The sequence below is a fragment of the Phoenix dactylifera genome, chromosome 15, assembly GCF_009389715.1.
Source record: "Phoenix dactylifera cultivar Barhee BC4 chromosome 15, palm_55x_up_171113_PBpolish2nd_filt_p, whole genome shotgun sequence".
NCBI classification, from domain to species: domain Eukaryota; kingdom Viridiplantae; phylum Streptophyta; class Magnoliopsida; order Arecales; family Arecaceae; genus Phoenix; species Phoenix dactylifera.
Genome location: NC_052406.1, coordinates 10,496,547 through 10,561,002, shown reverse-complemented (window position 1 = coordinate 10,561,002; position 64,456 = coordinate 10,496,547). Strand labels below are relative to the sequence as shown.

Here is a 64,456-nt window from a genome sequence, read left to right as displayed (position 1 = left end):
GAATTCTATTTCCTCTTTTTGTTTTTTTGTTCTGCTAGGAAACTGTTTCACATGAATCTATATCTAATTTCTTGATTCCAGAAATCAATTTCTATTTTTTTATGCAAGCCTTAAACAAAATATAGGCTGAAAATTTGGTCCATTCCGTGTTTTAATTTTCTAAAGTTCAAAACTGTTTCTATAGTTTTCTCGGCATGTAGTTTTCTGTTTTCTGCTTAAAAAAACAGAAACTATAGGCTGTTTTGTTAAGCATGATAGTATTGGTTGAGCTGAGCGCCTCTCTCAGCAGGCTGGGTGAGCAGCTTTCTCGCCCTGCATATTTGGTTGGCAGGGTGCTTAAAGGTACATGATCTGGTATCAAACCTATTTATGTTTTCATGCTTCTGAAAATCTGAATTAAAATCCTAAATACCGTTTCCAAACTGCTGTTTCCAATTTTTGGAAACAGTACATTTTTTCAAATTGTTTGATTAAAGAGAAGCAAAACTGGTTTGCTATTTAAATTGTATTTGCTACCTTTGTTTGCTGAAAGTATCATGGAATTGTTGGAGTCGACAGTTTTAGTGATGAAATTCAAAACCTGATAAATATTCTTGTCGAAATATTTTGTTATTGCTTTTAGTTATAGATATTTTCTTCCATAATATAGCATTAGAGATAGATTAGTTTCTGCCACTTATTATTTTGCAAAACCAGAAATTAAGCTATCTAATAACTGAACTTATAACCATAATACACTAGAACTTTTATTATCCAACATAATTAAAAGCCAGAGATCATTAATCCACCTCTTTCCCAATGGCATCTTAGAGTTTTATCTTAGAAAGATTGATTTTATTTTTATGCTGATTCACTTGTATAACACGCCATTTGTTTGAAAGCCTTCCATTATCTAGTTCAAAAATTAGATTAGTTCTTTCTTTAAACAATAAGATCAGGTTGCCACCTTTCTCCTATTCAAAGTTACAGCCACTTTTGAAGATCTAAATAGTGACAAACCCGAGAAATTTGATGAGTTGTGTTTTAGGACATGGAAAAATCAAGCGAAGTACTGGTTCACCACTTTGAGCTGCTCTCAGATATATTGGGCCCTAATCCAGTACCATTTGATAAAGTATCAAACCGGCCAACTACTTTTGACCCATCACCTTCCACCTCAAACCCAAGAAGCTACTCCAAGCACCCTATAAGCATAGAGAGAGAGGAGAGAGAAACATAAAGAGAGAAGAATACAATATTTTATTCATACTACAAACAATGCCATAACCCACCTTTTTATAGTTGAAGGTGGCTATATACAACTCATATATAGTTCATGTATACAGCTCATATACAGCTAGCAATATAGCTCATATATAACTTATATACGGCTAACATTCTCCCTCAAACTCAAAATAGTAGCGAAGATGCCAACTTGAGTTTGCTAACCAAATCACGATGACGCCTCGATGGATGAGCCTTCGTAACAATGTCAGCAAGCTGATCCGCAGAAGCAACATGTATCAACTGAAAAGTGTAATGCTTGATATAATGCCGAATAAAGTGACAATCTATCTCAATATGCTTCGTTCGCTCATAAAACACATCATTATGAATAATCTGTACGACACTCATATTATCACAATAAAGAGAGGAACCGCTGGTCAAAGGAACACCCATGTCATGTAGTAGCCATCAAAGCCATAAGAACTCAGAGGCAGTATCTGCCAGTGCACGATACTCAGCCTTTATACTGGAGCAAGAGACAACCGTCTGCTTCTTGCTTTTCCAAGAGATAAAAGAAGAATCAAGTAAGAAACAATATCAAGTGGTAGAGCGGCGGTCTGTAGGGTTTTAGCCCCATCTGCATCAGAAATAGGCCTGAATATCCAAAGTGGAGTGGGATAAGAAGTAAAGGCAATGAAACAATATACCCTTAACATACCAAAGGATACATAAGACTACTACATAGTGTGTAGAGCATGGTGCATGCATAAACTGACTAATCAAAATAACTGCATAAGAAATATCAGGATGTGTAACGATTGAATAGATGAGACTACCAACCAACTGCCCATACAAAATCGCATCTGTCAATAGTTCACCATCAGTGGGAAGAAGCTTAACATTCATTTTCAGAGAACTATCCACGGTCTTGCTATCTCTCAACCCAGCACGAGATAGCAACTTGGAGGCATACTTAGCCTGGAAAAGATAGGCGCCATCTGAGCTGGATATCACTTCAAGACCAAGAAAGTAGTTGAGGGATCCTAAATCCTTCATCTCAAACTGCTGTCTAAGAATCTGCTAAAGTGTATGGATTCCCGAGATGTTATCTTCAGTAATAACCATATCATCCACATATAGCAAAAGAAGAACAATACTAGCCTCAGATCGGCAAAGAAATAGTACTGAATCATATGCACTAGGAGTAAAACCTTATTGAGTTAAGACCAAGCTGAACTTGAAAAGCCAAGCTTGAGGAGACTGCTTAAGCTCATAGAGTGACTTACGAAGACGACAGACCTTCTCAGGTGGATGAACAAAATCTGGAGGAGGCTGTAGATATACTTTCTTAGCTAAATCACCACTGAGGAAAGCGTTTTTAATATCCATCTGATACATCTTCCACCGCTTAACGGCTACAACTGCAAGTAAAGAACGAAAAGTGGTAAGACGTGCCATTGGAGCAAAGGTCTCCTCGAGCGTAGAGAGAAAGAGGAGAGAGAAGAATACAATCTTTTATTCACACTACAAACAATGCCATAGCCCACCTTTTATAGTTGAAGGTGGTTATGTACAACTCATATACAGCTCATGTATACAACTCATATACAGCTAGCAATACGGCTTATATACAGCTAACACATTCTTGTTCTATAGCAAGTACCCTTAAAGAGATGAATTCCATTGCAAGAACTATATTCTCATCGAACCATCAAAGCATTATGATCTTTATTACTCGACAAAATGTGCTGACAAACTCTGAGATGCCATGGAAGCTAAGTATGGTCTAAATGATGCAAGCCTAACCTTTTATAGTTGAAGGTGGTTATGTACAACTCATATACAGCTCATGTATACAACTCATATACAGCTAGCAATACGGCTTATATACAGCTAACACATTCTTGTTCCATGGCAAGTACCCTTAAAGAGATGAATTCCATTGCAAGAACTAGATTCTCATCAAACCATCAGAGCATTATGATCTTTATTACTCGACAAAATGTGCTGACGAACTCTGAGATGCCATGGAAGCTGAGTATGGTCTAGATGATGCAAGCCTAAACAGTTAGATGGTAGTGTAATGGTAGATGGTAGCTCTATGAACAAATAGATTCATCCGTATCTAGAACTCCCCAAGGGAGCTGAAATTGGTGGATTAATATTTGCTGTGGAATACATGATATCAAACTTTATAGATAGACTCCCACCTTCCTTCCTCCTTTTTTTTTTTTTTGGTTACAATGGCGACTCACACACAATGAGTGTGGGTGCAGCCTATAAGATCAAGAAAGATAAAAGAATACAGAGGAGACGGAACTAAGGAGTGGTCATCTCAAATGAAACCCCGAAATGCTGAGTTGCAGAGGATGTCATCCAGTCCGCCGCACTGTTTGCCTTTCTGTAGGTATAAGTAGATAGATGAAAGACACACTCCTCCAAAAGTCGACAGATATCGTGGATCAGTCGCATCCCTCCAAAGACGGCTCGGATCTTAGATCCACTCGATCACCATGGTTGAATCTCCCTTCAGGACGATACGGTCCGCGCTTAATACTCATCTCGCATAGGAAACACCCTCCCACCTTCATGGTCCAATTATGTTGATGAACTTGGGCTTAATCCTATTAAGATAAAGGAGCATCATTGGTTTAGAGCTAAACCAAATAATGATTTGAGGCCATAACAATTTATCTTTCAGTTGGTGAGATCATAAAGTTTAGCCACCTAACTTACTATATTCGTATAAATGCAATATGTATACAAATTTTTGGACCCCACTAAAAGTCGGAGATGACCGGACGGCGGATCTGCCGCCCACGTAAAAATCTCGGATGCAAACGGCAGCGCAAACTCCAGGAAATCCGTCGTTTGACCTTCTAGAGATTGCCGCACGTGCGAGATCGCGCCCGGTAAACGCGGTTTTAAAGTGCTTTCCCTCCAAGGAAAGCCACGCGAGGTGGCCGTCAACAAAGTCGACGCCGTCCCAGCCTCTCGCGGACTCCGCGGCCTCCCCCTCCCCCCACCCTTTATAAAAGCAACGCCCTCCTCCTCTCTCTCTCTCCCTCTCTCCGTTCCCGATTCCGTCCCTCCCCAAGAAAAATATAGCAATAGAAAGAGACTCTATAGAGAGAGAGAGACATAAAGCGATGACGGAACACCGTGAGAAGGAGCCGTATCTGAAATTGTCCCCCAGCATCGGTGAGACCGAGGAGGAGATCACCACCGTCCATCAGGATTCCCTTCATCAGATCTCCGCAGCCAGTCACCTGGCGGAACCACCGGCGGCGGCAGCGGCAGCGGCGAAGGAGGAGGAAGACGGCGACGACAACTCCAGCGACGATTTCGAGTTCACATTCGCGGCGAGGGACCCGGAGGCGGAGACCTCCATCACTGCCGATGAGATCTTCTCCAACGGCCGCATCCTCCCCTCCTACCCCGTCTTCGGCAGCAACTTCCTCATCTCGCCGGCGGCGGAGATGGAACGGAGCTCCACGTCGTCTGATTCGTCGGAGGCGGACGCGGCGGTGGGGGCGTACTGCGCGTGGTCTCGGCCGTCGGCGGGGCAATGCAAGAAGAGCGCCTCCACCGGGTCAGCCCGGCGGTGGCGGCTCCGCGACCTGATGGTGGGGCGGAGCCACAGCGACGGGAAGGAGAAGTTTGTCTTCCTAGCGGCGGACGATAAAACCCATAAGGCGGCGTCGGCGTCGGCGACGGCGACGAAGAAAGGGGAGAAGAAGGGGGCTCGGGCGACGGAGTTGGATCTGGTCACCGCCCACCGTTTGTACTACGCGAAGGGAGACGCGGAGAAGGCGAAGGGCGGGCGCCGGTCATTCTTACCGTACCGACCGGTCGGTTTGTTCGGCAATGTGAACGGCTTCGGCCGGTAACATCATCCCTCCTAAAGACAAAATCGTCCATTTTTATTTTTTTCAAAATTTTATCTTTCCTTTTTCTAGGAAAATAAATTTTACCATTTCATTTTGATTATTTGTTTTCCAATGTGGAAATGCGGCTTCGTTGGGCTGTTTTTCTTCATTTGTAAAGATCTGGTGGTTTGACACTGACTAGATGACATCCTTCGCGGCTCACCACTCGAAAAACTTCATTTTGGAAGAACCACATGTCAGTGTTGGTGTCGGTATTTTATCATATTTTTTTTTAATTTTGTTGACTATACCTACATCTGCTGCGTGTGAGTCACCATTGTATCAAGAAAAAAGAAAAACTTTGATGGTCTTAACAAGAAAAGCGAGAGAGATCGAAAATTTATCTTTCAAATATAATTAAAATGATATTGATGAATATAATATTAGTACGTTGTTGCTTTCATACTTGGTCATATTGTTGTATGGTTTGGGTGCCAATGGGAAAGAAAGTTCCTTGCTTTCGCCATGGTTATCCGAGGACTTGGTTCTGTATGTGCAATCTTTCACATGGTCACGGCTCTCCTACATAGAAAAAGCCAGATACAGGATATAGGGGTTTGCTCATCATTGATGGAATACGGTGGCATCTCTTCTGTGTGTTGCTCTTCTTGTGAAGTGCTTCGAACTCGAATTATTGTCAGTTTGTCACATCTAACCACTTAAAAAGAAAAATATTATCCAAATAAAGAAGAAGTAACGGACCAAGATGAAAAAGACTCCTGGTAAAAATAAAGATATCTGGACTCTGTCAATAAAGATGAAAGCATGCCTTTGTCATAGCAAGTAACGTAATTGACAGTATAATAGTGTTGCTTGGAGAGGCTTCTAAGCATGTATTTGAATCTTCAACCAAAACAAACGGTATAATACTGCTGCTTGGAGAGGCTTCTAAGGATGTATTTGAATCTTCAACCAAACCCCCGAAGCTTTCAAAGGTGAAAAAGCTCATAAAGGCCTTTTTTTTTTTTTTTAGAACATATGAATTAATTATTTAAAACGAGCACAAATATTTATAAAAATAAAAAAAATATTTTTTTAAAAAAGCGGAAGATATATATAAAAATTTCATAATGTAAATCACGTATGGTTAGCCTCATAGTCCGTCATCTAATCTGTAGAATTATTAACTTTTCTGTAGATATGAAAAAACTCAATAGAGAGAAAAAAACACACATCATCTAACATGCACTACTTGTCCATCATTTTATCTTATATAAATGCTAAGAAGGATATAAATTATTTCAATCCGACTTACATGATCTTCTCTATTTTTTTTCCCCTTTTCTTCCCTATTTAAGACAAGTTTATTATCTAGCACATCACAACCAGCTAGTCCCATCTGTCCATGAGAAAAGCTGCATTTGCTTTGAGATCTTGCTCCGACGTCCACACACATTTTTTGATGGTTTTATTCCACAGAAAACATTTCTTCGCACTTCAAATTTATTTTTTCCAGACATATTCTCTTGCATTGATAGTATAGTAAAACAAATTAATGATTGTTCAATCAGTTCTATTGTAGTGTCATCCATGACTCTATCACCTTTGGGTTCAAATATATACGTTTTACAAATGCAGGGAAAAAAAAAGTCAATCATCAAATACATGTTATACTTTTATTTTAAATATAATATCACACAGCTACTCATCTCCAACAACCACACCTTTGGGTTAATAATTTTGCTACTGATCTTTTATATTCGGCAATGGCTGATGCCAAGAGTTGTGTATTTCAGCTGGTCTAGTATTCTTTTCTTTTTCTCGCAACCACTCTTTATTCAAACCATTTTTAAACAAGAATGGGTCAGAATTTACATTCTTGCGGACAATTGTGTTTGGTTATGATCCAAGCGATGCTGGTTCTAGATGTTTTGGAAAGGCGGCACCTTTCATTGATGATAGCTTGATGACAAAGTCTGCAGTTAGTTAGAGACGAAGTCTTCTTCCCTTCTTGTCATCCAATTCAACTATTTGTACCATTGCAAACATCTTTTGACCTAGTAGGCTAAGGGACATGAGGATTTATAATTCTCTGTTTCGGTTGAAAAATCTTAAGCGAGCACATACCCAAATGGTGATAGATTTAATTTTTTATGTAGGTTGAAAGCTACCTGCTCCGCTAGGACATCGTAATAGTCACCGAAACATTGTGTTGGACTTTTTTTTGATTAAGATTGTGCGATTTGACCCGAAAGTCAAGGTGTTGCGACTTTTCAAAGCCAAACCATTTGATAGATAGCGACAAATCTTGTAGACTTCTAGTTTGGATATGGTCCTCCGCTATGTCACTTGTATTGGTACTCCCAAGCAGACAAAATTCCTAGAGGCCTATCGTTGTCCAGATCCCTTGCGCTCATCCCACGTATTGATGGCGTGAAGATGAGAAGCAGTCTCTCCAGACTTGGCAACGAAATTACAAGTGCTAAGGGACGCACAAGGACGAGCACCTCTTCCACCTCTCCCTCTAGTTCTCCTGCTTTGGCCACCACCCCCCTCCCCTATCAACACCACCACCCCCACCACCACCACCACCACCGGCTCCACCGGAAAAAGCCCCTTTAGCATCTTTTTATGTTCATTTTAAACACCATGAATGACTTGTCCATCATCTGTTTGCTGTAATGCTCAATAGATTTAGTTTTCACAATGTTTGTTATAGTTATGAGGCTGCCATGCAGGCAGCAAGCACTAAGTGGGCGTAGTGCATAGTTGAGAAGAGATTGCTGCAGTTGAGATGATATGATTAGGTGTATTGATCAGTGGAGACCCTGGTTAAAAGATTTATATTGGTATGTTTGGGGTAAGAGAGAAAGGGAAGGGTACATAATAATTTTGGATGAAAGCTCTGGAGATTCAAGCCTTCTTTAATTGCAAATGACCCAACCTTGTATCAGTGGAAATCACATTCATGAATGCTTGAAGAAGTTCAAACGAACAGGAGCCAAAGAAATCTAATCAAAGGAAGATAGCAATGGCCAAATGATTTTGCTGTTCATGCATAGACTAACTTGGATGAATCATAGTGTTGATATCAAGTAGACGAGTCATAGTTTGTGGTTACAGTCTATTTCAGTAAACTATTGTATTATCAAATAGTGGTTTTATAATGTTGTACAACTGTTGAGGTATATTATATTATTTTATGATAGTTGAGATTCATTATTAGAACTGCCTTTATGTGTAGCGCAAAATTTTTGACTTGAAATTTCTGGCAACACCCGAGACTTTTAATGCATTGGATGCAGGGCGAGTAATAGCCATTGTTTTTTTTTTTGTTTGTTTTTTGGGTTGCAAAACTATGACATTCTAACTTGCTGGAGTGCAGCATTGGTAATTCAACACTGTGAGCAGTCCACTCTCTTTGTGTGTGTATAGTTTATTATAGGCAAAAGAAAACTTGCATTATGTCCTTGCACCCTATTCCATTTTTTCAGGTGAGAAAGATCATAGTGGCTTTCTGTAACTCGATTTTTTGCTCCTCTCCGAGTTGGTTCTTGGCATGATATATATGCACACCTTATGGTTGTTGGCACTCATATACAACAGAAGATATACAGTCTTGCCCCAGTTACTGCAGAGATTTTCTAGAACTTTTTCCTTTAATTCCATACCCAAACTGTTTTGGATAGCTTATAATTATAGGGAAGCATAGGTTTAGCTGCTTCTGGAAACAAAACTGAAGATTCATGCTGCAATACTTTGAGAATCCCTTACACAATCAGCTTTCAGAATAACATTGTTGCGAAACACAAATCTTACAAAAAAGTAAACATCAGAATCCAGCTAACATATACTCTTCCAGTAAATATATCTACATTTCATCCCATCATAGTTGTCAGTCAATATACTCAAGACTTTTATTTTATACATATAACTAGGGACATAAGTCTACATCAGAGTGGTGAGGCTGCATTACTATACATATCATATAGTGTTGTTTGTTGCTCCGATATTTTAAATACAATATCGATCTGCATTACAGGATTCCCCATTTGTGCTACCGATGATTGTTGAAGTCTTAAAGAGGGATCTTTTGGTAAAACATTTAGTTAAGTTGGAATCTTAGTATGAGCTGGTTGTAAGTTCTTTATAATTAGAATCTTTGCTTCTAATTTGGTTCTTTTTAACTAAAATTTCTGTGGCATCTCGTGAACAGGTCTTATGATTTATTCCCTTGTAGTAGCTGCAAAAGCCTTTCTTAGCTTTGGTTGTCATTGGTGGGGGGATTGTCTCGATTGCCTTTGTACTGGAATTGTGCTTTTTTCTTATCAAAGATGCTTATTTGAATTTTAATTAATATGGGCTAATTTTAATTACTGTGAATGTTGTTATTGGTTTATGCACAAGAGAGCATCAAGATGTCTAATTCTTGTTCGAGTTTTAAATTGGATATATGATTGCATTGCATCATCTCTACTATTTATAATAAGAGAAGAGAAGCTTTTGTGACTTAATAGGCTTTCCAATAACTAGCAAATTAAATTTTATTTCCCATGTGGCGTCTCATACCTTTCTGCCAATATGCACCCATGCAATAATTTGGCATTTAAAATCATGTCAAATTGGGGCATATGCCTATTTTTAATTGTTGGATATGTGGAAAAGGATAACATAAGGGAAAGAGAGAGGAGGGGGGAAGAGGATTTTTCCCTCAACAGGATTTTATGTACATTCCTCTAGGATCAAAACTTACATCCCATCACGTATTATGTGGTTGCATTAAGTTTTAACTAGTCTCAGCACTTGGCTTGACAGGATTAGTACTAACTTTCTTTTTTTGCTGAGAGTGGTTCAAACTTAACACTACAACGTTAAACACCTAAATCACTATAGAACATAAAAATCACATGTTAGTTTGTATTAAGTCTGTACGAGTCCTGTCAAGTCGAGTGCCGGGACTAGCACAGAGCTAACCCAGTGAAGTTAACACGTAAATTGCTGTTGAACAAAAAACACATGTCAGTTTGTTCGTCATGGGGTATGATGTGTACAAAAAAAAAACAACAACAAAAAAAAAAAAAACTTGAAATTTAGCGGTATGTGCATTGTAATTGATCAAACAAATTTTGCTCAGATTCCAATCTTGAGAAAATTTGTGCAGCAATGAAGGAGTTGTAGCAATTGTAGATAGCCATCGAGATTTCCAATTCCATTTTTTTTAGACAGAGAATAGATTACATGCAGTTAAGGTAGTGTTATTAGATGCTGGTATCCCTTGTGAATGTCATAAGTGCATGTTGGTTCCAATATCTCTTCTTTCCTGTTCACAATTTACACACAACTTTGTATCAGTAAGTTGTAAATTTGTCTAGATACCTTTTCGGTCATAGAAAGAAAAGGTAGGTTGGTATGCCAAAAGCCACTAAAACATGGTAAGATACCAATCAAAGTTACTGATTAGCCTATTTTTCTCTCTTATTTGCATAGTTACAACTGTGCTTTTTGTCTCGCAAAACTGTTATTAAAGCTGTTTTCGCAGCAGATTTTGGCATGTCATAGGCCATATCAGGTTTCCAGTTCCAGCCAAGATTGACAGCTCAGGCCCAAGCTAAACTCACACTAAGGCTAACGCCCTGAGGGTACCAGAGCCAAGCCCGACCCAAGTTTGAAAAGTTTCTCTGGGGCAGCCCAGAAATTATCAGGCTTCTCACATTCTGGCCCGTTGAGGCCTTAGAGCCTAAAATCCCAGCCGCCACCCCTGTTTCGGTCAGACGATCAGGCTGCTCAGGTTGGCATGGCCAATGAACAGCCCTCCGTAGATTACACAACGACACAATGTAGAGGAACAAGAAAATGCATCCAAAGCAACAGACCAATCCTGCTCTTCCTTCTTTAGCTGCTCTTTTATGATTGCATTGAACTTTTTTCCATTGATTTCTTTTCGATTGAACATTGTTGATGTATATAAAGATTGAGACATGAGTTCTCCCTACATCTTTTCCTGTTGCAACACATGCTGGGTGCTTCATCATTCATGGATTCTAGCAATGAAATTAACACCCAGAGAACTAGTTGAAGGCGTCCCGTTTCCCACAGCATTCTAGCTGATGAGCCGGCCTACTTAAACAGGAACAGGACTCAAGCCGGATGATGGTTGTAGACTGGCTGCAAACTTTCGAGCCCACAAGTCATAATGTATGATCTCCTCAAGGGAAGGGTTGACAACTAGGTCATTCCTATGGGAATTGCAGGTAAGCTCCACAACCTTGAAAATGTCCAGATAGCCGATTCTGAAACACAGGCAAATGCCATAAGATATATCCATCTATTCGAAGGAAAGTGATCACCTCCCATCTTGACAGAAGCAAAAGGTAAGAGAATGATTGTTCACTTTGTTGACAAATCACTGACAAAATTTTGTGAAATGCAAAGCAGAACAAAGAAATAAAAAGATTAGAGATGGAAAGCTGTATAAAAAAATTTCCTTCTTTTAAAACCATTTAAATGAGAACTCCTTTTAAATCTCTTTACTGTAACTGTTGAGTTGTTAACCAACAGTGCAGCCTCTCAAATATTTATAGCATTTAAGTCGCATCATTCTTTAATTCTGATAGAAAAATTTATATAGGAAGGAGAGGCAGCAACAGATGTTCCACTCAATTTTTAAAATTTTGAAGCAAAAGGTTTGGAAATCTGGTATATGTGCTCCGTTGTTCAGAGCAAAAAACTGATCAAGAAAACATTGCGCGGCATTTTATAAGGTTCCAGAAGTGAACAATCATGTGCAATTATTACTAACTTTGAAAATATGAAAAACCGGATGTTTAAGTATGAAAAAAAAATCACCAAGATAATAACAGGCCCTAAAGAAAAGGAGAAGAGTGCATACTGCTCGTTGATGAACAACTCCACCGCCTTCTCATTAGCAGCACTAAGAACTCCTGTCATCGTGCCCCCGGCTCGCCCAGCAGCATAGGCAAGATCCATGGATGGGTATTTTACATTATCAGGAGCCTTAAATGTCATTGAACCTAGCCTGCATAATCCATTTAAACAAGGTTTTATTATGTTTACTTATCAGCGGATAATCACATTCGATAATTTTAATTCATATAGCTGCCTACATGATATCATCTGTAATATAAATTCCATTTTTTGTACCAAATATATTTCAATAGCAATTTCTAACCCATGATTATGTTATCAAAGGATGTGGTGATTATTTGTCATAGAGTCCATCTATTGATAATATTTTGACTTCATTGTATAGACAAGAACAGCTGAAATATTTTGATGTGGAGCAACAAAATGAGCCTTTTTTTCAATTATAAGATTTCAGTGAGTTTTTCACTCACTGTAAAGATCAATTATATCTGCTTGATTCAGTATATTTTATCTACCCAAACCATATCCGCCTATTATTCTTTCTCATTTAATTAAGATGACAGCAAAGGCATATAAGACGTATATTTGGGTGCTATAACGTAGAAAAAACATGCTGCCATCATTTATAATAAGGTTAGTAGGTTACTATAATATTTATTTATATAATATACTACATGTGCATGATAATGCACAATTGTAAGGCCTGAAAACTAAACTTTGCATGCGGAACATTATAATTAGGAAAAGAAGTTCCATACTTGCAAAGATCAAGCCGAGGCCATGTAATTTCAGAGCAATAAATTCTCTGTGGCCAAGACATTGTATAAAGGATTGGTAGGCGCATGTCAGGCCATCCCAACTGAGCCAAAACAGATGAATCCTGTCAAAACAACATAAAATAATTTAGGAATTCTTGATGTGTAGATGGGAACTAGAGTGTCTCCAAATAAACACTTTCAAATGAAACAATAATTGCAACTTTCGAGCTGTTAAACATCACTTAAAGAATATCACTGATCAACATAGCAATGGGAGTTATAAGAGATTTACCTGTGTCTCAACCATGGAGTGAATGATGGACTGTGGATGAATCACAATCTCAATATTATCATAATCAGCCCCAAATAGATAGTGTGCTTCAATAACTTCCAACCCCTGTATAATAAAGAACTTGCTGATAGCTGTAGGTCTTGAAAAACTAGAGAATAGACATTTGTTGCATCTTACAAAGTCATCAAGAACATAATACCTTGTTGAAAAGGGTAGCAGAATCCACAGTGATCTTTTTCCCCATATTCCAGTTTGGATGTTTCAAAGCATCCGCAACTTTCACCTCTTTCAACTTTTCAACTGGCAAATCCCTATCATAAACACCATGTAAAAATGATGGTCTAAATTCTTGGCTGTAAAATGAAGGGTACAGGAAGATAACTGCAGAGAAGATGAATTTTTCATAACATGAAAGAGATTATCATACTATATCAAAAGGGACACATTTTATGTTGCTTTCTTCGTTAGGAGGCATAACCTGTTTGGTAGTAAAAGGCAGCCAGATCAAGAACTTACACTTCAAAAGGAAATTTAAGTGCTCAAATAATTCAAATTAGTTTAATCTGTTTCACTGATCAAGCTTTCTCTTCTCTCTTTTTGCCTCCATAGGAAGAACAATGATTAATAGCTCAATAATAAATTTAATCAAAAGTTTACTGGATAGTCCTGAGCTGTTGAGAACTCTAAGCTTTCGACGAAGTATGCAATAAAAAATTCATCTCCCTTATTACTCTCCATATCAAGATGCAACTATGATAGATAAATTGTAGATCTTGGACACACCTGAAGGCTCCTCCGGATGCAGTCAAAATTATGCGTCGAAGTGCACCCTCTGGTAAACCTTGAATACACTGGAGAAAATGAACATTGCCTAATCATCATTTTTCATTCACCAACTTGAGGCATTAATATTTCTCTATGAGCATGCAGTCAGGTAAACAGATAGCACGCAGAGAATATTTTCATTTCATAACAAGAAAGGAACTGCAATCTGGAATGCACCTAGAAAAATTCCATCAGCAACAAACCAAGATACCTGGAATATGGCAGAATGTTCTGAATCAGCAGGAAGTATTTTCACTTTATGCTTGTGTGCAAGAGGAAGCACAAAAGGACCACCTGCAATAAGAGTCTCTTTGTTTGCCAAGGCTATGTCAATTCCAGCCTCAATTGCAGCTACAGTGGGCTGACAATAAAATAAGAAAAAGCGGGGTTTTCATTGTACATGGATGTTTATCGATTATCATCAAGATTTTCAGTAACCAAAACTATCTCGACATCCTAAGGTCAGATCTGAAAAAATGACCAGAAATAGTAAATCTAATGACACAACACTATTGTTTTACCATTTTCACAGCATTTTGGCAACTATAGTTACAAAATTAGCAGCAATAAACCATAGTTTTAGAAAGGCCTTCACTGACAGACTTCCATGATGAACATCCTTTACAATTACTAGGCCGACACTACCATCCAGCGAGCAGAAGCACAAATATCTGGGTATTGCTGCATTGTTTATGCCAAAATCTTGCCCCATAGAACCCATTCATATATAATCGTATATGTTGTTTTTCAATAAACTGACCAGGAGTAAACCTAAACTAAGAGTAGAATCCTTCATATCAAACATATAGTTTACAGTCTTATTGAAGCAATAAGATAAAAGACCTTTACCTTTAAGCCTGCACATCCTACTATTCCCGTGATTACTGTGACAGCATCTGGGTGGCGAGCAACCTGAACATCAGATCCAAATACATTACTTGACAAAATCATGCCATTACAACAAATGGATGGATGCGGAATGGTGGCTGACCTCTATAACACCTTGCTCCCCAGGAATAATTTCAGGTTTGTATTCAGCATCAGCCAAAGCTTCTTTTAGTTCCCCAATCAATGACTCGTTTCTTACGGCAACCAATTGAGGTTTGAATGTTTTAACCTGCTCAAGAAATAGAAAATAAGAACAAATATCAAAACTCACCAGAACTTAAAGTTGTTGTCAAATTATAATTGTTTGTTGCCATCTTCGGCAACTTAAGAAACTTCATACATACCTGATCAGCCAAGAGTGTCACATTAGAGCCAGCGGCAAGTGCAACAACCCTAAACTTATCTGGATTTTCAGCCACTATGTCCAATGTCTGAAAATATAGAGTAATAGAAAATCAGAAGAAAATGTATAACAGGATGTGGTGTCCATAGTTTATAGAAGAAAAAAAAAAACTTGACTATAATTTGAGCAAGATGCACAGGAAGGTCATTAAGGCTCTTAATCGCAGCCATCCTATTGGTTTGATGGGTTTGAGGTTTGGCCATTACCAATGGCAGATGTCACTAGGACATGATCCCAAACAACTTTGTGCACTGGAATGAGAACTAAACGTAGAGCACCAATATTTGTCCAAGAAATAAAGGAGGTCTCAAGTTGGCGTACAAGCACTTCAGGCAAATTTTCAGACATTCATTTGGGTGAATATGCCTGAATATAATCCCCTCAAAAGAATGCACAGATGTAAGAGAAAGAAATGCACGATAAGTAAAAATATGCTGCACCAGTATTGTATGGTGCATACCTGAGTTCCTATCGAACCAGTAGATCCGACAATTGAGATAGGCTTTGGACCATCCCATGACTTGCGTCCTGATCCTGCAACAGCTCGGCCAGGCCAGGCCGGCGGCGGAGCCTGCTGCATCGAGCAACATATTCTCCTACATGAACCTGTGTGATTCTTCATTTTCCAAGGAAATCCCTCTGAAATTTCAACATAGTAGAGAATTTAACTTCAATATTACTATAAAAGACAATCATATTCTCAAATCTCATAAGACAACCCACTAAATCCTCATTTTTCTATTTGAAGTATTCAAGAAGCAATAACACTCTTGCGCACCCTTCCGTATGATCATTAAAAGAAGAAATTGTCAGTTTTTAAGCTAATAGACAATAACAATGGATTTTCTTTTTACTTTTTAACAACAAGAATGAAACGAGATAGAGAAAAGTACTGATATGTACTGATATGAAGAGCTTCTCCACGGAGCTACCCATCGTAAGTTCAATCACACTCAAAACCATCAGATTTCCGGTGGATCAATACATCCGTCATGACCGATCACGAACAACATACAAATTTTCTTAGAAAAGAGAGAAACTTTACACTCAATATCTAACACCCTTCCAAATTAACGAGAAATAATCTAAAATATCTCAAATATGTACACATGCCCACCAAGAAATTAAACAAACTAATGAAATTTAATAGAAAAAACGCACGATAAACCATTATTCCGCAAAAAGAATCAGAAAAACTGCACGAAAACACCACACAGCCTCACCTGAGCTAATGCTATACTATAAAAGGTAAAATAATGTCTAGTGCACGAGGCTCTCGCTACTGCGGGGTCTGGGGAGACTCAGATGTACGGAGAGGCTATCCGTGACACCCAGGTCACAGTGGAGCAACCTTACTGCCCACTAATTCTATACTATGAAAGTGTAAGAAAAAAGAAATACAATCCGCTCTCTTTGGAAGGAGAGAATCCTAAAACTCTCACCTTTGAGCTGTTGGAAGGCTCCTCTGCTTGAATCCATGAAGGAAATCCCTCCAATATCTGTCGATAATGGAAGTTTCAGCGCCATCACGTCCCTCCTCCTCGATTATCCGAAGCGAGCGCGAGAGAGAGGGAGAGAGAGAGAGAGAGATGGGGGCTTTATATTTCTTTGAAGGGAAATGCGGATTGGAGGCGGGTTTTAACATGGGCGGTGGGGCGCGATAGATCGAAGACAGGTCGAACTTTTTGATGGACCAAGTCCAGTGGACCGGTCCAATAGTCACTCGCCAGATTATCCCTTGTATTTAAACAATTCAAGATCAAATGAGGATGCCCGTTATCCACCGTACAAATTATCCGGAATTTGGAATGATGCGCTGGACCTGGTTCATGTAATAATTTCCCCAGAGACAGTATCCGGAATAAATGTTCAGGTTATTGGTATATAATATCATGGTTAACAATTAAAATGGGTGTTTATTAAAAAAAATTTAATATTGGTGGTATATGGCATTATTAAATGCCAAAGCTACTCCTGGTGTGACATTGCACACAAAATGATTTGCACGTGGAACACCAGAGTTATTTTTGAAGTCGATGAGGGAAGTGCTATCAAATAATAGGGGTCAAGAAGGGTTTTATTTCAATTTACTCGAAAATCAACCATTGGAATGTGATTTGTCTCATGTGATTATTTAATTTCTATGAGATGCTTGACCATGGATAATTTTAAGTCAATTAGCATTCTTCTATCTATTTGCATGACATGGTTGTGCATGAGACTCTTGTTACCATAGATGGAAGAATCTGTATGGGCATGTGTTTAGTCCTTCATCGGCTATTTGAAATTTTGAATACATCTTGAGTATTTTATATATGGTTAAGAAATCCAAAAAATATTTTTCGACTAGTTTTTTTAGATGAGCTTCTAATTTGTTACAGATAGTATCAAAACAGACTCAATTCGTGGTCTATTTATATACTAGGAGGCATTGCAACATAAACTCAATTAAGCTGATCATGAGATGATCGAGGTGCTTGTAATTAGATTTATGGGATTGGACCTTTAGCCTGGCAAAAATGTCAGGATTTAAACAAGAGAAGTGTATGAGGACCCATACGGGAGTAATACCTTTCGGCTACTACAACAAGATCTAAAAACAGTCAGATACAAAGTCTTAGTTCCACATATAAAGAGGATGTTTCTATATTTCAAGCCCGTTATCTTGATCTCAATGGACCATTGAGTCTGGTGATCCTCTTGAATCTTTGATAGTCGTGATCTTCATTTCATATATCTATTCTCAATTTTAGTTGATGCACTCTTTTTATTTCTCTTATTTAAAAACTAATTAAAATGTATTTTATCATATCCAAAAATTAGAGTATATTTGTATTTAAAGAAAGATAAAGCTTCAAAATCACAAGCTCAAGATAATTTGTGCCTTAATAGCAAAGATGAATCTCTCTCTCTCTCTCTCTCTCTCTCTCTCTCTCTCTATATATATATATATATATATATATATATATATATTCATTTTAATGAAAACACATAAATAAAAAGCAATTTGCCTTTAGATTATGCAGGCTCTAGCAGATAAGGGAAAAAGAACTTAATACAATAATCAAATAAGTTTAACTATATTAAGCTAATAAGAGATTTTCATGAATGTGTTAATGTATATATATAAGTTGGCAAAGTTTTTGGTAATTGAGTATTAAATGACCTAAAGTCCAATTCTGCTTTCACTAAGCTTAGGAGGGTGAGGAATATTTGTAGAGGACTGTCCATTATTTATAGAAACTCGATTCCATTATCATAGAAGTGTTGCCATCGGTCGATATGACTGTGGCACGCACCGAGTAGAAGGGATTGCTAGGCAGCTCGATAGTCGGTTGCTTAGGCGTGCAAATCGGCTAAATACCAGAAATCATACTAAAAGGTTGAGATTGTGCTTGAGATTCCGGTCTGGTGTCTAGTTCGGCTTGAAACAGTAAAGACAAATTTTTCTTTTATCGGAGAGTATCCAACAGAAGATCCTCTGATACCTAAGTCAGAGCAGCACTCAAAAATAGTGAAAGTTGAGAGAGTGAGCACATTGCTCTGCCAAAGCTCGAAAGCATTTGTCTAAAGGGTTCTTTAAAATTGACTTGTATAGGTGAAGACTAGCACCTGCCTTCGGAGAACTCGGGCTCGTAGGCTGGCCGTCTTTGGCAGGCTGCCGTTTGTGCTGGAAATCACATGCAATTGTTTCACATGCACCTTATATTCCATGCATCTTGCATGCGCAGTTTAGGAAACCATCCGCTATCATGGTCGAGGTGTTGCCAGCTATAGGAAGATTTTGAAATTCAAAAAACTTCTCGTGCGCTTTTAGGCTTGCCACATGGCAGACCTTGATCAGTAGATTGGAGTCTTCATAAGAGATTCTAATTGGCCAGTTCTCCACATCGGCTATGGTCAATTTAGGGCGGAAGTTATATAGGACCATCCATTGTCAAGCACTGTAGCTGATTTAGTTGAAGTAAATCCTCTTACATCTTACAAGAAGATCAATAGATTGACGTGTATACCTCCATGATTCTTGTAAGCATCGTCTTGCTAATTAAGCAGCCGAAGGAGACCAAATTGAACCAACAACGCCAAAAGATAAGTGTTAGCGTTCCATGGCGCACGTGCTTTTTGCACCTGGGAGAGATGGTCTCTGCTCGATGCTTACAACGTTCAAAGTTGGACGTAGCCGCGTGGATTTCATGCTTGTCGCTTAGACTTTCTTTCAAACCACGTGTCACACAGTACTCGCTTATTACAATAGTCAGCAATTATTTAACTATTAAAAAAAATATGAAGTTGCCCTTTCCGAGATAAATAATAGCTGCTATAATCATGATAATGATCAATAAAATTTAAGTGAAAGACCATTATAACATAATAATATATTATTTAAAATCATGACAGTGCAATACACCAATCACAGCGATTCATTCTGTGATGGTGCATCAAGATAAGTGCTTGATGAATAAGATTCATATGCTGCACATGGTAGAGAAAATAATTTTTCAAGCGAATAAGAGATAAATGAGATCTAAGTACCAAATTCAGCTTAAGGATGCGAGTCTCATGAGTTGATCAGTCAAGTTTGACATTTTTTTCGAGGAATAAACGAATGAAATATAATTCAAAGTTTTAGTTATTTCCAAAGAGAATGCCCATGATGACTGACCATCCAAACTGTTCTAATGGCAGTGATGTGATTCCTTTCCGGAGGTGCCACCAAAGTAATCCATGAAACTGCAAGAGGACAATTCAATCGAAGACAATACGTTGATGCGAACATGATATCATTAACTACATGAAGACTATTCTCCCTTGGAAAGTATCATACTACAATCATAGTGCCATAGAATGATAGGATTTTGACTGAGCTGCAACCCAACAAAAGCTCTGCTAGTAGTGGAGGCTACTCCAAAGTTGGCCGGCGCTCTGGTGAGACTTGGAAGATGCCCAGGCTCAATGGAGGGTGGCAAAAAGTCACCCTCTTATCTCCATCCTATTGCCACATGGTAAGCCCTACCCGTAGTTTAGATAATAATTCTACATTCATCAGGGCAGGTAACATGTTCATATCCTAGAATTTTTAAACTAGAAACACAAGAATCGTGTCCTTTCCACTCTATATTTTAAGGATATGGACTTGATTTTTTTTTTTTAATTCTTCCATGATTTTGAAAAATCGGAAGGTCATATTCAATGGATTATGTCCCAAAGACTCGAGAGCTATCCAAGTCCACCTAGTGTGACTGCTAGTTTGGAATTTTGTTGCCGACGATTTCATGGGGACCGACTTAATATGACTTTTGCTTGATGGTTTTTTTTTTTTTTTTGATTCGTTGCTATGATTAACTTGATCTATGCTTATGCAACCTTTATGTTATATAATGGTATTGGTCAAATAATCTCCCACCGTAATTTATATTGTTGTAGATTCATACTAGTGGTGGCATGGCATATTAAGCCAAATATGTTTACGGAGAAGCTAACAGAGCCGCAGGCTGGATGGTCTTGTATGTGGCTAATCACTCCAGAAGATGCGCAGTAGGTTGGAGAGAGGAAGTTGCCTAAAGTGCTCCTTAATTTGCTGTTTTCTATTTTTTTTTTTTTTTGATGTGTTCGTAGTAGAACTTTATGAATCATCCGTTTTAGAAAAAAAAAAAAACAAACATACTACAAGTAAATATTCATGCAGCTATGACAAACAATGGCAAGGAAAAAAAAAAAAAAAAAAAGGATAAAGCGCCACCTGTGTTTCTGACCCAGCTTAAGTGGCTTCAGAGTTTTTTTTTTTTGTTTTTATTAAGTTTTAGTGCTAAGGTTTTCTCCCATCATTGAGCTTGCAAACTCTATCAAACAATCCTTCAGGAAAGGCTGCCTAAATATACTGCATATCAAATAAAATGCATCACTTCAAACTCCTCAGCTAGGAATGTTACTCAGATCATTTATGATTGATTAGTGGGTGCTTGCAGGTCATCAAGCTCCCCACTATTGTGAAAACCAACTCCTTTAAAAGATCTATTAAAACAATACTTCGTACAACTACCATCTATGATCAAGTCGAAGTACCTCGGGCATCCCAATCTTTCTAGAAAATTATGAAGACACCCGTAGCCCTCACTTTCATCATCAAGCACAATTTTATGAAGACAAATTGCACAGAACTTCGTTATCTTTAAGTAATTCCATTACTGACAACTTGAATGCAACTTTTGTCCTCGTTCGCAGACGTGAAAGAGATGTCCTTGAAATTCCCAAGCAGCACGAGGATGGTGTCAAACAGCTTATGCATCTAAAACCCTGTTTTATCTATTTTGAATTCCCCTATTTTCCGTGAAATGTGAAACATAAGCATCAAAACTGACAGATAGGCCATTCTCTCCCTTTATCTTCTCTTATATATACCTTCCAATGTGGTTTAGAAGCAAATATATATATGAAATATAGATCAGTTCAATGATGCATAATAAACAAGTAAAGGGGACAAGAACTGTTGTCATTTGCTACCCTGTCTCTCCCCTTAAAAGAGTATGCTATAACAGTGTAAAGTATTTGAAACTCTTATTTTGAGCTATCAGTTTACTTCAATTCCATCTGCCCGTTCTTCTTGTATTTCAGTCTGATTTGTTTCTGCAACACTGGAGGTCTCCACCTCAACAGCAGAGTCAAGTGCTTTCACCATCCTCTCCTCTCCATCATCAGAGCTCGCCGCCGACCGCTCATCCCCTGACTGCTGCTGCTTTTGAGCAGATGGTTTCGGGTGTCGAATGGCAGCGGCAGCATCTGCCATAGAAATCGCTGGTGGCTGAGGTGGGACCCATCTCCGCTGACTAGGCCCTTCTCTGGTTCCGATTCCATAAGGGAACTGTTTTGGTTCCTTCATTTCAGGCTCTATCTCGGTTATTTTTGCAGTCCTCTTCCTCCACCAAGGCTCTGAAGCATCATGAGCCTTCCCAATCGTCTGAATCGGAAAGGAGGGGTTGGTGCTCTCTTCTATTTCAGAACTCAACCCTTCATTGCTTGATTGGGAAACGAGGTCACCGCTGGGCCTTTGCTGAGGTTGCTGACGCACCTCCCAATATGGCTGTTTGAAATAATCACATTGACCCAATAAAGAATGCTCAAAAAATACAATACAAGAAGGCACACATATACCCATATCTGACTACAAAAATAGAAATGGCAATTCTCTCCGAGAAAATGAAAGTGATGAATTTCTTTCATTTTCTTAGGATAGAAAAATATGCCTAATATTTGAAAATCTAATAAAATGTGCTTAAGTACACAAATAGCAGCTCATGCGTACAAGGCTAAACAATTCCATATCAACGAAAAAAAAAATACTAAAACAAAATAAATGATGCAAAATTATATTTTAACCAAGGTTTTAAGTTCCAGTGGAAATGGGGCGCCTCAACCATCCCGTGACTCCTGTCATGTTCCTGTGAGAAAATCGGACCAAGACAAGGTTGGGAGTCCGAAACCCATCCATGCGGGGAAAGAAAAGAAAAGGGAAATAAAGAAAGGAACAAAGAAGAAAAAGGAAAGAAAGAAAGAACGGGAGAAGAAAAAGAATTAAGGAAGGTAAGGGGAAAAAAAAAGAAGAAGGGATAAGAAGAAAGAAGCAAAGGAAGGGAAAAGAAAAGAAAGGATAAAAAGGAAAGAAAGGAAGGTAAAAAAGAAAAAGGAAAGAAGAAAAAGAAAGAAAGAGAAAGAAAAAAAAGGAAAGGAAAGGAAAGAAGAAAGGGAGAGTAATAGAGGGTAACTTCAGGATGAGGCAGGATAGTGGGGCGTCCCGTTCCATCGAGAAACTAGGATACCCCATCCCATGGGATTTAAAATCTTGATTTTAATAATACAGAAATTATACTACACAACTAGAAGTACAAAAGCCCTTACACGAACCTTTGGTCTAGGAGCTGAAGGAGGTTTTGTTGGTGGTTGATCAGGACTTGGATGCATGTCATTGACCTCCTGGACATTAGAATAGGAAAAAGCAAATGAACTACAATTATTTTGTAATAAAAGCAAAACATAATCTGATGCAGAAAATTAGTAGAATTAACAGTCTAGTTTGATTTGAGGAGGTAACACTCTTTTTATATCCAAACAGCACTCGCACGTGCGAGCACGCACGCACAAAGAGAGAGAGAGGGAGAGAGAGACAGAGAGCACTGCACAATTTTAATGCAGGAATAACAAGGTCACAAAGAAATGTGCCTTCATAATCGTAAGGAAATAAAGCAAAATAGCAGAGAAATAAAAGCTTTGGTCTCATATTTGTACATGAACGGAATCCTTTTAACTTCATAAATTGGTCGGGATCTTTAACTGGTCATATGTCATCCCCAAAGACCTCAAAAGCAGGTTAGATGATGATGTAATATCCCTAAAAAAGGAGGTATAGTTAGTTAAATTTGTAAATCAAACATACTGAATGGTCATGAATGCTAGTCAGAAGGCAGAGAGAATAAGAGACATCCCTTCACATATTTCGAGTTTTAGGCCTACATAAATGGACAACTAAGATTCAATACCACACAATAGATGGCACATCCAACAGATAACTGTGATGAAAGCAGAAGGGATGTTCCTGTTCAAAGATTGCACGACTTTAGGTTCAAGCAACGGAAAACTGTAGAGACCAACAAGTAGCATATACCATGCTTCAGGAAGCTCATTTGACAATTTAATCATGATATGGGGATGTGTTCTCAAAGGACCGGATATTAAAGGGCCAATATTGACATGGAGATTCCTTCCAATTAGAGTGCAGGAGTAGTTTACATATAATAATTTATTTTACATTGCAGTTTTTAGATTAGTTTTTTTTTCATTTATTTCATTACGAATTTAAATATCCATTGTAGGAAGGGATAGTGTCAAAAAATCCTATATTACATACAGTTTGTGTTAGGAAATTTTCTTTATATGAAGCAGCTTTGTCTCTTTATATGTTGTTTTGTAGGAAACTAATTTTTGCTAATCAGGGGTTAGACATAGGATTAAGTTTATATGGGAGGACTTTTCTTCTACTTGAAAATAGCACATGAAAAAATTTTACTTAAGTTTCCAGTTTTCTTCTTCATTGAAAATTTAATTTAGTGAGACGACAAGAATTAACCCTGTAGAGTGGTTCCTCAGCTTTGAGCTAGAATTTCAGTAAGAGGCATAATCTGAAACAAGATTCTTCATATTTGAGTAATTGTTATTTCAACTTGCAACTCTGGAAGTCAACTTCAAGGGCAGAAGAATCTGGGAGCACCAAGGATATCGTCACTGTTCCTGTAATTTTAGCAGCCAATAGTTCCCCTTTTTCCAAGCATCAATTAGCCTCCTCAAAGTCGAATGATAAGTTCTGCAATTAATTTCATTTTTCTAAACAAAGAAAATTCAGGAACTATAGTTTTCCGTTACTTGGAAAATCCAATTCGACAATGCCTTGTATCAGGGTTGCAATTACTTAGAGAGCAGATAGAAATATCCAAAATATTGCTGATCCATTTACATGTTACACAAGCATTATTTATATACTAACAAAAATATATCTCATCAATGAGGTCAAGGTGGGTTTAAAAGACACCATATAATTTCATGACTGTCACAGTCATAGCCTTAATTAAGCAGCCATCCTCTTTACATACCTTAGTTTTGCAACTTCTGTTAAGCAAATGCTAACACTAGACACCAAGAACAGAAGATAGAAACAGCTGGCATCCAGTGTTACAATTTGCAAATTCAAATGAAAAAACAAACAATTTGAAACATCCATGCAGAGAATGAGAAAAATATGCCGTTCAAATATCCCAAAAGGGTCACATGGAAAAATGGTTTGCAGAAAGTGAACCCTATTCTCAGACAGCATATAAAGATTCCGATGTTCTGATGAAGCACTACAATAAGTCTCCTATCAAAACAAGTATTCGGGACAAATGGGAAAGATTTGGCATTAAAAAAACACCAATATCACTTTCTTTCATGCAATTATAGTGCTAGATCAATGCTGTTATCTTTTTCTTTTTTTTTTGTTTGTTGTTGTTTGTGGGGGGGGGGGGGGTATGAAGGTATTGACAAGAGGATGGAACTATATACCTCCATAGATAGCTTTGTGTGTGGTGCAGATATAGAGTCCACTGATGCAGGTGTGGATGAAGGCCTCGCTGTCCAGTAAAATCAAATAAGATAAGAAACAGAAGGGAATGAGAATTGCAACATAAAGGCCAAATAGGAGGGAAAAAGAACTGAAGATTACCTCTTCCAAAGTCCATATTTGGCATGCCGTTTACTCTAGCTTGCTGAAAAGAAAAATTAAAGAACTAGTGAGAAATTTCCCAATAAAATCAAACTAATTAATGACAATACTCAAGTAGCTAAAAAGTTCAAGTAATTCAAGCAATGTACCATAGTCAAAATTGTAATTTTACCTTTGAAAACATAGAGGGGAGACTTGCATCTGGTTGACTGACCTGAGAAGTTCTCCATGAGTTGTTAGCTGGCCCTGAAGATTGTACAAAAACAATTACAATTGTAGTTAGCTGAGAGAAATTGCATCATAGGTACTGGTAATATTATTGATTGAAAATGTTTGGGAAAGATGTATCACCACATTATTAAGCAATGCTCGAACATAGGAGAGATTTAAGATATAACTCACAAATGCAAGTATAAAACAATATCTTACTGGTAAACCTAGAAGTTTTAATGCTAGTATAAAACAATATCACCTAATTAGAGGCAAAGTTTTTATCTTGACCAAGATCCCAATTCGATCCAGTATTGGGCACCACCAAATACAGTATGTAGTAATTCCAGGCCTATAATATTTCGGCCAATGTCTGCCGAACCGGACCGTACCGCCCCATTCAGGCAGTACCGAACTAACCCAGTGCCAAACTGGGTCGGTTCACTATATGAAAACAGTTCCATCCCCATAGGGGGCCGGAACTTCAATGAAACCGGCCGAAACTGGTCAATTTAACCTCAATGACACTGGCCGAAATCGGTCAATTTTTGGCCGGAATCGACAATTCCATCCAGTACGAGGCAAACTCGGTGCAATTTATATGCAAGGTAGAAGACTGATTTTTCACAATGGTGTGTTCCATTAAAGCAATATCACATAGGACAATTATTATCTAAGAAAAGGAGATATGGTATATCCATGCAACTAACTTACCATTCCCTACCGTGGATTGGATATACTCTTCTAGCAGCTTCTCTTGAGATAAACTGGTTCCCCTTTTGCTTTCCAACTTATGAATAGCATCACCCATGGATTTCATCTCCTTCACTTGCATATCTAGTGCTCCCATAAAAGCCTCAAAGTACTTCCTCTCTAACAAGAAGGGGTAGGAAGCTCTTGAAGTCAGGAACAAAAGATCACATATGATAATAAATAATTTACAAGCTTAGGAAAACGGATAAATTCATCTTAAATAACCTTCATTTTTAGCATTTAACAATTCATGGCTTGCTTTAGCAACAACAGCAGCAGCAGAGGCAGCTGCTTTTGCAGCTTCTGTTGCTTCTTCAGCCAACCTGGAACTCTGTTTATCTTTCTTATCAGATTCACTTTCTTCTGCAACAACCTTTCTGATCCAAGATTTCAGCTTAGGAACAACCACACTCTGTTAAAAATATATATACATATGTTAAATACAGAAATAGCATTTATTTAATGGCCACCAAATCTAAATCAGAAAAATATAATTGATCAGCAGCAAGGATTTAAGTGCTGGGCGGCATCGGGCATGCTGGCTGGTGGCTGACATGGCATGTGCCATGCTGGCACACAAGCTCACCGTATTGAAACAAAAGAAACAACTAATAGCAACCCTTTTTATTTAAAAAATATTAACATTAGAGTTACAAGGTGTTTGGCAACTCACACTAGCTGCCAGAATTGGCCTGGCATGTTATGTGCCACCCAGTGCTTGAAACAATGGTTAGCAGCAAACACGTTAACATCCCAGTAAACTGCAAGACGAGTAAACAGATGGATAAATACCTTAAAAAGAACAGCTGTACCAGCGCCTGAAGCAGCTAGCACCCCTGTGGCAAGAAGTGCATGGGACCAGTGAAATCTGGATTTCTGCAAACTTGTAGCCACAGGAACCCCACTAGCAGGAGCAGCAGCTGGTTGTGGAGTTTGTACCGAGGCTTGAGGCTGCAAGCCTGTAGATGATTTCGGCTGCACAGCTGTTAACAATCAAAACAAATCAGCCATTCAATTAAAGATAAGAGATAGAGGAATTTGTTTTCTTTTTACATTTTATAGAAATTTTAGTTATTTTGTTCAAGTTTGCAAAGATGTAATATAGGGCAATAACAGTTTTTGCAACTTAGGATGGTGAGTATACCTTAGTAAAGAGGTGGGTTCATCCTTTAAGAGGAAAAAAAGATCAACTCAAATCAGTTAGTGTGAAAGTTTTCTTGGAATAGCCTTGATCAGATTAGAAGTATTACTTCGGGTGGATATTGTCCTGATAAGTCATAGTTTAACTATGTTGTCAATTAGGCAAGTCCTAAACTCCTAATCACAGCCATATTAGATTTGAAATGCCCCTTCAAATTATTCAATTATATGGATGCTATGAAAGCGATCAAATTAAAGTAAATTAAGAAATAAAAACCGCATCATGTTAGCTATAATCCATGCCCTATTTTTCTACACTGATGTAAGTAGAGTAACCAGTTTAGAACTGAATCAAAAACAAAAGAGGCTTTTTTCCCTCACCCATCAAGGAATTAATTAATGGAGCATTCCACTTTTTTCAACAAAAGTTGGCATCTAAATATCATTTCAGATTATCATTGTTAATAGGAGTCCGGTCTGAAGCTTTTGTCGCACAAAACTTTAAAATCACATATCACTATCCAACCAATGCCATCTTTTGATCCTCAAATGAGAAAACAAAAAACTTCACCAAATCCCAATGAACTACAGCAATCTAGCCAAACTTGTCGAGTATACAATTCTGGATGGTGAACTTACTCTAAAAGCGCAAGGTCCTAGGTTCAAAGTATCAAGCAAAAATTTTATGAAGTTCATTCTCAGGTAAACACAAAAAAAAACATAGAAAAAATAAAAGACTAATGCTGGAATGTAAGTAAAGAAAAAGTATGCAATATAGAAATGAAGAATAAGACAAAAGTGATAATTTTTAACACCAAATAACATAATAAAATCCTTTCCTACTAAGTCCTGGTGGAGGCCTTGGTGGTCTAGGTAGTTCAGCAATCATTAGATGTATTTGTAAGAAGTCTAAAATCTAAACAACATTTATGACTGCGTACTGTGGTGTCAGTACCAACATTAGTAACAAAATAATGCAAACAATGCACAGGGTTTAAACTTCAAATAGATTACCCCGATTTATGGTAGCAGCCTCAACACTGGTAGCATTTGGAGGAGGGTCCTGTAATACATATGATGCATTAAAGCAGTGAAAAACAAAAAACTGGACCTCTGCAAAAGAACACCTCACCAAAAGGAAAAAGTTGTATGATGTAAAATGAAATCCAAAAGGAACTTTTAGGAGAAGAAGGGGGTGGGGGGGGAAGAGAAAAGCTTACAGGTACACGGCGAAAGGCTTCATCTATTTCCTCCTTTGTCAGGCCTTTCCTTTCAAGAAAGGAACGCCTGTGAATGATCGGGGAACCCTGTACTCTTGGATGAGATAGAAACTTAACAGCATTCTGCACTTGATCCTCCCTTACTGGTTGTGGTATTGTAAACACTGGTTCTCCTGAAGCTTCATTGGCAGCCTCTCCTTTGACATCCTTCCCATCCCCTTCCACTGTCTTTGATAACTCAGGCCCTAATGTTAGATGGTGCAACAGATATCAATGTACAAATATTATAGCCTGTTTTTTCTTCATAAATTTACAGGGATGATATATATGCATTGGCAACCCCTGCATTCTCCTGAGAAGTTCACGCTTACAGTAAAAAATAACACCAGTTGCCATGTCAAGCATAATTAAACCTATAATTCAGGTAAGTTCATTATTATTAATCTTTTTTCGTTATTGGATACTATCATTTGCAGAGACAATATCAAAATAATTCTGTGAAGAAAAAACTTGAATCTATGGTAATTCAAAGAACCTTGAAAGCAAGCTTCATCTACTTTCAAAATGTTTGAAAAAACTAAGTAACCTCGTGAGGCTATAAGAAATTTTTTCACAAGTTATTCAGAACCTCAAAGAACAAAGAGGTGGTTCAGTGGACTCTCCTCTGTGTGATATCCAGTTTCTCTTGTTTCATAGGTAACACAACTGAAGCCTCTAGCCTACGAAAGTACTCATCAAGAATTCTAACAAAAAAATTTAGATGCTGGTACCAAGGGTAATTTTCACATCAAAAACCCTGATCTTGACCCAAATAAAAATTTGCCTTCTTTCTATTTCTTCTGACATCCATGCTGATTACTTTTTTTTTTCTTTTTAATTTACTGAAACCAGTATCCAAACTCCCTCCTTCTTCCTTGTCAATAAATAGAATCAGTCAAAAGGCAAGTGGAGCTCCCTCGGAGAGATCAAGAAACCATCTTTTAACTACAATACGCGCCTATACATTCAGCTTCTTTATCTCAAAACAATCTATAATTCCCCAATTTAATGATTTTCTTTTTCTCATTCAATAATGGATTACCTTATGCACCGATTAAACCACAGCTGATAACATCCATCACGCGGACAAATTCTGATTGGAGATAAAGGAAACTCAGTAGGACATATAAAACAGGGGAAAAGAAGTTAAAAACTGGAATCTAGTGCCTGAGAAACGAAAAAGGAATCCTTTTTCAAAATGATTTCAGATCGGAAACCCAGTAGACTCAAGGGAACAAGAAATTAAATTGGGACATAGAATTGTCAAATAGGGATTTGGGAAAGAGAAGAAATCACCTTGGTTGTTGGGATTCTCGTTGGATTGAGTCGCCATGACCACCACCTCCCACCGCTCTGCACCAAACGAAGGGAGACGTGCAGCGGGAGTAGAAATGGAAGAAGAACCACAGAGCCAGCCTGAGGAAGGACAAGGCGTACACGAGTGCAGGACCCGAGCTTAAGCCTATCACTCAACTAGGGTAGGTATTGGGCCGGGTCGGATGGGCCACGCCGCCGTCCAAGTCCAGCCCCAAATCCAATAGGGTCGACCAAAATTAGCAATCTAAAACTGGAAGCTCGAATTTTGGCTTGAGCTGAGTCATTCTAGCTTAACATCGCGATACGGACCAGCCATGGATGTCTATGATCTAGGTTTGAGTCAAGAAATTTTCACATGTTCGCTGGTGTCCATATAATGACCTATTTGTGTTTGCATTTCATGATGGCAATACAATGATCAGAGTTTCAATGTTTTGAATTTATATTGTCATACACAATTATTGGCATTCCAAGCTTGACCACCTTTTCTCCCTTCACTTGATGGGTTGATGAACACACCCTTCTTGAGACCCCTTTTTAAGATCCAATTCTTCAGCACTTAAATAATCAGGTGGCATTATCTGAGACTTTGGATGAAAGTTCATGTCACTAAATTGTTGAGGACAGGGTGCATTGTTTTGGCCATGGGAATCTGTGGAGAATATGCCTTCAGAGAAATGACAAAATAGTCAAAAACTCAACTAAGAAAGAGCTGACTTTCTGATATATGGAGGGATTGGAAAGATTGAAGTTCTCTGGCTTCTTCTAAATTCACAGTTGACTTGGAATGCTTCGATAGATCATGCTCTACCAATTGCTATCTGTGTTTTCTCTTTTTGGCATTACTATAATTGATGCTATCTGTCTGAATTACATAAATATAACTGAGAACCAATAGAATAATCTCTATACAACAAAATCTTGTAAGGTCGAGCCCCTCTATTCTATTCTTCTTTACCCTTCCCCAACTACAAGCAAATAATCAATAGAGCCAGTGACCATCTCCTTAGTTTACAAAGCTTCATGCTTCATAATGGGCAATCATACTGCGATGATGTCTTCCTTTTCAGTATTTCGGTTGGTGTCAAAGAGAGTTTCCAGGGACCTGGCTTTCCTGTTTCTCACTCTGCCAGCTTCCTTTAACAACTCAGCCAACCTCCTCTCCTCATCATCAACATCCCGGTTGGCTGTTTCCAGCTTCTCCTCCCTCAACCCAACAACATATTCCAAGATCTCAATAGCCTCATCCAACCTGCATCAAAGAAGCAGCACCAACAACAATTATAATTAAAAGATGAAAACCCTTAAAGTAGTAGCATGTGTTCTAATAACAAAGCTGGTATAATGTATACTAATAAAATAAATTGTGAACAGGAGACCCTCGATCTAATGCAAATAGACAAACAAGAAAGTAGGGACAAATGGTTTGCCATATAAATTATAAATTAAATAGTTCCTTCTATAAAACAATTATATAAGGTATGGAGGTTACATTAAAAAGCTTTTGTTCCGTTCTCCTACACGACTATTATGTGAATTAGGTGGCAGAGTGTCTTATAAGTCCACAATCAAGATCAGGAGAGTATATAAGCATTTCTATAAAGCTGCAGGCCGCATGGCTTATTAATAGCAACAGAAGGCTTCCAAGTAAACAATAATAAAGCACAGCCAAGAGAGAAAGATTTTAATAGCGATTACGCTTCAAGATGGTCCAACTTCAAGAGACATGTGGAAGCAAATAATGACATTAACATGATTGTCTAGTTTCAGCTTTTGTTTCATATGCAAAGCCGGAACTTACAGTGATTAATAGTACCTAAATAGGAGATGATTAAGTGACAACTAGTCTAAGCCAAAAACCTGCTCTTTTTTATGATAAACTAAACTCAATCGACCCCTACTTGCCTATAGCGTAATAAAAGAAAAAATATCACAATCAATTTGATTCTTTCTGATACCTAAAGCTATAAGTGCCAAATAGGTCAAATAGTAGCATTACACCAGGTATCCATTCACAAAAAAATTGCACTATAATGCAATTGGCCCGGAAAACATAAGAAAAAGGTCATATGCTGTTCAAGTGACAGCAGCTAATTATACTAGACTTGATGCTCTTCTGTGAGAAAGCCTGTAAAGGGTGTAAGTTGGTGCCAAGTTGCTCTCACAAGCCATGATAACTATAAGTCTTACCCCATCTAGATGGACCACCTTTACTGAACAAAGAGTGATGATCTCTTACGGTTAGCTTTCAACCAGAAGCCAGCGCTCTAAAGTAGCGCCCAGTTACTAGCCAAGGTAACTTCGGGCAAGAGAAAGATCCGGCATGGAAAATATTAGGCTTATTGGCATGTAGAAAATTTACCTTACTAGTTATGCAATTTATTAGGCTTTTAAAGTTTATTTTAAATGCTAAAAATGTGTATGGAAATATAGAAATAAATAAAAATTTATTGTGACAGCTATGGGACTTGAATTCAATTAATCAAATGTTAGAAAGTTCAATAGATTGCTCTTAAAATAATAAAGTTTATTTTAAATATTTAGAGTTGTAAAATTTATTTTAAAGGCTAAATGATGCGAAATTATATGGAAATTTAAAAAATGTATTTTAACAGAAAACATTTTGACAGCTGTGGGATTTGAACCCACGCCCTTTCGGACCAGAGCCTAAATCTGGCGCCTTAGACCACTCGGCCAAACTGTCACATCGATACTAAAATGTGATTAAATCCACTTTTTGAAGACAAATGTAGACAGGATTCTATTTACAAAACCCAAATGCCATTATACTCAAATTAGTCCGAGGAAGTCAATACAACGCTTCAATGGAACATGAACAAAATGTTACGCCTTGAACTCAAGACCGGGTCCGGCGCACGACAAGGTTGCGCGAGCCCTAAAGTAGTGCCTAAACGTCATGCAAGGCTTAATAAGAACAAAAATTTGATAACTCCACAATAAATCAATTAACCCAAATAGATAAATCCAACATATCCAATTAATCACACTGGTTTGGTTACAAGAAGTTTAAATGTTCATCGGTATTAAAGAAAAATAAACTAACTTATCTAATGACTCTGGTACTCGAACTCTATGCCCAATCTATCCAAAATTATGTATCCTACGACTCTAAAAAAAGCAAAAAAGAAGAAGAAGGGGTCGTGAGTTTTAAAGTTCAGTAAAAATTTCCACACATCCACTTTGGTGGTTGTAGGAGGAGGTAGATGCTATATGTATGATGTTACAGTTACATTAGCAAACATAAGTGGAACCTGGGAGGGCTTGGATTATGCGGTCACAATCCTAAAAGTATCTAATTTAATACTCAAGAGAGTCTCAAGGATAGTTATCAATTGGTTATCAAATCAACAAATGGCTCCTACCTCACTCTGAAGGATTTGAGAAGGATGATTAATACCTTGCAGTCATTTAAGGCTATCTATGTTTACAAGAAAACGAACAGTGCTACGAATTAGGTGTCCTCCCACGTTGCTAGATGTTCAAGTTCAGTCATTTGAGGCTATGCTCAGGCAGTACCTACTGATATGTTGCATGTAGATATTGGCAGTTATATTTATTCTAGGGTCATATAATTGTGCTGCTTAACAAAACGGAAAGTGTCTATCAACTTAGCTAATACCTGTTGATATAGAATGGATATTTCAAATAAAAAGTATCATAAATGCTCAATCTTTCTCCTCCCAATCCGTCTACTTTTTTTTCAAGAAGAAATAACTTGCTCTAATATTGAGTTGAAATAACTTATCTTATTTAATGCAACCATTTTTAATTTTATTTTACAATACAACTTAAATTATCCAAGCATTTTAATAAATTTGTGTAGACATGCATACATACATACATACATCTATACTTTTCTATAATTTATTTTTATTAATTAAAAAAAGATTAATTTAGCATATTTAGATTATCGATTAAAATAATAATTATAAGGAGTTGGGCAATTGACAGCTTAGACATGCAGGCACATGCATCACAGGAGAATGATAAAGAAATTGGGTGTGGCAATATCACCTGCCGCTAGGAAAAGCCATGATGGCTCGTGACGAGAATGTAGGCTCGAGTCCCACCAATCACGTGGGCTCCGACACGGGTTACCGGCAGTTGTTTGGATCGGGCTTTGGGCTTGGTTTTAAAAAAAAAAAAAAAAGTTCAAGAATGTCACTGGCCTGGGCCGACTCCGAGTCCGAGCCCGAATGAGGCCCAAAACGGAGTCCGAATTTAGGTCCAACTTAATCTATTTTTGTATCTTATTATTTAGAAACAATAATAAAAAAATAAAGGACAAATTAAAATTATTTTAGTTGAAAGTAATGTATCATGTATCATTTACTTGTGTTATGTAAGAGAGTCTAATTTTTAACTAACTCATTTACTTGTGAAATAATATTATGAAATATTAAGCTTTAATCGAGTTTAGGCGGAACCTACTTTTGGCCCAGATGGATAATTCAACCTACTTCCACCCCTATTATTAGCTAAACTTAGGCAACCGCATGTACGCTAACCCAATCAAAACTAGAGATGTCACCTTTCTAATTTAGCCTCCTAACCTACACTTCTAACCATAGTTAGAAGAATAAAACTTATTTAGACGTTCATTCCAACCGCAAATTTGCTCTCCATCCGTGTTTGAAACACTCACCACCTCCTCATTGTTAGCTAACGCAACGCCTTGGACTTTCTTCCTTCTTTTGTACAATGTTGGAGGTATATAGTCGTGGTCGAAGATTCCACAAAGATCTTAGAGAGCAGGTGGTCAACCTGACTCCCTACAAGACCCATATGGTTCTAGGACCATCTTCACATGCAACTATATATGGTCTCAAATAGTTTGTCATGGGCTCCACTGTATTGAAGGATCGATTTGTTTGGACTTTGGAGCACGACTTAAATTTTATTACGAGTTTCATCTATAAACCTTAAAGATCCAATTAAGGATATATTTGATTGGAAGGAGTTGGGCTCTAGAATAAAAACATAAACAAGTGACTCTCATTCCAACTATTTGATCGGAAGGAGTTTCATTTCCATTCCACTTTCAAGAAAGAATGAAAATGCTCTAATCCTCCAAAACCTAATTTCGACACTTATTCAATATTCAAATCTTATTTCGATTTCGATTCTAATTTAAGCCATGAACCGAACACGTCGAAAAATATTGTTATTCCAATTACTATTCTAATCCATTGCGATTTCGATTCCGATGCCGATTCTGACTCCGGTCATGAACCAAACGCATCTTAAGTTTCTTTCAACAGGAAAAGCTGTGCAGCATATATATCTTTAACCTTTAAAATTAACGCTTTCGGTGATTCTTTTTGGATCACTCACAAATCTTTTTTTTCTTGTTTCCTTTTGCTCGTCAAAAAAGGATAGGGATATATGAGCAGTTCCTTAAAACTAATGAACAGAAGACACCAACATGATTTAAAGATGTTCTCGATACATCATTTATATCAATTATGTGCAACTTTAGCCATTTTAACAAAATTTCATCACACTATAATATCCATCTAATGTCAATCATAACATTATGTTTGATAGATCAAGCTCTACCTTAGGGGATGTGCGGCCGTGTCACGTACCCGAACTCGGGTATTAGGTTTGGGGCATAACAAAATGAATATTTTTTTGAGATTCCAGATGTTCCATAGTCCCTTTCCACATCAATTGCCAATTCTTGGTTATTAAGATTCACGAACACTTCTTAGCTTAATGTGATTCTAGCTTAGGAACTCATAAGTCAGCCAACATCTTCTCTATTGCACTAATTTTTGTGAGCTATGTCAACCTTTCTATGCAATGTGGCAAGTGAGAGAATTTTTTTGCATGGGCTGAACGAGCACACCGTAGCATTGTATAGCCAAAGAAAGTGAACTTATTTGATTATAGCCATCTTGTCCCAGTTGCTAACATACTTAGTACAATTATTGATTTATCCCAATGTATATCATGAATTTATATGGAGAACATGTTAGACTGCTTATTGATTTATCATCTATCACATACATTAAATAAGTATATCGAATCTATTATAACCACGATCAAAACCATCGAGAATACACACACATATGAATAAAATATTAGACTAATTTTAATAAATCCTTTTTGATGCAAGACAAGGATAAGATATCGATGACATGGTTATTTGTCATTGCCTACAAAAGATTAGTAGATAATTCCAGGCAGGCGGCTCCAACTGTCTCTATTTATGCCACGGTTGTGACAACTGCAATTAAAAGGCATGATAGCCAAACACATAGCTTATGGTAAGCATTAGGAGTTGATGTTTTCTTTAGAAAATATAGTCACATGATAGTACGCATACTAGTGGAGCCATCTATCACGACCATGGATCACCATGATGGATTAAATAATGTATCTCTTTATATTTAGAAGACAAAAAAAAAAGAACAGTATTGGACTGCAGAGAGCTGTAAGTGCTTGAATAACCACCACATCATCCATCTAAAAAATGAATGCTGGTTGCTTACTTTGGCAATCTACTATGTTTGGCACCTCAATGCAATAGTCTACTTTTCCGACATAAGCAATAGCTCTATTTTTGAGATGAGTGATGTAGTGGCTAACTTTTTGACGTATGAACAAGATTCGACTCCAAAAATATACCCCACCTCCACATAAAAGTAGAGTACATGAGCTGATCTCATTCAAGGTTATGCTTAGTAATCTAAAAATCATCAATACACTTCTTTGACGAGTAATACCAGCATTGCATACTACATGACTCGCAATGCAATCTGCAGCATCAAATCTTTATATGGATTCAAGTAAAAGCATGGCATTGCTATCCACGAATCTAGACTTTATCATTTGGATTAAAGGAGACATCCAATAGGTCCAAGGAACTCGAAGAATAATCTTTTTTGACTCCTCGCTCTCTTTCCTCGGTAGCAGTCTCCTTGTCTCTGTACATTCTACCTCAAAAAAAAAAAAAAGTCTGTGTACATTCTCATATTCGCATCCAACTAGTCATGGCTTTCCATTTGCGTTGACCAATTTCCCATCGTGGGCAAAAGGTCCAAAATCTACATGCATATATTCTACAACTTTAGTATGTCTAGAGCATCTAGGAAGGAAAAGCATCCGCAACCATTTCATTTTATTTCATTTCATGGAAGTCCATCTCTTCTCGGAATTACACCAAATGGTTCTCCACTCAGAAACAGCATACGAGTTACCAAGAAAGTAGGTCATTTCCATGAGTTGGTTTCTGCATACAGTGATCCTGGCAGGCCTAGTACTTACCTCACTACTTGCAATGTAGTTTGAGGGTGTAATTAATGTAAATAAATGGAAAATTTTGTAATGATTTCTTTTAATGAGATCAAAGCAAGACGGATAGAGCAGAGATTTATCACTATAAGAGAGACTAATTTGATGATAATTGATGTCGCATTGATTAGATCGAGAAAAACAAGGAAAATAATTTATGCTGATCAACTTGGTTGAAAGCTAAGTAGCATGCAAGAAGAGTTCGTTGGAACGCGAGATTGGTAGATTCGGACACACAATCCACAAAGTCCATGTTTTCGATAAGTTTCGAGTAAAAGTGGCGTCCAGGGCTACGGGTTGCTTGAGCTTAAGGTAGATTTATGTTGGGAGAAAAGTCGTCGAGAGGTTTCCAGATATCTAGCTCAAGAATCACGACATCTCACCTCAGCTTTTGGTTTGACTTTCGCATTGGTCATTCTTGTCAGCGAGATAGGCTACGTCGTTGAAATGGAATCTTAAATCCTTTCGACCATATTCTCTTTTCCGCCACTTCTTTTTGTTTGACAAAGAATCCAGTGGGTTCCTTCTCAAAAAAAAAAGAGAAAAAGACAGAATCCAGTGGGACCCCAATAGGACAAAGGAAGGTCTACATTCCTCTGAACGTTCCCCAAGTCAAACCTTCAGCCTCTCTCCCTTTCTTCTCACCATATTACTTTATCCGAGTAGCTCAAAATTATGATGCATTACATGAGAGAGGGAGAGAGAGACAAAGCTCAATGGCATGGCCTGATAGGAATGACATTGTTTTGTTAGATTATCTTAACTGAACCACCCTCGTTATAGTTTCAATTGTCTTTAGAATAGCCAAAACATTGATTGCTTGCAAAGAATATATACAGCAGAAGCACTCGATCATCTTAAAGGAATAAAACTCATGACACCAAAACACTGACCTATCATTGATGAAAACTAACCACTTTAATCTAGGAAAACATCTCCTATTGCACGTCTAATTGGCATTACACTAAAATCCACAATTTGTTAATTTGTCAATGAGAGGAATGCATTCTAATCCGAAAGTTGATAAGGGTCTACCTCTTGGCCTCAACTTGCAAGGAATCTACCCCCATCCTCGCATATAAATACGGAGCCATGCCCCCTCTCCTTGGCCAACCTCGAGTCTTTTGCTCAATAGTGGTATATACATTGATAATGGATAGCAGGCCTGAGTCTTCTGAGACTCTTAGGTATGTTATTGCTTCTTTTTCTGGGTTACTTGGCTCTCTCACTCTCACTAGTTTAGTATGAATTGCCTAGAAGATACTGATCTGATGAGATCTACTATTATAATCAAAATGATCTGACATTTTTGGAGATCGTTTTATTATGATACAGTGTGGGACTTTGTTTCAGTAAGTAGCACCCCGGTTTCATACAACAAGATCTAGGAGCTCATGATGCAGTTTAATTTCCAGGATTAGTTGTTCTTAGTGACTCCATATTGCTCTTTCAATCTTGCCACATTAATTATTTGTTTTGCATGTTCAGGCTATTTAACTATTATGCGATCATGGCTGTCGCAACTAAGTGTAATCCACCTTGCAACAAATTTTGCTTCGATCAATCAAGCACAGCTTAGTGATAAGCAAAATAGATATCAAAGACCATTTAATCATGGTTACTCACTGCACTGTATTTTTTAGGCTATTAAGTAGCATCAAATTGAATAACAGAAACCAATGCTTTTATGGTTTTACATACCAACTTAAATAGATCTTGTGCAATGATTTAAGATTTCTTACTTAAAAACTTATAATTCTTCTTTTTTTGGATCATAAATTTTAAATCGAAATATTTCAGGAGGTGCTCCGATGTTTGGATAAGGAGGTTAAAAACTAAGATCAAGATGAGAGAAAAGTTCTGCGAACTTAGAAAATTCTATTTGGATTTTCTACTCTCGAACACCCAACTTCAAACATTATGTATAACTGAACTTGCTTTCTGAAAAACACATGCAATACAAAAAGTAAAAAAAAATGTCACACTATTTTTACAACTGCACGCATCTTTCATGCCTCAAAATATCAAGTGACTCGCCATGATCTTTGACTGAATGCATCAATCAGGAACAAATGTGCAGCATGCTTTAGACAGTACAACAAAATGGAGCATTTGGTAGAACATATGAGAGTCTCATTTCACTCGGTCCATGAGCCCAAGTGTGGTGTATGCCAGAAGCACTGCAGATCCTTCGAGTCACTCAGGGAGCATCTCATAGGTGAGTTAGAAGCCAGAAGTTAAAGTGAAGGCCATTCCCCCTTTGTTCTGAATGTTATGGTTCACCTTCTTCTCTTCTTCTAGGACCACTGCCAAAGCTCGAATGCGCGAGGATATTTAGCATACGAGGTTGCACCTTGTGCCTGAACATTTTTGATAGCTCAAGTGCTCTTAGAATTCACCGTGGGCATTGTCAACTCTCCCGAGCTGCTCCCGTGAGTAACTTCAAGTCTGTCGAGTGTGTTTAAAGTAGTATCTCCTCGTTTTAAGTGTCTTAACCGTTTTCAGTTCTTTATTTTGCAGAATATCAACATAAGTTTGTCGAGGTTGAGCTTGCAGAGCAGCTCATCAGACCATGATGCCCGATTGCAGGGCCCTCGGGTGGTTGCTTTGGGCTGCAAACTGGTTGGAGGAGGAAGCGATGGATCACTAGATCTTTGTGCAAGAGTTTGCCTCATAGGTGAACATGAGAATGTCATCTTCCACACTTACGTCAGGCCCCAAATCCCAGTCACAAATTATAGGTAACATATCTATGTTTTCAGAAGCAACAACGCCATCATAATCTCTCTCTCTCTCTCTCTCTCTCTCTCATAGAATGGTCATCATAATCATATTACAAAACGCGCAATAAGATTTCTTTTCAATCAATAACATGAGAAAAGAAATCATTCTTCAAGAGACAGAAGTACACACTTGGTAAAAACTTTATCTAGAGAGCATTATTCTGGTGACATGAGAAATTTATATCTTAGCAGAATTTTGATACTTCAATACTCCTCAGGTATGAAACAACAGGCATAAGACCCGAACACTTGAGGGACGCAATGCCTTTGAAGCAAGCACAAAGGAGGGTGCAGGATCTCCTTTGCAATGGAGAACCAATATGGAAAATAAGATCAAGGGGTGGGAGGGCAAGAATACTTGTGGGACACGGTTTAGATCACGACCTCGAATGCCTCGGTATTGATCAGTACCCTTCATTCATGATGAGGTATGCGTTATTTTGAGCCATTGCTTTCTGTGGACTACTTGTTTTCCTGAGAAACTGTTGTGTGATAAACCTATATATGTATGCTTTTACTTTGATATCTTTCTAAAATTCCCACCACCATAGCTTGTTTTATTTAATGGATTTGTTATTGATCATAGGGACACAGCCAACTATCCCCCGTTGATGAAAACAAGCAAGCTCAGCAACTCACTCAAATATCTCACACAAGCCTATCTTGGGTAAGTACGTAAAAGCTTCTACTAGTTATTCCATCATCATCTTTGAATCAAAATGCTCATGACTTGGCTTTGTTTAATTTCTGTTGTATAGTTACGACATTCAGACTGGCATACAAGATCCATATGAGGACTGTGTGGCTGCAATGAGGCTCTATGTTAGAATGCGGTCGCAAGCACACCCACATGACTACTCTTCAGGGTCGGGCGAGGCCCAAAGCCGTAACAATTTTCCATCTTGGAGGCAGAGGGAGCTCGAGAGGATGACCCCAGATCAACTGTTGGAGCTTTCAGGATCTGATTACTATTGTTGGTGCTTGGACTCTTGAGCAAGTCATGGGAAAGTTACCCATGTACTGTGGGTTCTATCAGACTAGTAGTACCAAGTCTATTATATCTAATGCCTTTAAGCATAAGTGACTATGGGTATTTGGTGTGCTTGGATTATCAGAGTTCCTAGGTAGTCATACTTAATATACTTGTTGTACGAATGTATTATGTAATGCAGTTGTGATAACTGCAATAATCTGGGTGACCATGTGGCCACTGAATCACCCTTCTATGAAAAAAATGAAAAAAAAGATATGGTATTATGGTACTACACTGCTGCTTGTTCTGAGGTTTAAATTCCTTTCCTTTTCTCCTATTTTCTGACAATATTGGACATGGGTACGTACAATTCACTGAAGATGGAAGGCACTTGGTTGATTAATGACTGATGATTTTTTTTTTAAGGGAGATTCATGGTTTATGACTTGAAACTAGCTTATCTGAAGGAAAACAAAATGGACTCATTTCACTTTAGTAGTCATTTTTTCCCTGGAAAAGGATATATCCATTTAGTTGCCATATCATCCATCGTTTTGTCATATAGCCCATCATTTAGCTATGTTTAGCATATCAAGCTCATCAATAAGCTTCACATTCCATGTCATTTTACGTGTATCTATTGTCTCGATATGGTGTGTCATGTTTCGCAAGACACCTTGGTATTGGTTTATAAGTGTTGGTAAATGATGTAGTTAGTCTACCATCGGGTCGGATTTTTTTTTTTTTGGACATCTATTATATACTGATGGACAGGCATTATGTTGTTGTCTATATTTCTCTGAAGAAAAGAAGAAGAAACATTTGTTGTCTATAGAAGTCCATAAAAACATGTATTCTGAACAGAATTGAGACTATCTATGAATAAACGAATGAGGAATTTAGTTTTCTTCTTTTGTTCTAAAAAAGGGAACAATAGTGGATTAAAAGGTTTTGCTCTCAGGAGGAGGAAGAGAATGATCTTTTTTTTTATTTGTTTACTGTGAGGATCCGTGTAGGCGTATGATTAGTCCCACATTGATTATTCATCGAGAAGATCTTGGGTACTTATATAGGATCAAAAAACCCAAATAATACATTTCGATTAGCCATTTTGGATGACGTTCTGGATTATTACATTTACCAAACATCGAACTTAGTCTTATTTTTCTATTTCGTTGCTATTCAAAAATAAAGATGGGTTTTACAATCTATATATAAAATTTTATATAAAAGGCTAAAATAACAGTGACATGTGAAATTTTTTTTATCAAATAAATAATTAATATTTTTGGGGCTAATTAAAAAAACGATCATTAATGATGAACTTTATGATTAAATTTTAACAAATCTAGCAAAGATTTGTCTTTCTTAAACATTACCATGCTACTAACAAATGTTACTAACAAATTTATATTTACAAATACATAATAATATTTAATTGAGGCGTTTAAACAATTATGACAGAACAAAAAAAAAGCTCCCATCATCCATCTACCATCATCAACAATCTCATGCTAGTTCTTGTTGATGCTGATCTCCCGTGATGAATGGCTTCGATATGATTTGCTGAACTCGATGCACTGCCTAATGATTGCTAGCACGGTAAAATGCGTCTCGAAGCTATTCTTGATGATGCCGGGATGGCGAATATTAAGCATGCTGCTTGATGTGTAGTTCTCTATGAAATAAACACAATCAGTTCTTGCCCTAAAGGCGACCTCTCGACGGAGCTCTTCAGCTTGTTGTATAGTTTTTATAGCCTTCTTATGGGTTAATACAACAACTAAATTCAAGCCTGAAATTAATGACAAGTTAGATTGCATTCTTATCAAACAATAGAAACAAATGGTACGAAATAGTGAAATTTCTCCTTCAATTTACCATGGGAACCGGGTTTCACCAAGTAGTATAACGGTACCTCGTTCGCGAACGGCGCCAGCGATATCGGGCAGCTTCCTGACAGCCAGATTCCGCTCCTTCGCAGGCCCGCCGCAGCGAAGCACCAGAACCACACACTCCGCCACGGGCGCCGCCTCACCTCCTCCCCCGCCGCCGACCAGCGCAGCCTCCACGTCGGCTCTCGTTAGCCTCACGGCCTCCGGCAGCGCCGGCGCGTCCAGCAGCTCCACCGCCGCCTCCCCCTCTTCCGCCGCCACTGCTGCGCGGACCGCGCGGCGGGCAATGGTGGCGGGGCGGGAGCCCGGCGGCGCAGTCTCCACCCTGAGGAGCAGTGGCCCGACCTCGTCGGCGAGGGCTCGGCACGCCGTGTTCACGAACGAGCTCTTGCCATTGGCCCGGAACCCGGTGACGAGGACCGCCGGCGGGTGGGCGATGGGGCCGCCGTTGTCGCGGCGGATGAGGAGGAGGGCGTCGCGGATCTCGCAGCGGAGGGAGACGATGGCCTCGTCCCGGTTGCACCGCCGGAAGGCGAGGAGCGTCGCGGCGCCGGTGACGGCGGCGGCGGCCAGCTCAATGAGGAGGCGGAGAGAAGGGCGCTGCATTTGGCCTCCACTTCTTTTCGAAAAAGTAGAGATTTTTTTTTACCAAATTATGGATGACTTGGGGGGACCGAAAGGGTAAAAAGGAGGCGAGAGAACAAAGAGAGAAGATTATGCATCCAAGGAAGAGATAGAACCTGGGGAAGAATTGGGTCCTTTGCCACCTTAATTTAGAAGATTATTTTATGTTACTTTGGCACTGTTATAGGCTAATATAGATCCTTAAGCACATGTAGTCGGTTTCCTTGGTTAAACTGCGTGGATGGTTGAAACTAGCAATGAAAAAAAAATATCTTTATCTAAGTACAAGTAACCCTAGTTGTTTTTTTATTGAAATATGCAAATATGGAATGTAATATATTTATTTTATAAACAAAAAAAAAAATCAATTCCAGAGATCGGCTTTTAGCTATGTTTTGAAGTAGAGAACCGTAGATTCAATGGTTTATTATATCTCCCAAAGCTTAGTGGAAGGTTCGATATGCTAGTTTGCTCAGGCCGTAGAGGAGGTGATGGATTTCATCTATTCAAAGTGCTCATGTTGTATGCTGATAGAAATTTGAAGTACTTCATCTATTTGTTCTTCTGTTTTGTACAGTTCAATGCATAAAATATATGTATCTGAAATATATTAAAGCTTATAAAGTTTACACCATGAATCTACATTCCTTATATATATACTTGATTTGCATCGTCAACTTTTTTCTACTTTACTGGAAACTACATTTATACGCATATAGATATGGATTATATATAAAGATGGGATACATACTCTCTTCTCTTGAAAAGAGTATAATCCATCCTGTATATAAGTTTTAGTAATAAAATATAATATTCATATAAGTAGAATTTACATTATCATAGTCTAATTAATTATAGACGTCAATTCTTCCCTCGAATTGGTAAGATTAAGATTGTTAAATTCATATAAAGTTCACTATAAGGTGCCATTAATGTTTACCATTCCATGAACTTGCATAAATTGTCCTTTCTACCTGCAAGTCACTTCTTAACCCTCTTAGTTTAGCAAACTATCTTGCTACTACTAAGGCCCTGTTTGGGGGAGCTGTTGGAAGTAGAGCTATTGGAAGTAGAGCTGTCTGAAGTAGAGCTGTTATAAAAAGCTGTTTGCTGTTTGGTAACTATATTCGTAAAGTGCTGTGGTACTTTGTTTTGTGTTTGGTAAACAAACTGAGAAAGTACTTTTGTATGACAAAATTACCATAAAGGACATTGCATAGTATTATACAACATAACATAATAAAACATAACATAAATTAATACATAAATATACGATATAGTATAATATTATTGTAATATAAAATAATATTATGTTAATATAGCATAATAGTAATATAATTATTAGAGTAAATTAATATTTGGTAATATAACATAATATTAAATTATTTAACATAACATATTAACGTATTATGATATAATGTAATATATATTATATTTATAGTATAATACAATAATAAAAGTATAAATTATTATAATTGTTAGTATAAATTAATTTCTCATAATATAACATAATATTAAATTATTTAAAATAACATATTAATGTATTATAATGTAATGTAATATAATACAATATTTATAGTATAATACAATGATAAAGGTATAAAATATTATAATTATTATTATAAATTAATTTTCCATAATATAACATAATATTAAATTATTTAAAATAACATATTGATGTATTATAATGTAATGTAATATAATATAATATTTATAGTATAATACAATAATAAAGGTATAAAATATTATAATTATTAAAATAAATTAATTTTCTATAATATAACATAATATTAAATTATTTAACATAACATATTAATGTATTATGATATAATAAAAAAAAGAAATCGAAGGAAGCTTCAGCAGGATCAATTCTTGGTATTGGAGTTTGGTCAAGCATTTCTGGTAGGATAGTGGAAGCCCTCCCTTCATTCCAGGCCGGCGATAGCAGGCGATAGGGGGCAATGAAAAAGACCAAAAAGTGCTTCGTTTCGTTGGTAGAACCAACGCCAATATCATATTGACTCTCTCTCGTCCAATAAGAGTTTCCGAGAGTGACTTTCTTCAAATTCTCTCCTTTCCAAAGCGAATATGATATTATATTTATAGTATAATACAAAAATAAAGGTATAAAATATTATAATTATTAGTATAAATTAATTTTCCATAATATAACATAATATTAAATTATTTAATATAACATATTAATGTATTATGATATAATATAATATGATATTATATTTATAGTATAATACAAAAATAAAGGTATAAAATATTATAATTATTAGTATAAAATAATTTTCCATAATAATTTTTCATAATTTTTCATAAAATAATTTTCCGCAGTCCAGGGGCTCTTCTTCGTGGTCCACGCTCGAGGAGAACCTCAGCGCGGGCCGCGAGGTTGATGATAAAAAAAAACAATAGATTGATTTTGGAAGGTATGGAAAAGGATTAAAATTTTTTTCTTCTAAAATGTGGTTCAAGAGATGCATACAAAAATTGAAAAGAAAAATACCTTTTCTTACGGAAGGGAGTCTGACGGCTAGGGTTCTTAGCTACAGCAGATTTTTAGATTTATAAAAGGACAAACTATGTAATTATGTTATTTTAATATGGGTATTTTTGTCAAAAATACAGCTTTCCGAAAAAGCTGAAACAGCTTCCTTCCAAAAGCTTCAAATTGGAGCTTTCTCCTAAAAGCTGTTTTCAGCTTCCCGCAAAAGCTGAAACAGCTTTTTGAAAAATTTACCAAACACAGTTTTTCATCTAAAAGTACTTTTGGAGGGCCAGAAAGCACTTTCTGACCCTCCAAAAGCTCCCCCAAACAGGGCCTAAGATGACGATGACAAGGTGACCTAAACCCATAGCAATCGCTCTCATATTGGCATCAAACCAAGTTCCTCCAAAGCTCAATAGCCCATCAAGATGGGGCCCATTCCCAGCGGAGAGTGGTATAATTGTGGGTGCTCGAGAATATAGGGTGTTCCGGTAGGTACAGCACAGCTCATCCTCAGTCATATCCTTTGTCAACCGCGCACGGCGGGTCTCTTTCCTGTGTCCGAAAGCTTGATAAGAACGCGGCACCCTTCCACACTCCACCCGTGGACCATTTTAATAACACGATTGAGCTGGCATAAATTCATAAACAATCTATTATGTTCACCTACAATTTACTAGACCCATTCTAAGACCCTCTCTTGACAACTGGGACCCCACCCGATGAACGGCTGTAGGATTGTGTGTTCTGGAATGGGTGGATCGATTATGGACTGATGTTATGTCTTGATGAGGAAGCCTCTCTGTAATTCCGACCCTACGGCTTGCTTTTTTTTTTTTAGTATGCTGTTTTCATTTATTGAGACTAACTCACATGCCACTTTCAACAATTATACCATAAATACCCTCATCGGGACATCTTTATCTATTTCCATTTGTGAGCAGAATTGTAGTAAATTTAGGGGAGTTACTAGGGGTTATAAAGTCATTTGAGAAAGAAGACAATCTAATGCCGTAGATTCCGCCAATCCCCGACCTTTTCTTCCAGTCAACCATGGCGGCCTCGACGAGTCTCTCGACCTCCTTCCTTTCTCCTTCGACAGCCTCCGGATCCGGCGACGGTGGCGGAGAACGCGACTCGACGGCCTCGAATGGAGGCGATGGGTCTGTGGAAGGCGGCGACGCGCCGCTTCGGAGGCGCTGGGGTGGCCGGCCGGTGGAGGAGGGATATCGTCGCCGTCGCCCTGGCGGTCTCCGCGGTGGCGGTGCTCCTCTCCTTCTCCGCCCCGTACCCGGTCTCCGTTTGGTTCCTTCTCCCCTCCGCCGGTACAGGCGGAGATTCGTCCTCTGAGGGATCTCTTCTTCCTCCGCCTTCGCTTAGTGCTTTTCGTCAGTACCAGGAGCGAGTAGCCTCTGCTCCCACTCCACCCCCAAGTCTTTCTATTGCGCCTTTGTCCTCTTTGGATGCGAATTCTGATGACGAGGAGGTGGAAGATAGTGACGCTGACCTAAAGATTCCTCCTTTATGGCGAGAAGTAAGAAATCTCTGCTCGGAATTTCGGTTCTTCTTCAACTTCGGTGGAAAATTTCATAATTTTAGGGCAGGAATTTGATGGATTCTCGGTCTGTGCAGTCTCTTGATACTTCAAACTCCACGGATTCCACCGCTACGACCGTGCCGCCTCCGGTTGTAGCATCTCCTCCTCCACCGATTTCGAAACCTGATGCTGTGGGGGTGAAATCGAGGAATGTAGAACCAAAGGTGTCGCCTTTGCTGCCAGAGGTAGATGTTTCAGCTTAGGAGTTTCCTTTTCTCGTCATTCTTTGGAGAAATTTAACATTTTTAATTGGATATTCGGTGTGTTTCTTGATCTGTTTAGGTGCCTGTTTGGTTGATGTCTCCTCATCAGCAGCTTATATATGCGAAGAGAGAAATTGATCGTGCCCCACTTGTTTTGAATGATCCTGATCTTTATGCTCCATTGTTCCGAAATGTTTCAGTTTTTAAGAGGTGGGACTGAAGAAGTCTTGAATCATTTGGCTTCTCCTTCATCTTTCTTATGTTCAGGGCAAGAATTATACCGTTTAGGAATGATCTTTTGGACTGAATTTATCTCTTATTCATTTTGTCTTGTGGCTATTTTCTTTATTCTGTAAGTTTGGGTAGTTACATTATTGGGAGGTGGGCTGGGTTTGCTTGTTAGTGTTTTGGTTGGTAGTTTTGTCATTTTTCTGATTTGACCTAAGAGGATAGCAAGGGGTTTCTCAATGAGTCTTAGTTTGCAGTGTTAATTCTTCTGCCAACCTTGAATCTAGTTAAAAAATCATAGACTGGTTGTCTGCTTCTTAAATTAGGCTTATCTAGCCTGTTGGAAGAAAGGGAATGAGAGCTTGCTGATCTGGTTCCATAGGATCAGTTAAACACTGAAGCAAGAAATTGGCTAACCTATAACTCTGTGTTGTGGTCTGATTGCCAGTTTGCTTAGGCCGTGGCGATGGGTGATGCATGTTACTGAGATACTAACTTTTAGCCTGTCGAGCAATACCTTCCATTTCTTTTTCCCAGATATATATTCCATTTGTTAACACCGTGTTTTTTTCTCTCTAGGGATTTGACAATGGAATCTAATTGTTGCACTTTCCACCATGTCAGTATTCTAGTCTCTTGTGGCCAACTATCTTTATTTTAGTAATTTTATACATCATAATAATTTTGTCAGAATATATTCTGTTGTAGTGACTAGAAAAGCCATTGCAACTGCTAGAACATATAATGTCTAGTTAACACTTGATATAAAAAGTGTGCATGCTGTTATGATATATAGAAATCTATGAGCTTGTAAGAGTTATAATCTTTCCTATAATGGCACACAATTGTCACCATTTTTTTTAGAGAGAGCATTTTGAAAGCCAAACTGCACTACTTACAGGAGCTATGAACTAATGGAAAGAATTCTTAAAGTTTATATCTACAAGGATGGATCGAGACCTATTTTCCACTCTCCTGACCTTAAAGGCATCTACGCTTCTGAAGGATGGTTTATGAAATTAATGGAGGGAAACAAGCAATTTGTTGTGAAGGATGGAAACAGGGCCCACATATTCTATCTGCCATATGGTGCACGACAGCTAGAACTCGCTCTTTATAGGCCTGATTCTCATAATATAAATGAACTTTTGATCTTTCTAAGGGACTACATCAACATGATCTCTGCTAAATATCCTTATTGGAACCGGACAAGAGGAGCAGATCACTTCTTTGTTGCTTGCCATGATTGGGTATGCTCTTTCTGTCTTTGTCCATACAATCTTTCTTTTTCTCGAGTAAAGCTTCATGTTTTAGATATTGTGAATATGATCTCACTTGCTCATGTACTTGCATAACTGTGTGTACATATGTCAATTATTCAAACAGATTAGCTTGTTTTCCTTTAACATTTATCACTTTACTGTCCTTGATGGGAATCTGATATTGAGATCTCTCTGGTTATATTTTATTCTATTGGACTTTAGAACAAATGATTGTTCTATATGTTCTACACTTCATGCTTCATACGTATGAAATTGTTGAGATGCACAGTGCTTAATTGGGGCAAAGTAAATGTCAGAAGGAAATAATATTGCCTAGTTATAATTTGTCACTTGGCAAGAGATTAATTTCTTTAACTAGCACCTATGGTTATATTACGTTTGAAAGTTTTTACCTTCTGAGGAACTAAACAAACTTTAGCAAAATTAGGAGAAGTTATAAAAAGGAAAAAAGGAAAGTGGCCAATATTATTGAACAGCAAAATCTTTTTGGAGTTAGCTAGAAGAGGTTGCATCGATCAATTTGTCTTTTATATTACTTGCATGATCTAAAGAACTTTGAAACAATGACATTTCTGAAATTTCTGAACAAGGGTACCATGATCCTAATTTTTCTTATATCTTTTCAATTTTTTATGCTGTCTCCATGTTCTCCTTTACTTTCATATGTGATATTCAGATTTGACTTCTCTATCAGTTATGGTTATCGCAAGAATAAGCCACCAAATTTTGTCAATTAGCATATTACTTTGTCACTATATATAACCATATGGCCTATGGTGTTGTTTAATTGACCTGCTAAGTTGACAAATTTTCACCAACCATTCTCAACATGCCATGTCAGCCAAGGTAAAAAAATAAATATCAACTATGGGTTATGTAACTTATGTTTGCCCACTGTCTGATATCTCCCTGTTATCATCTTCATTAGCTGAATTTTTTTTCTGGGTGACATCACGAAGTTACCAAAATGGTGACCCTTTTTTGTCTAATAATCTTTATTCTGGGTAGTCATCACATGATCTCTTAATCTTCCTTTATCCGATACCATGTAGGGTCCTTACACAACAAAATTGCATGATGAATTTAGAAGGAACACCATTAAAGCTCTATGCAATGCAGATGTCTCAGAAGGAGTATTTATTCGTGGAAAAGATGTCTCCCTCCCAGAAACCTACATCAGAACACCCAGAAGGCCTCTCAGGGATGTTGGAGGAAAACCTGTTTCCCAGAGGTCTATACTTGCCTTCTTTGCTGGACAAATGCATGGCCGTGTCAGACCCATCCTTATCCAGTACTGGCGTGGGAAAGATGCAGACATGAGAATCTACGAGAGCCTCCCACATAGGGCTGCTAAAAAGATGTCATACATCCAACACATGAAATCAAGCAAATTTTGCATTTGTCCAATGGGCTATGAAGTGAACAGCCCGAGGATAGTGGAGGCTATTTATTATGAGTGTGTTCCGGTTATAATAGCAGATAATTTTGTGCTTCCATTTGATGAAGTTCTTGACTGGAGTACCTTTTCAGTGGTCATAGCAGAGAAGGATATACCTAACTTGAAGGATATCTTGTTGAAAATTCCGCTTAGACGATACATAACCATGCAGATGAATGTGAAGAAGTTGCAGAAGCATTTTCTATGGCATGCTAAGCCAGTAAAGTATGATATCTTCCATATGATACTGCACTCAGTTTGGTTCAATAGGCTGAATCAGATTCAGGTGTAGCGGTAATGTTCCATTATACAGTTTGTAGAGAAGTTTTTGAAGCGTAGACCATAGTTCAGCATGACAAAACTAATCACGTTAGATGAGCTGAAAGGAAAGAGGATTCAGACTGCACACAAGATTGCGTTTAACATGAAAGAATGTTCTCAGCATTGTCAAAGAAACAGAGTTAATACACCAGTTTTTTCATTTGGTTCTTTTATCCATAAAGGGGCTAGGCTGGCCTTCCACGGTTTGAGTTCCAGAGCCTTGGTAGGTAAGGCTTTGGATGTACAAGGAGAACACACAATAAGGGTGTGGATTCTTGCATACAGGTATGGAAGCAACAGGCCTTTTATCATCTACTATTAGTTTCAGTGTTAAGCAAGCAAATATTTCTAATTTTTTTCCTTGTTTATGTCAGAGATCATTTCTTGTTTAAATATATATATCCGTGGATAATGAGAGGAGGTGATGAAGTAGCACTAAAACTTTTCGGTATTTAACTAATCATTTGCTTGACATTCTTTAGGTCACTAGTTTTCGTCATTTGAGTATTTGAAGTTCTATGCAATTGGCAATCATAGTCAGAAATTTGGCATTCAAGATATCTGTCTTTTTTTTTTTTTTTTTTTTTTTGGTGGTGGGGGGGGGGGGGGGGGGGGGGTAGTATTTCCTTGAAAAAAGAACAGTCCAATTTTTAAAGTAATTATGCGAAAAAAGAAATTGAAAAGTAGGAGGAGACCCTGATCTGCTTTTCTGGAAGGGACCTTGAGTTTGCTTTCTGTTTTCATGTGGTCTTTGGAGAGCAAATAATTTTTTTAGTTTTCTGCCAACCAGACGGCAGAAAACTGGATTTTCCACTAAAATACAGTGTTCTGATCTGTTTTCATCCTTAACAGAAAACTTGATATTTATGTAATTTTTTCCCTTGTGAAAAAATTAAAAAGAAAAGTGAAGTAAAAAAGTGGAATGTTTCACAATTAAGTATGAATGGGCAGGGACTGACATGCGGCAGGGAATCAAAACTAAATATAGCAGCTATAGCAACCATTGATTCATCCCGTAGTAATGATTGATTTTTTGTAAATAAGCTGTAGATACCTCATTATGATGCAAATTCACAGAAGTTATGAATTAGTAGATAGTTTATGAATTACTTTATTTTTCCTAAAGTAATTCTGAGAATGATTGAAGATTTAAAAGTTCTTGAACAATGTCTAGTGGTTTTAATCTATTGAATGATTTATTATCAATATGATTCTCAGTGAACTTTCAATTTCGTCATTCAGTTGTTGTTTTTCATTCTTATTTTTTTGTTTCAAAATACTGCCTATTCGTGTTTTCAGGTAGCAATGGGAGGAAACAGAATATAGCAGGTAGGAAGGTCAGCATCATTCCGTTGATAGCTCACATAATTCTGGAGTTCCATTTTGTAAAGCATCTACTAATTTTGCTTACTGAATAAGTTTAAAATTATTATTCATTGTTCGTAATAAGATTTCCTATATAAAAAACACATTTTTCTGTCAAAAATATCACCTGTGAAAAGGACTATTTTTCTGGTTAAGATTGATCTAATGGATGATGTACTCCATTCTTGAAAAGCTTTTGAAGCTCAAATTGTTAAAATGCGTTCCTTTTAACATGTTAAAATTGATAATGGAGAACGCCATACCTTTGTTGAGGTAACAACACAATAACAGGATGTAAATTGTAATTGTTAAATGTTGTTGTACTCCAGTGCTTTTTCAGATTAATCCAGAAAAAAATATGAGAATGGGACACCAACTCAACATCAGCGCTCACTACAATCTTTAAACAGAGCTGCACTGTAACATCTACACTTGAGGCCACCTGTATCACTGTGCTGGCAGAGCACTTGCGCTCTTGGGTGGAGGACTTGAAATAGTTATGTCAAATTTAAAATAATGATAAAAAAAGAAATTTATGGCTTTGGGCTGAAAATGGACCGGTCGATATATTTATATTTAAATTCATATCTTTCAATAAATATGAATATTAAACAGATATCAAAATTAGTATTAACATTTGTTTTAAAATAAATATTAAATATTAAATATATTCATGTTTGCTATAAATGGATACTTATTGTTTATTAAAAATATTTATATTTTTTTATCTGAATGCAGATATAAATTGGATATTTTGGTAGATATTAATCAAATTTGAGAAAAACTTAAAGATGAAAACTAGCAATAAAGACATGATCATGAAGAAAAGATTCAAATAAAATAAGCATTTATTAATAATAAAAATTAATAATTTCATAAAGGATATACCGTTTAAGGTTGTTTGTCACTGAAGATTTATGACACCTTCAAGGCGTTTCGTGGTTGTCGCCGGATGGAAACTAGAAAATGGACGGAATTTTCGAAATCCTAGTTGTTGGAAAATGACAAAAAGAAAAGAGAGACAAAACGGACGAACGAGAGGTTTGAACCTTTTAGGCATGTAGGGTGATTCGAAGGATTTTATTCGAATCGGGTATTACATATTCGGATTACTATATTAAGCGACGGACATCCGATATTTAGATTTTTTTAGTTTAAGTTTGGTTAATCATTTAATTAGTTTTTTTAATTTAGCTTAACTTAAAATTTTTTTTTATTTATTTATATTATACGAATATCATGATATGGAAAATCAGCTGTATTTGCATTCATATTTGTACTTGAGAGATTTTTGAATTAACTATCCAGATCCATTCAATTGGACAAAAAAAATAGTATTGAAATCTGACCCAAATCGGATGCAAAAATGAATACGAACGGATATAATCCGGCTGTATGAAGTTAGTTTGGGAAATAGTAATCGATATGCTACTGTGATAGCATTAAGACGCTACGTGAAATGTGTATGCTGCATCAACTAGAGTGTTCGAGAAGCCATGAGAAACAGAGTGTTCGAGAAACTGATAGGTGTTAGGAGTGATAGATCTTGTAAGACCAAGTTCATGGATTCCAGATCGGCGCGGGGGAGCATCTTTCCAGGTGGGCCCAGTACCGTCCCCTTCCCCTTCACCGGCATCGCCGTCACCATCACCAGCCCCTCGATACCTCTTCTGCATCCTCCTCCATCAAAATAATTTTTAAAGAAAACACTTCCTTTTTTTTTCCTTCTTTGTTAAATGGCATCCTAGTTCTCAAATATTTTCAAGTCACGACGTGATTGTCGTGCGACAATTTTCTAACATCAGGTTAACGGAAATGGATGTCTGAAGGGCCTGATTGAAATAGTTCTAAATAACAAAGGGTATCTAGGAAAAAAGGACAAGATTAAGGGTTAAAAGAAAATACTCTCTTTACATAATATATTGATGGGATTTTGAGGGTAGTAAAGGGAACACATGAAAAGATTCATCAGTGTAGTGATGGTGAATTCACTCCCATCACAGCAACCACTACCACTTTGTTATAGCTAATGTCGTTTTTTAGTGAACAGATGTGTTGCTTTTGGAGGTGGCATGTAATGGCAAAAAGAAATGCTAAAAATTGAGTTGTGGAATTCCTTCTTCCTCTGGCAAAGAGGATAGATATAAAGCGGGCTCAGAGAGATGTCTACAAAATACACTTTGTCATCTTCTCTCATTCCCATCGCATATACAAAATCGTGCTTGTTTTCTCCAAATCACTATTTTTCATGCACTCTTCTTCTCAAGAAATGTATTATGATCAGTTGTTGAGATCTAATTTGCAAATATCCAGATGGAGGATCAAAAGGCAAATGATTAATAGCTATATACGCATCTCCTGAGGTTCTGAACTATCTGAGAAAAAAAGATTCGGACCAATTCTAATTTAAATAGACCGTGCGAGACGCATGTAGGTAAAAACCTCCGGCACATGGAATTGGAACCCTCTGAAAGCCAACCCTAAACTCTTAAATCCTTAAACCCTAAAACCTAAATTCTAAACCCTAAACCCCTCCTGTTCAACCCTTCTTCACATAAAATTTTTTTGGGGGCAATACCTAACTTGATTGGGTCATCTTCATGCTGATGCCATCCCAAGGTCGTCTAGCTAAAAGAATGTCAAGAGATTAAGAACCACCTTTCAGAATAATGATCTCAACAAACATTTAGCATTCTCATATAAATATAAGGGCAGGATATCGTTATGTACAAATTTAGAATTCTGGCATCATAAAATATTCCGCAACTTGGTGCCTTTGGATGTCACAGAATCAGCACTCAGGTAATGAGTTTAAAAATAAAAAAAGGGAAAAATGGGGGAAGAAGAAAAGCTTCATTGTTAAGCTTAAAACAGAAAGAAAAGATCTAGGATTATGAATAACACAAGCCGACATATCTGGAACTCCTTTTTCTCAAAGGGCTGTCTACTTCCGCCATTCTCGAACTCAAATTCGAAGCAAGAACATGTATTTGATCTGCACAACATCAGTCTGGAAGTTTCAAACGCTCGAACAGCACCAGGAAGCTCTGATCAGGTATAACATAAAGAAATCCAAGCTCTGTGCCTCTGACATGCGGCCCAAAGCCCTGCACAAGATATAGTTTGAGAGTTAAAATGATTTCCTTAAGGGAGTTAATGTTTCTGCCACCACTATTATAGTAGGATGTCTCTCTTACTTCTATCCTCCTTTCCTTTGCGGATTTACCAGAAGCACACAACATTGACTGCTGCACAATCATAGTCTATCAGTGTGATACAGCTTGTTAGCCCAGGCTGGAGGAACATAGAAGTTTAAGATCATGATCTACAGTGATTCTAGCCTGTCACACTTGATGATTGACTTATGCAGGGAACAATCATCTTTGTCCGAAGCACTACTAACATAATTAACTATCTAGAGCCAGTTTGGATCCTCCTGCTAATGGTTTTATTCATTTGATCTTGTCAGCATTCCAAAGAGTTGATGAGAAATTTCATCCATTCCCTTATTTTTCCTGATCCTTCACATCACCCCTTCATCCTGGTGTCATCAAATAACTGCCGCACATGATCATACTATTCTAAGTTGATTCCCTGCCATAACCCCCTCCTTCCTGCTCTCTCTGCTCCATTATTGCTAGCACAAATCCACCTAGCATTCATCTCTATCAGACTGATCTTGTGGATACGTTTAAATATTAAAGGGAATGGGCTGTAAATAACATCTCAAAGCATTTAGGGACCCATCTCAAGCTGCAAATAACATCTCAAAGCATGTCCCTGCTTCAACCCCTAGTTACTTTAAGCGTTCAGATGTGCACATGTGGAAGTAGACCTCTTGAGAAATTTTAAAATAAGAAGCATTTAGGGATCGGTGCAGGAGTGAGGTACCCTATGGAGAAGTTTCGTGCAACAAAGCTTCATCCACCCAGATCTTTTCCTCCTTCAGATAAGCCTTCAATGCTTGCATCAATCACAATTGTGAAATAGTAGAAACCAAGAAGTCGATCGACTTACAAAGTAGCTTTGAAAAATAGAAAAAGATCTAAAGAGCATGGGAGAGGTTATCCTTTACAACCTCCTACCCTCAACCAACTGAAATCAAAGAGTATGAATCTTGTGCCTCTTAAATCATAGAAAGTTCTGTCAGGATGACTGATCAACTACATTTATTAATTAAATATATTAGCACCACACTGTGTGCCATGTGTTTCATCGGTCTAATTTGTCTATAAGGTTTTGATGCTGAATGATAAATTGTCACAAGGTCATGCATCCGCTGGCAAAGTAGCACACAAATACAAATACCATAACCATAAAATAATTTGAAAGAAGCATCAAAATGATCTAATTTTACCTTTCCATTGAGCTGTAATAATTCTCCATCAACCCATTGTGGATTCTTGAATCCAGGTTCTGCAATTCTTCCCTGGCCCTTGTAACTTGCAACCTGCATTTTTCATACAAATGGATCAGCTCTAAAGAACATCTTTTTCTGAGATAGGGTTCTGAGCCATAAGTGCCTAAAAACAAATATGCATAATCACATCAACAAGGAATATAAGGCCTGAATTATCAAATTGTTTTTGAAAGGTTCGAAAAACAGGTTATGTCAGATTATCACTTGCACATCTGATACAGGAACAAATTAAAAGAAACTAAAACAAAGATTACCACGCCAAGCTCCTCTGGATAGAGTCCACGGTTTCGAAGTTGATTCCCCTTCCCAATTTTAGCACGAAATGTTACCTGCCCAAAGAAAACCAGGTGAGAAATGTACACAGAATCGATCTATTAAAAAAAAATGTGAAGAAAAACTAACTAATTAATCACATGCCTGTCCAGCAGGAACATTTAGATCCCCGGTCAATTTTACAGCTTCAACATACTCAAAGAACTCTATGTCTGGATCTGTTTCATTTGTAGTATTCCAGTGACCATACTTGCGCCGCAGTTGTACTACCTCAGTGCCATAGGGGCCAAAAGCTCCCACATATAGACCTGCATGAAGATGGAGGATGCTGGCTGTGATATATTTTGAATCAAATGCAAACCATATTTGATTCTCCAATCAGACTTACCATCAAATGGATCTAAACCAACATTGTCAGTGATGATCCGATTAAAAGCAGTATTCCTAGATAATCTGTTTCTTCTCTGAGCCTGGCTAACTGCAAGCTGGATAACCTCTCGGAGATCTTTAGAAACCTAATACAATTACTCTTGTTGATTAGTACAGGTGATACATACATAAATACAAGACTGTTCCTGTTCACCATAATGTACTATTACTGTAATGTCTCAATAACATGATGCACTACAAAGATTCACTTTGTAGTCGGCTCTACAAGCCTATTACATCATCTGATTTTGTTCTCGTCTAGGTGCAATCATACCGTAATCAGCCAATAACTATTTATAAGCATAACCATCAGGGCAGGAATTGATCTGGAATGCCAGCACATTCGAGCTTATTAAGGGTCAATTACCCTTTGTGGGTGAGATATACAAAGTCAGTATAACAAAAACACATAACAAATGTCAGTCAAATGTATAACCACAAATACATGAAGTAGTTCATTGACATTGGCAGCATCCTCTTTCCTTGAGTTGAAGAATACCAGAAATGAGAGGTAAATGTGAAATTTCAGTCGAGACATAGAAAAACTCATGCTCAAGGCATATGCACCGAGCATCTAATACATACATATGATCTGACAACAAAGCTGGTTCCAAACTCAGCTAGCTTGAAAGTGTGTAATGAGCACAATATAAGTTACAGCAATATATTTTTCCATGACCCTAATTTGAATCCAACCTGTAGAGAGCTCAACTAGTGACACTGATTAAGGTAAAAGCCACCAATACCATGAAAGCATGCAAGAATTGGCTTTCATTCAAGTATTTTATATATACGAATTCAACTTTTTTCCTTTCATATATAAATAATCATATATACAAGCAAAGTCAGCATAACAAAAGGAATCTAGCATATTCAGCAGCAGCAGCAGTGGTAGAAATAATACCAGTAACATGTATGATTCAAAATTACAAGATCATTGGAGCCATTGGTCCACTATATCTTGATTGCAGGCGAGACAAAGGTGCTCACGAAAAACTGCAGTATCAGCAGCTCATGTAGTGCTTAATATTATACAGATTGATCATAATACATAATGTTAAGTTGGATCACAAATTTCGAACAATTACGAATATTTATTCCTAAATATCTGAAGATTATTTTATCTTAAGCTCACCTTTGAAGCAGCCTTGTCCCCACTCAAGAATGCCTTTGCAACATCAGGAGGCATAAGATCTGAGGCTGCTTGAGCAGCAATAGCTGCAACTTTGATTTTTCTAGCTTTTCTTTCTTCAGCATCAAGTTCAGCACTTCTGCCAGGAATATGCAGTATGAAAGAGTCCTTTTCCATATCCATTATTTCTGCTGGAGCACGTACATATGATTTTGACAAAACATCCTCTTTGTTATGAAGCACTCCACCAATATAAAGCTTCACATTTGTATTTTTGCTCCCTTCAGTTGAATCAGCACCCCCACCCACTGGCACTGCTTCGCGCTGAACGCTATCCAGATTACTTGTTTCATCCTTTGAATCATCAATGGAAGCAGTTTTCTCTTCATCATCTTGCACTAACTGCTCCAAAGATTCTGTATTCACTTTAACTTCCTCTGACCCAATAACATTCAGTACTTTCACTTTAAATCCAGGAATCCTCTCCTTGAGAAAATTTATAATACTTATTAGGCCTTCTTCACTAGAATCCTTAGCATTTATATCCTCACTGCCTTTCTCTGCTGCTTGTTCCCTGCTTTTCTCTGCAGCATCTTCATTTCCTTTCTCTGCAGCAACTTCGTTGTCTTTCTCTGCAGCATCATCATTAGCTGGATTTCCTTCCATGGATGAGTTCTCAGAGCCAGATATAGCTGAATCATCTGTTGTCTTCAATACCGATGAGGGGGAAAGGGTTGATTTTCCTTTCATAGCTTGCAAGGACACTACCTGGCCAATGATTGAGCATCAGAGGTGGTTGGGGAAATTACTACATGGTTATAGAACATGATCAGAGTACAGTAGAATTGAAGGAATCTTATAACAGCCTGGACATTATAATACCTGGGTTATATATGTCCCATCATCATCTTTGATAAGAAAGATTTCAAACAATGGGGTTCCTGTAGACCCAGTTAGAAGTTGCCTGAAATGTGCAGTCATTAATAAGTTATAACAGCTCATCACGAGAGAGAGAGAGAGAAGCTGAAAACTAATACCTTGGACTATAACTCTTGGCAACATATCTTCCAACACCTGGGGTTATGCGTACTATTCTGCCAAAAGGATCATCAGAATCCTTTGCCCAGCCCACCCACCAACCTACCTGAAACATGAAGTGACGGCATCTGAATTGCAGCACATCATAGAGCGTTAATCTAAACAAGAACTGTGGTGTGTAAAATGCTAATTAAAATGATTATGATGCTCAAGTATTCACTTGAGACTGGTCTCTATCTGGTCTAGCAAAGATGCATAAGCTAACAAAAGAACATTTGTATACATTGGTTAAACCTTAGCGTTTGCCTGTATTTAAGAGTTGATGTGCAAAGAGGGGGAACGAAAAAGGCGTTCCAAGGAAACTATTGTAAGGCATAAGCTGATGTTCATACTGGTGACCACATTCGAAGTTTATTTCCTTTGGTTAGTATACACTGTGATGAAGAGTAAAAATAGTTGTTTGTTGTTGAATACATGGTAGACATATATGTGTGTTGCAGACCGTGTTATCTTTTTTCTTTTTTTTTTTTTGTGGACAGGTGTGTTAATTTTGCAGATACTGACCTAAGCAGCATGCCAAATAAAAATTACTAGGACACGCAATTAACACATATGCATCAGGTCAGTTGATTACAGTAAGATTCAAACTTTTCCAAGCAGTTCTGTAGTTAGTTCTTCCTTTTAATATATTGCTTAGCTCTTCCTTTTTATATATTGCTGTTAATCTGTAGTGTTGCATTATATAGTGCACTGAGGAAAGCCGTATGTCAGTGAGATATTTTATTGACACCAGCATTGGTATGAAGAAGGAATTGTAGCGCATGTACCATGTTTCTGTAAGAATCATCAATGGAGTTTTCTCATTCAAAAACAGCATTCTCAATCGATGACACAACGGAATATTTCAGCTAGGACAAAATACAAACTTTAATTAGCTAACAGAAACTTAACTTATTTTCACCTACTCCTCCATGTAATAGTGCCAAAGTGTTATAGCACTTGATACTGTACCCAATAACACAATAAGCTTGTTTCTAGACCAAATCATACAAGTACAATCTTAGCTGCCAGAATCGGAAGTGGGGAGCTGGAGTGGGAGCAGGTGCGGATGCAGGGAAGTGGATAGTTTAGAAACAATATTAGTAAACAATTGCTTAGGAAGTGGGTTCAGGTTCAATATTCCAGTAAAATTCCAAGGCATTTGTGTGACTCGAGGTAGAAGATTATGGCTACTAAGGGCACAATATGCTTTGTTTTAAACTCAATTCCAATTCTCAAACTGACATGGACAAGGCTATGAAAATTGCCCCATTGCATCACTCAAAAATTGTGTAAATGCACTACATCCACATTACTGGTAAGTGGTAATTGCAACTATTACACCATCAAGGCAAAGAGAAAGTAGCATTTGCATGTTCTTTAACTAACAAGGTACAAGGATTGAAAACGTAGTTAGTTTACAGGACAAACTAACATTGCATGAGCACAGTTAAAGAGATGAGCAAATTCACCTACTACAACAGCCACATGAAATTCCTCGAAAGTAATGTGATGCAGGTGCAATAAAGATGCAAGTGAATGATGCAACACAATACTTGATAAATATTAAAAAATAAGGTGAATAAATTAGGAAGTCTAAAAGTGATTTAGATATTTATGTTAGCAGCAGAGCTAAAGTTGCAGCCATTGTAGAGCTCCAAACCTCCAAACAATGAGGACCAGGTTTCTGGAGCAGGTAGTTATGGCACCTAAGATAGAAGACTCCTCAAACTCAAGAAAACTCTTACACTAAGCTAATATGGAGATGAGGGAATATATGCATGATAGGGAATTACCAGCCCACTGCCTGCAAGTCTCCATAACCTTGATGCATCATGATAACGTTCCTCTTCTACGGCATTCTGTAGAATGACAAGATATGGCATTAGAATCAAAGCTCACAATTGTTCGACAACTTGATAATGATAGAAAGAATATGACTGACCTTCAGCTCAGACATAACTAGAGCTACAACATCCTTAGATGTTGCTTCTGCAATAGCTTTCTTCAGTTTGGCAGCTTCAGAAAAGTCCTCTTTTTCAATAGCTTCTTCAAGTTGAAACTACCAAGAAATAGAAAGAAGATAATTAGATCAAACAAATCTTTCGACGATCATCGGTTTGCGGAGGACGACAATCGTTGGAAGGGGTCTTCCCAGATAGGTTCCGTCCAGATTGTTTCTGATCAGGAAGCTCGCGCAGACAGCTGACTCCTTTTCAATAGAAAGGAATAGCCAAACCAACCCAGCTGGCTGGTCAATCTCAGTGATCTTATCGGCCGGCAAACCGGAGACGGACGACCATGGTCCCCACAGGGTCATGTCATGCGGCTCTCGTAGAGAAAGATAACGTAGAAAGAAGTAGGCGAAGTAAAGATTCAGTCGATCAATCTGCTTTCTGTCTTCATTTCGATCCCATCTTTCTTTTCTTCTTTCCGTTACTCTCGATTACAAAAGGCGAACAGCTAACGGGGAACTCGAAAGAGGCTATTCCTCTCTCTCGGTACAGCTCATTTTAGGAGGCAGGCAGAGGTTGCCATAGAGAGGGCGACGGGTTTGGGTACCTCTATAGGCGGATAGGCTATAGAGGGCCTATCAGCCTATAATAGGAGATAGAGGCATTGTAGCGAAAAGCCAAAGGGTCAACAGGTCAGGTTTTACTACAACTACTTGAGATGCGTTTGGATAACATCCTTTTTCGATTGGGTATGGCTTCGACCATTCCTGGAGCTAGGCAATTAGTTAACCATAGACATATTTTAGTTAATGGCCTTCCACCCTTTTTCCTTTCGTAGAGCAGAGTCAGAAAAAGAAGCGTTTTCGTAAAAAGACAGATGCCCTAGCAAACAGATGCCCTAGCCTTCTTCGTGCACACAGATGCCCTAGCACCGAATGCCATAAAATTAAAAAGACAGAGAAAGAATTGGTAGCACTAAATTAATCATTGGATTGATAGGCAAATTAAATCACGGAAAACGGCGAGAAAAGCCAAGATAATCGAAATCCAACTCAAAAATTTCATAAGAAAGCAAAAGAAATCTCGAATTTGGCCCTTTCGATTCAAGGGCAGAAAAGGGGGGGAGGAGATGGGTCACCTTGAGTACGGAGACGAAGTTCTCGGCCTGGTCGGTCTCCGAGAAATGGCTGCTCCACCGGTTCCAGTCCCAGTCTGAGTAACCGCCCCCGCCGCCGCCGGGGGTGACGGCCGGGGTGCTACAGCGGCAGGGCAGGGTTGCGCCGCCCCGCTCGCCACGGAGGACGGGGCGGCTGAGGGCCACGCCGGTGAAGCTGAGGTGGACCTCCCGCGATGGCGGACCAGAGCGGCGGAGGAGCGGTGAGGAGAGGGGCGGCGTCGCCGAACCCCACGCGTTCGCGACGGCCATCGGGCGCTCTCTCTCTGTGTCGAAGAAAGGGCGAAGAGGGAAGAAGGAGTGGATCGTGGTAAGAACGAGAGTATTTATGTGTTCTGGGGCTTGGGGAATTGCCTCGAGTTTGGGATAATGAAATGGTAGCAGACGGACCAGTCGCTGACACGTACTAGCTCAGAAAATTAACTTTTTCTTCTTCTTACCTAAATGGATCTGGTAGTTACCCATCGATATATATATATATATATATATATATATATATATATATATATATATATATATATATACACACACACACCCACACATATGTATGTACACATACATACATACATGCATACATACATATACACACATATATATATACACACACACATGTACACGTACATATACATATATGGGATTTAGGATAGATCGTACCATTATCTATATCTATTTCGGGATATTACCATTATCTATATCTATTTCGGATCCACTGCAGATGGGATCGGATACTTAATAGGGTGGTGTAAATTATCTTCCCTTATTTGAATAAAGAAAAAGTAGAAGAAGTAGGAGAAAAATATTCAAAAAAAATAAAGAAAAAAAAAATCGATTCCTCCACGTTTTACTTGCCCCCCCCCCCCCCCCCCTCTCTCTCTCTCTCTCTCTATATATATATATATATATATATATATGGTACATCTTACCCTCTATACTTAGCATAACACATGAAGCTCAATCTTTAAAAACTTGACTGAGCTCAGCTCATCTAGAACATAAGATGAACTGAAGCATATTGTAGAGCTGGGCTCATTATGGGCCAAGCATGAATATCTATGTTATTTATATATAGTAGAAAAGTTAGGCTCAACCCAAAGCATAGTCAAGTTAATCCTAAACAGATCATGCTGACATCAGCTCGAAGTCGAGCTTGACCAGCTTATTTAGTTTTCAAAGCCAAGCTTAACTAGCCTGATGCTCACCTCAGCAGAGCTCATTTGCACCCGCCGATTGATGGTGTTGACCATGAAGGTAGACATAGCTCTGCAGGCATTGGTCTCGTGAACAAGAAGCTGCACCTTACTACTCCTAAGAGCATAGTAATGTTGCTTGTGTGCATTATACATTTATAAAATAAATTAAATAATAAATAGATGAATAAATAAATTTGACTTCAAATGAAGATTTATCACATCTATGTA

At 37.9% G+C, this 64,456-nt stretch overlaps 7 protein-coding genes and 1 non-coding gene across 9 annotated transcripts; 3 read left to right on the top strand and 5 right to left on the bottom strand.

Annotated features, from left to right (window-relative positions):
- Positions 1–4,281: 4,281 nt before the first annotated feature.
- Positions 4,282–5,328, top strand: LOC103705856. Its single transcript, XM_008789741.4, has one exon. The coding sequence runs from the start codon at positions 4,356–4,358 to the stop codon at positions 5,094–5,096; it is 741 nt and encodes a 246-aa protein (XP_008787963.1). The 5' UTR covers positions 4,282–4,355; the 3' UTR covers positions 5,097–5,328.
- Positions 5,329–10,516: 5,188 nt separating this feature from the next.
- Positions 10,517–16,741, bottom strand: LOC103705855 (1-deoxy-D-xylulose 5-phosphate reductoisomerase, chloroplastic). The gene is made up of 12 exons (XM_008789740.4): positions 16,569–16,741; positions 15,587–15,765; positions 15,068–15,154; positions 14,827–14,952; positions 14,685–14,747; positions 14,047–14,196; positions 13,794–13,861; positions 13,210–13,321; positions 13,011–13,115; positions 12,719–12,840; positions 11,965–12,111; positions 10,517–11,365 (listed from the first exon to the last, which is right to left on the bottom strand). Exons 1-12 carry the CDS (start codon positions 16,651–16,653, stop codon positions 11,197–11,199), a joined length of 1,413 nt encoding a protein of 470 aa, XP_008787962.1. The 5' UTR covers positions 16,654–16,741; the 3' UTR covers positions 10,517–11,196.
- Positions 16,742–21,522: 4,781 nt separating this feature from the next.
- On the bottom strand, positions 21,523–30,184 carry LOC120113303 (peroxisomal membrane protein PEX14-like). The gene is made up of 11 exons (XM_039134408.1): positions 30,031–30,184; positions 28,696–28,940; positions 28,490–28,538; positions 27,128–27,318; positions 26,561–26,747; positions 26,297–26,455; positions 25,545–25,618; positions 25,373–25,415; positions 25,213–25,280; positions 23,026–23,094; positions 21,523–22,204 (listed from the first exon to the last, which is right to left on the bottom strand). Exons 1-11 carry the CDS (start codon positions 30,065–30,067, stop codon positions 21,695–21,697), a joined length of 1,632 nt encoding a protein of 543 aa, XP_038990336.1. The 5' UTR covers positions 30,068–30,184; the 3' UTR covers positions 21,523–21,694.
- A 2,491-nt stretch (positions 30,185–32,675) lies between these two features.
- TRNAL-UAG lies at positions 32,676–32,755 on the bottom strand. The gene has a single exon. It is a non-coding gene; the product is annotated as a tRNA-Leu (tRNA).
- A 5,725-nt stretch (positions 32,756–38,480) lies between these two features.
- LOC120113365 (apoptosis-enhancing nuclease-like) lies at positions 38,481–41,419 on the top strand. Its single transcript, XM_039134511.1, has 7 exons — positions 38,481–38,558; positions 39,438–39,589; positions 39,673–39,803; positions 39,892–40,112; positions 40,373–40,582; positions 40,741–40,821; positions 40,913–41,419. Exons 1-7 carry the CDS (start codon positions 38,524–38,526, stop codon positions 41,145–41,147), a joined length of 1,065 nt encoding a protein of 354 aa, XP_038990439.1. The 5' UTR covers positions 38,481–38,523; the 3' UTR covers positions 41,148–41,419.
- Positions 41,420–42,573: 1,154 nt separating this feature from the next.
- On the bottom strand, positions 42,574–43,861 carry LOC120113364. The gene is made up of 2 exons (XM_039134509.1): positions 43,046–43,861; positions 42,574–42,922 (listed from the first exon to the last, which is right to left on the bottom strand). Exons 1-2 carry the CDS (start codon positions 43,626–43,628, stop codon positions 42,642–42,644), a joined length of 864 nt encoding a protein of 287 aa, XP_038990437.1. The 5' UTR covers positions 43,629–43,861; the 3' UTR covers positions 42,574–42,641.
- A 3,324-nt stretch (positions 43,862–47,185) lies between these two features.
- On the top strand, positions 47,186–52,770 carry LOC120103766 (probable glycosyltransferase At5g03795). Of its 2 annotated transcripts, XM_039134407.1 has the most exons (6): positions 47,192–47,677; positions 47,776–47,925; positions 48,023–48,153; positions 49,073–49,421; positions 50,507–51,498; positions 52,513–52,770. In XM_039134407.1, the coding sequence occupies exons 1-5, from the start codon at positions 47,294–47,296 to the stop codon at positions 51,182–51,184; spliced, it is 1,692 nt and encodes a 563-aa protein (XP_038990335.1). In that variant the 5' UTR covers positions 47,192–47,293; the 3' UTR covers positions 51,185–51,498; positions 52,513–52,770. The 2 variants fall into 2 exon arrangements, with proteins under 2 accessions (XP_008787957.2, XP_038990335.1); XM_008789735.4 differs by lacking the exon at positions 52,513–52,770 and having other exon boundaries at positions 47,186–47,677; positions 50,574–51,197.
- A 2,475-nt stretch (positions 52,771–55,245) lies between these two features.
- Positions 55,246–63,409, bottom strand: LOC103705877 (protein EXECUTER 2, chloroplastic-like). The gene is made up of 11 exons (XM_039134405.1): positions 63,003–63,409; positions 61,855–61,971; positions 61,706–61,771; positions 59,870–59,976; positions 59,715–59,796; positions 58,836–59,600; positions 57,660–57,786; positions 57,416–57,579; positions 57,253–57,327; positions 56,936–57,028; positions 55,246–55,685 (listed from the first exon to the last, which is right to left on the bottom strand). Exons 1-11 carry the CDS (start codon positions 63,288–63,290, stop codon positions 55,584–55,586), a joined length of 1,986 nt encoding a protein of 661 aa, XP_038990333.1. The 5' UTR covers positions 63,291–63,409; the 3' UTR covers positions 55,246–55,583.
- Positions 63,410–64,456: the final 1,047 nt, after the last annotated feature.

What these genes read in the sequence shown, in the direction of transcription:
- LOC103705855 (XM_008789740.4), bottom strand. Translation starts at nt 16,653, where the DNA reads ATGGCGCTGAAACTTCCATTATCGACAGATATTGGAGGGATTTCCTTC. An exon ending in CTGCTACCCTTTTCAACAAG is followed by an intron (nt 13,116 to 13,209) that starts GTATTATGTTCT and finishes TTTATTATACAG; the next exon opens with GGGTTGGAAGTTATTGAAGC. An exon ending in GAGTTGTTCATCAACGAGCA is followed by an intron (nt 11,366 to 11,964) that starts GTATGCACTCTT and finishes CCTGTGTTTCAG; the next exon opens with AATCGGCTATCTGGACATTT.
- LOC103705856 (XM_008789741.4), top strand. Translation starts at nt 4,356, where the DNA reads ATGACGGAACACCGTGAGAAGGAGCCGTATCTGAAATTGTCCCCCAGC.
- LOC120113365 (XM_039134511.1), top strand. Translation starts at nt 38,524, where the DNA reads ATGGATAGCAGGCCTGAGTCTTCTGAGACTCTTAG. An exon ending in AACTCTCCCGAGCTGCTCCC is followed by an intron (nt 39,804 to 39,891) that starts GTGAGTAACTTC and finishes TTTATTTTGCAG; the next exon opens with AATATCAACATAAGTTTGTC. An exon ending in ATCCCAGTCACAAATTATAG is followed by an intron (nt 40,113 to 40,372) that starts GTAACATATCTA and finishes AATACTCCTCAG; the next exon opens with GTATGAAACAACAGGCATAA.
- LOC103705877 (XM_039134405.1), bottom strand. Translation starts at nt 63,290, where the DNA reads ATGGCCGTCGCGAACGCGTGGGGTTCGGCGACGCCGCCCCTCTCCTCA. An exon ending in ACTTCGTCTCCGTACTCAAG is followed by an intron (nt 61,972 to 63,002) that starts GTGACCCATCTC and finishes ATTTCTTGGTAG; the next exon opens with TTTCAACTTGAAGAAGCTAT. An exon ending in GGGACAAGGCTGCTTCAAAG is followed by an intron (nt 57,787 to 58,835) that starts GTGAGCTTAAGA and finishes TAATTGTATTAG; the next exon opens with GTTTCTAAAGATCTCCGAGA.
- LOC120113303 (XM_039134408.1), bottom strand. Translation starts at nt 30,067, where the DNA reads ATGGCGACTCAATCCAACGAGAATCCCAACAACCAAG. An exon ending in GGCTGCTACCATAAATCGGG is followed by an intron (nt 27,319 to 28,489) that starts GTAATCTATTTG and finishes GATTGTTAACAG; the next exon opens with CTGTGCAGCCGAAATCATCT. An exon ending in ACACAAAGCTATCTATGGAG is followed by an intron (nt 23,095 to 25,212) that starts GTATATAGTTCC and finishes TCTAATGTCCAG; the next exon opens with GAGGTCAATGACATGCATCC.
- LOC120113364 (XM_039134509.1), bottom strand. Translation starts at nt 43,628, where the DNA reads ATGCAGCGCCCTTCTCTCCGCCTCCTCATTGAGCTGGCCGCCGCCGCC. An exon ending in TGGCGCCGTTCGCGAACGAG is followed by an intron (nt 42,923 to 43,045) that starts GTACCGTTATAC and finishes CATTAATTTCAG; the next exon opens with GCTTGAATTTAGTTGTTGTA.
- LOC120103766 (XM_039134407.1), top strand. Translation starts at nt 47,294, where the DNA reads ATGGAGGCGATGGGTCTGTGGAAGGCGGCGACGCGCCGCTTCGGAGGC. An exon ending in TTCCTCCTTTATGGCGAGAA is followed by an intron (nt 47,678 to 47,775) that starts GTAAGAAATCTC and finishes CGGTCTGTGCAG; the next exon opens with TCTCTTGATACTTCAAACTC. An exon ending in AATGTTTCAGTTTTTAAGAG is followed by an intron (nt 48,154 to 49,072) that starts GTGGGACTGAAG and finishes CACTACTTACAG; the next exon opens with GAGCTATGAACTAATGGAAA.